This window comes from Numenius arquata, chromosome 25 (genome assembly GCF_964106895.1).
Source record: "Numenius arquata chromosome 25, bNumArq3.hap1.1, whole genome shotgun sequence".
Lineage (NCBI taxonomy): Eukaryota > Metazoa > Chordata > Aves > Charadriiformes > Scolopacidae > Numenius > Numenius arquata.
Genome location: NC_133600.1, coordinates 4,671,376 through 4,732,323, shown reverse-complemented (window position 1 = coordinate 4,732,323; position 60,948 = coordinate 4,671,376). Strand labels below are relative to the sequence as shown.

At 45.2% G+C, this 60,948-nt stretch overlaps 2 protein-coding genes across 4 annotated transcripts in view; both read right to left on the bottom strand.

Moving 5' to 3' along the window:
• Positions 1–621: 621 nt before the first annotated feature.
• Positions 622–44,855, bottom strand: CRTC1 (CREB regulated transcription coactivator 1). Of its 3 annotated transcripts, XM_074163634.1 has the most exons (15): positions 44,696–44,821; positions 23,811–23,927; positions 22,308–22,355; positions 19,225–19,362; positions 18,358–18,419; positions 17,419–17,513; positions 15,979–16,064; positions 15,530–15,573; positions 15,003–15,223; positions 12,084–12,220; positions 10,890–11,141; positions 8,652–8,753; positions 3,239–3,325; positions 2,244–2,424; positions 622–1,414 (listed from the first exon to the last, which is right to left on the bottom strand). In XM_074163634.1, the coding sequence occupies exons 1-15, from the start codon at positions 44,819–44,821 to the stop codon at positions 1,203–1,205; spliced, it is 1,908 nt and encodes a 635-aa protein (XP_074019735.1). In that variant the 3' UTR covers positions 622–1,202. The 3 variants fall into 3 exon arrangements, with proteins under 3 accessions (XP_074019735.1, XP_074019736.1, XP_074019737.1); XM_074163635.1 differs by lacking the exon at positions 22,308–22,355 and having other exon boundaries at positions 44,696–44,833; XM_074163636.1 differs by lacking the exons at positions 8,652–8,753; positions 22,308–22,355 and having other exon boundaries at positions 44,696–44,855.
• Positions 44,856–54,316: 9,461 nt separating this feature from the next.
• Positions 54,317–60,948, bottom strand: part of KLHL26 (kelch like family member 26) — a 19,569-nt gene continuing 12,937 nt past the window's right edge. Inside the window, exon 3 of the mRNA XM_074163834.1 lies at positions 54,317–57,577. Coding sequence (XP_074019935.1) covers positions 55,996–57,577 — 1,582 coding nt within the window. The 3' untranslated portion in view covers positions 54,317–55,995. The remainder of the gene's footprint in view (positions 57,578–60,948) is intronic.

Genomic DNA, 60,948 nt, shown 5'->3' with positions numbered 1-60,948 from the left:
GTTTAGCTACTTTCCTAATATCCAAATATTTAAATAAAAAAAAAAAACCCAACAAAAAAACCAAAAAAAGATCATAAATAATGGTAACAGAATAAGTAATGAATAAGAATAAAAAAAATTAAAAAATAGTCATCATGGTTTGAGCCAGGCATTGCTATCGAAATGCCCTTCCTGTTGCCCAGGAATCTCCCACAAAGTGAAACCAGACACACGCTCTGCAAGTTAGTCTCTATATTCTTTTAGCTGCTTTAAAATGCTCTGATCCTTCCTCCGTGCTAATCAAGTAATGAATTATAGTACTTTTTTGTGTGCTCAGAAATGCTATAGATATATATGTATACATATATATAAATATATATATTACATATATATTTTTTTTATTTAAAAAAAAAAAAAAAAAAAAAAAGCTTTGAAAATAGTGTTTACACAGTTGCCTTTTTTGACTAGCCTTTGGCTACCGAAGGCCCTGGGGCTGCTTTTCCGCTTGGCCGAGTAGGCGCGTTTGCTCGGGGCAGGAGAAGAGGCCGAGGGGGCGGGAGGACACTCGAGGAAACCAACCTGAAGACAAACACGGCAGATTCGCTAAAGGAAGAAGCTTTTTTTTTTTTTTTTTTTTTTTTTAAACTCTACGAAGCGGCTGTCACGAAGCAGAGTCAAAACCGCCAAAGGGTTTCCCCCCCCCAGCTCAGAAGGTGGCAACGCAGGGACCTGCTTCCCAATCACTGGGGGGGGCAAAAAGGAGGGGGACACAGTCATCGCTCCCCGTCTCAAACAGCAGCCAATAATTTGGTAGGTTGGAAAGAATCGCTTTACCCTTAGCTCTGAACCTTCCTCCCCTGCCCCCCAAAAAACCACCCCCTTTTCTAGTGCAAAGGATAAATTGACAACTTAACGCTGGAGCTTTGGTGGGGGGGAAAGGGTGGGGCCGGGGGGGGGGCTCTGGAGAGGAAAAGGCTGATGGAAACTCCTTCCTCATTAATGGCAATGAGTGGATAAGGGGTGACGAACGGCGCGACGGGGAGTAGGGGGCTGCAGCGCTGCAAGCTCAGAACGACAAGCTTTACTCATGGTACAGGTTGTACAGGACGGAGCCGCTGCTTCCCGGCGGCTCCTCTTCCCACACCACTGACCCATCGGACTCTCCAGTTGGGCTGGGCTCCAGGAACAAGCGTCATTCCCAGGCTCCCGGTGTCCCCTCCGTGTCACAGCCGGTCCATCCTGAACGTGTCCTCTGTGGCGGGGTCGGTGAGGACCATGTCTGGGTCGTTGAGCATGTGAAGTCCATCCAAGGTTAAAGGGTCAATTTTGAGTTCATCCAGAGGGAACTGGGAATCCGCGTCGAAGCTGACGTCTCCCACTCCTGCCAAGGAGCTGGTCAGTTCTTTTGATAAGCTGGGAGGGGATTCTCCCGTCACTGCAGGGAAGAGGAAGAGAAAGGTGTCGGGAGGACTTAGCAAGTGATATTCTCCAGGCAGAGGAGTCATAAAACAGCTCGCAAAAATTCGGGAATAATTTATCGAACTAAGGCTGAAGTTCAGGTGAGAAACATCCATCCTCCTTTCCAGCTGGATGAATTACACATTCGTCGGAGCGTCTCAAAGCCACCACAATGACCCAACACCAGGCACAATTCATATACGTGTACTCAGGGACCATAAAGTGGCATCACTCGAGTCCCTTTTCTCTCCCTCGGCTTTAGGAGGAATAACCTTAATTTACTAATTAAGTGACTCTAATCAGCAGAGTCCTCGGGTGAAATCTGGACTGAGCTACACTTTCCTCAGTGGCCTGTGCAGAAAGTGCTTCCAAACGCCCAACCGTGCCCAGATGCGCCACCATACGTGACACTTAGTGACACTAAACCCCTTTTGCTGCCGAGCTCCAACACAGCAGCAGAAGGAGGAGTTTGGTTTTCGCCGTTTCTCCCTCGCCGTGGTGGAGGGGGCAGTAAATTCAGAGGTAGGGAAGGGCCGTGAGACCATCAGTGCTGCCGTCACGGCTCTCCCTGTTTGCTGGGACCAAGGAAGAGCCGTCGGGATCCCCGGCAGGCGGGGAATCCGCCAGACCGGTACCACGAACTGGGAAACAAAACCTTCAAAGCCAACACCAGCCCTTTTCCCTTCTCGGCTGGCAGCGAGCCGTTGCCCGAGGAAGGGAAACACCGACAGGGGGGGATGGCTTTACTCCTCGGATAAGTCTGGGTTGGGTTTTTTTTTTTTTTTTTTTTTTTTGTTTTTCCTCACCTGTAAGAATGATGTTGGGGATGTTTCCATGGCTGGAGTAGTTGAGCTGCTGCGAGTCCTGCAAGCTGCCATGACTGCCGGTGAGTCCCATCATGGCTGCCTGGGAGTAGTTAAGGGTGGAACAAGGGCTGTACAGGCTGTTGGAACTAATGGCGTTTTCTATCATATTAAACTGTTCCAGCTGAAGACCAAGGCACAAAGGAATTATTACTTGTATCCATCAGGAAATACAGCAAAACAACTTACAAAGCTCAAGTAGGGGGAGTAACGTTGAAAGAGACAGGCAAACAAATTCATCTTTAGGTTTCGTTGATCAAAATACGGTCTAATTTCACTTTACTGCCAAATTCAGAGTGCAGGGGGGATGAGGAGAGGATGGATGCAAAAATAAAAGCGTTGCTTTTGATACCGTAAGAACAGAAGAAAAGGTAGCTTTAAAGCAAAGTAAAAAAAAACCAAACCCCTAATTCATGCTACTACCTCAGGTATCTGCCCATCGAGCATTGCCTCTGAGAAGCCAGCTCATTTTTTTTCTGGTACCAGAGCGTATTTTGCAGTTGAATAAATTAACACACTGCAAACTAACGAAGGCTCGGGGCTGCCGGTTTGGTTTAGGGACCCTGCACGAGCCGTTTGCCAAATTCAGGAGTAAATATCGTTCCCACCTACAAGTGAATCCTTCCCAAATGCAACCAACCGTCAGTGGGGTTTTTTTTTAATTTCATTTTCATTATTTTTAATCCAATAAACTTGGCAGAACGCCTTTAAAAACATCCGCTACGATGGCTAAGAGGGAGGAAGGGGCAGGAAGACCGGGGAGGAGAAAAAAAAGGAAGAAGAAAAGAAATCCCTGAGTATTGCAAACTAAAAATAACAGAAGTAAAACTACATGGACAAAATGTGATCTCAAATAAAATAATCAGAACTTGGTTTATATTTATTTTAAGCTGCAGGGGGCCGAAATATAGCTGAAAATCTGAGATGAATTTGCTCACCTGATGGGATAGGGCATTAGCCTGCCTAGCTGTCATCTGCTGATCATAATAGGAGTCACCAAATACACTCCCCAGAATGGAAGAATGCTGAAAACAAAACAGAGTCTTTATGGTGCAAAAATCTCACAAACAGGCGTCCCCACGGCGTGCGAGTGACTCCAGCCTTCCGACTGTTCTTCTCAGCATTAATTAGCAGCGCCCTTCATCATTAACCACCACTAACCGTCAGCAAATTGATCCAACGGTCGGTGTTTCCCTCCGAGACACAAACCCTTCCACGTTACGCCGCCTTTTCGGTGACACAAAGATACAGGCAAGTGAAACCAAACAAACTTCCTCGGGGAGGACGTACAACACGTAAAACTTCTGAGTTATGAAAACAGACGAGCGCGTCAGGTAACACGGGAAATCAAATCGCTCTGCACCTTCGGCTTCTTTGGGAATTGGTGTTGGTTTTTGGTTTTTGTTGTTTTGGTTTTTTTTGGTGAAAGACAAACCCCACACAGAATTCAAACTGCACGTTACAAGAAAATGCGACGCCAGGCCACTCACAGCTCGCTGTCTCTGCGACCTCGTGCTCACCGACAGCCGGCTTCACCGAGACAACAACGTGCCGAGAGCAAAGTGACATTTTAAAGTCATTTCACTTTAGCTGCGGCTCAGGAAAGTTAAGGAGAAAGCCCTGGGAAAGCACATTATTGGCAGTTTGAAGGCAAGAATCTCGGGAAGAATCCCTCAGCCTTGCTAATTTACCGCCCCCTCCAGCACAACAAGCATTTAGCAGTTATTCTCCATCATTTATCATTTAAAAAGTCATTTTAAAGGTGAACAAGAATTTGAGGTCAGTGTTTTAATACTATTCAGTGCTGGCCCAAAGAATTGTCAGATATAAAAGAAATCACAGAGAGATCGCTTCCTACTTAAAACTATCGCAAATCCCGAGACTCCAGTTGAAAACAAAACATCTGCTGACAGCATCTATAAAAGATGGTGTCTATAAAAGACAATTTGCACCGAGAGTTTGTATCAATCTTGAACAAAAATAATTCAGTGCCTCGTATAGCATTTTCCAGCTGTTCTAGCTACGCGTTAAAAGAGGAAGGCTACAAATTTTCCCCTTCGAAACCTAATCAGCAAATGAAATTAAGCGAAAGCCCAGGAAATATCAGAGCGGAGTCACAGCAGCCGCCACAAGCTAAAAGCACTGAACGCGGGCAAAGATCGAGATACTCAAAACCAGGATGATGTCCACAACAGCGAACATAAAAATTTCAGCAAACGTCACATTTTAAGCATTCTCCCTCCTACAGGATTAGTATACCTCAGCGCAGCTTATTTGCAGGTTACATGCAAGGAAAAGAATAAAGTCTTGTATTAAAAAAACCCACCCTAAATTGCCCACAACCTCCACGAGAGGAGACTATGGGGACAGAAGCCACAAGATATTCCTTTAAAGCAAACAAAAAACCTTCCCACCTTCAGCCAGAATCCTCAGCCATCACATTATGTGGCCGCTCGTGGAGAAAATGTGGCCCGAAGGGAGGAATTCGCAAGCCCGAGGAGGGGACTCGGCGGGGGGACGGCGGCTGGAAGCTCAGCGCGTGCCGCGGCGCTGCCCAACTCTGCCGAGGGGATCCCAGTTGGACCAAGAACTGCCCCGAGCATCGCAGCGAAGCTCTTTCCTCCGGCTGCGTGCGAGGGCGCGGGCTGGGTTTGAACGGTCTCGGAGAAAAGGGATATTTGCCGCGGAGCAGCGCTGCTGGATAACGGCAGGACCGGGAGGAGAAGCCTCAGGGATCTCCACGTGCTGCATTTTAAAGCACGACACCGGCAGAGTCGGAAACGGTGCCCGATAACTGCCTCCAAATCTCCGCCGGAGAAGGTCATACGGTAACTTCTCGGTAAGAAATGGTTTAACTAAACGAAGGCAGCTCATCCTTAAGGCTGATTAAATACAGCTCAAGCCAAGAATAGGGTTTTATGGACAAAAATAAGATTTTGATTCACTTCCCTGGGCATTTATGACCTGTCACAGCGATGACCACAGAATAATGACATCTTTGCAGCTTCACACCCTACTCCATGCCTTCCTTAGAACAGGTAAAAATGGAAAAGGGTTGTAATTGGAACCAATTCTCCAATTTATCATCCGGTCCTCAAAACTGCAGTGGCCGCTCTATCCCTCATAAAAGGCAGGGGGATGAGGAAGTTCTCAATCACCACAAGCAAGAGCCACCTCACACCTGACAAGCAAGAAAGCAAAGCGCTACTTAAAATAGCCACACTTTTCCTTAAACCACGGCTATCTTACTTGCTTCCCAGGCACATTCTGATCAACTACTCAAACTCCACATTATTCAACCTGCTACACGTGTTACTTCGTTAAAAAGAATGGAGTCAAGAGTTATTCGAGAGCTCCAAAGCGGATCAAGGTTTTGGTTGTTGTTCCTTTAACTTCTGACATTTCACGTTTACAGGAGCTTTTCAGAAGTAGGGCAAAAACTAAAGTCTTTGCATTCCACTTAACATGTTTCCCATCCTAAAAAGTTTGGGCAACGTGAAAAATAATAAACAGGAGAGCAAAATCTATTCGTGCAAGTCTAGGTTAGTAACTCCTAACAAAACATACAACCCGTATTTATTCCTCAGCTCTGAAGTATATGGGTTATTACATCTGTGAGCACTGAAACTCCCAAAGGAAATCAACTGGAAATGTCATTACTTCAACACTTCAGAGTTCTAGAATAATTTATCAACAACTCTGTGAAAAACATCTTGCTAACACCAGCTCCTCCAGAACCACTAGATGAGGTCTGTTTTGTCAACAGTACATCTTCTGGGGTTAATGATGTGGTGACTGCAAGGAAAAAACACAAACCCAAACCACAAAACCCCTGGCTTAAATTATTCATCTAAAAATACATACCATATTATCCAGTAAACAGCCATTCTACTAAAAAAAAAAAAAAAAGCAAGATTTCTAGCTAATTGGAACAGTGTGCCAGGTGTTAGAGGAGAAAAGCAAAGTAGGAATAAACAAGCCGTTGTCGATGAAAAGCCATGCAAACACCAAGGCGAGAACTACAAGCAGAGCTTTTCAATTCGTGTTTGAACAGGAAGCCCTTCGTGTAACAAACACACATCTGAAAACACGAGAGCAAATAGATTTGGAGATGTGGAAAAGATTAAAAAAAAATAAATAAATAAACAAACAAAAAACTTCTGGTGAATGAACCGTACGTGATAAAAATCAAACCGCAGATTTCTGTTTTGAGAGCGTGTCACTCCTCGTACGGATACGCTGCAGAAAGGTTTAACCTAAAATTAATCAGAGAAACGGGGAGCAAGGGGAGAACACCCACCCGGTCACACCTTCCACTCGTCAGCCAGTGCCAAACTGGTCCAGAATGGGTACGTTCTGCTCTTGGAACCAACCTGCCTCTACTCCTGGCAGAAAACTCTACAGGCTGATGGATCCTGCTGGTTGGGAGCTGCCCCGTAATCACAACCAACCCCGATTTTTCTTCCCCCATTGCTTCTCTCCACACTTAATATTTGTGACCACCGCCACACACGGCTCGCTCGCCACAACCAGCTTTTGGTCACTGATAGAGGCAAGAAAAGCTGTCTTATTTTTAATTTAGCAAAAATACAAGAATTGTGTGGGTATTTTTAAGGGGCCACTACTCAAAGTAAGCAGTATTAATAAACCCTCTTCTCTCCAGGCAGAGTTAGGGTGTCCCCCCTGAAAACAGCAAGAGTTTACATAAGGATAAAACAGGCCCAGCAGGAAAAATTACAGCTGAGTGTGCGCTCCACTGGGGGGTGCCCGCTGCGCCCCAGCACTTTGCACTGACCAGTGGCAACGAGCCCGCGGACAAAACCAAGAAAGAGTTATTGAGAAGCCAAGGGGGAAAGAAAAATCAACGCAAAAATCAAAAATGAGGTGCCCTGCCCAAATGAGAGGTGGAGCTGAGACTTTGCAGCAGGACTGGCAACGGCTTTGCTCTACGCGACAGCCTGGAGGAGTCAGGTCGCTTGTTTTCTTTGAGCCACACACAGAACCCGGCAGAACTGGGAGAAGCAGGCGGAAGAGAGAGAAGTTAAGAAGCAATTAAGCAAGGGTTAGGAAAATCCAGACAGTCCTGACGCTCGGATCTAATGCTGAGCTTACCAGTGACCTGTCTCTGGCTAATGGCAAGGAGAGGCGAAGCTTCTGCTTTGGAACCGGGAAGGGGCAGCACTTACTTAGACAGGATCCTCCTTACAGCCTTCAACGGTAAATGATGAAACACAAAACGTATTTTCAGAGTCTTTTGTGATGCTCCGGAAGAATTCCCTGCACCTCGTTTCTCCAGGTGGGATTTAGGAAAAGGGCAGCCCACGTGGAGCTGGTTTAGCAGCATCGGATTATTTCTGCACTGGAAATGCACTCGCTCCCCCACATTAGGGGCACCCCTAAAGGCTGCCTTCTTTCTAACTGTCTGGCTGCTGGCAGAGAAAAATTCCCTTTTATCAGTTTACACACACACACCAAGCTCTGAGTTGCCTATAGGACACAGGGATGTGTGAGTATATACATACACAGGAATTAAAACCAGCCAGCGTGCAGGAAAGCGTGTTTACTAACCCCTTCCCTGCAAGCCCCAAGATACAACTGCTAATTTTAAGAGCGTTTTCTCCAGTGTTTTCTTTCAAAGTGTACACTCCCGTGTCAAAAAAGGTCCTGATAGAAATGCCTTTGGCCATACAAGTGGTATTTAGTGCCGCAGGAGTTATCCTGCTGCAGGGGACACTTCTTTCTCCTGTCTCCCTCCCTTGCACTCCCAAGCTCACCTGTCAGCTCCTACGAGAAGTTGCTAATTGAAAGGGGTCTACCTGGGGGTTCCGTCCCCAAAGAAAGTGGAGGGAAAGAAGCCATAGGATGAGGGGAAATGGTTTCAAACTGAAAGAGGGGAGATTGAGATGAGATCTGGGGAAGAACTTCTTTGCTGTGAGGGTGGTGAGAGCCTGGCCCAGGTTGCCCAGAGAAGCTGTGGCTGCCCCATCCCTGGAGGGGTTCAAGGCCAGGTTGGAGGGGGCTTGGAGCAACCTGGTCTGGTAGGAGGTGTCCCTGCCCAGGGCAGGGGGTGGGACTGGGTGATCTTTAAGGTCCCTTCCAACCCAAACCAGTCTGTGATTCTATGAAATCACTGCGTTTTAACAGTGTTCAAATAGTAGCGTTGCTCAACAAAAAGGCAATTCACCAGCTATTGAAAAACTCTGGAACTGAATGAAACTGCGAACAAGATGAGACACCGGTAATGCATGAGGCACACAGAGTTACAGTGAGACAACTATGGGTCAGTAATGGAGAGACTCAACTAAAAACAAACACAAGAAGCAAGGCCTGTGGAAGCACAGAGTCCCTTACTTGAGGGGAGCTGCCAGGAGAGAAGCCTTGATTGGAGACAGGAGAGGTGGGAGACTGGTTGGCTGGGGAGCCAGCATTACTGCGGTACTGCTGGAGTGAAGCCTACAGAACAACACAGAATTAAACACCATGGGATTGATGGAAGGTTGGAAAATTCTCAAACTTCTGGCGCGCACAGCTGGAGGAAGCTGGGAGAGACCATCCTCTTCAGCAACTCTCGCGTCTGACCGAAGGGCTGAGAGCAGGGCAGGGCTGTCGTACAAGCAAAACTGGTGAGATGTTTCCTCACTGTTCTCAGTTACGCTCAATTTAAAAAAATAAAAATAAAAAAAAAGCTGGTCAGCCAACGATTTAGGGAAAAAAAAAGTCTTGAAATCTGGGAATAACTCAAAAATAATGTAATTTATTCTTTAATTCAGCTGCCATACCCACACATCCTTAACCTGTGTTTACCCTGCTCCGGGAAATCCTCCCTGTTTTACTCTGCCTAGTCCTGAACAGCCTGGGTGCGTTATCAGGATACAAGTGTGTAACCTGGAATCCTTCTCAAACCTGCGTTTTACCCCCGGACACGGAACAGACACTGTCTGAGAATTCACACGATGTTTTGCAGGTTTATATTACTGCTATTTACATCGTTCTCAGTCTTCTTGAGAACGCATTTTCAAAGATTTACCTTTTTTTTGGTCATAAAGAACCCTGGATTTGAACAAATTAATTATCTTAATGGCATTTAGGTAGAATGTTGCACTAATTAACATAAATAATACAGCTTTTCTCATTATACTTCCTTTAGAAATTTAACAGATGATGGAGGAAAACCTGCAATCCAGGTTCTAAGAAAAGGAGTAATTTAACCAGAGCGCTCTGCAGTGTGGGAGAACGCTGCCCCACCACCGCTTCCTGACACCCAATTCTGGAAATCCCCAAAAAAAATACGTCTTTGTAGCCCTGCGTTGCTACTTACACACTTTAAGCAGCCATCCAAACTACAGCAAAATTAATTTCAATATTGCTTTACATAAACTAGAGGTTGCCGGTGAGAGCGTAACGCAGCTCAGACGGCTTTTCGATAAACTAGTCTTAAGTTGAATTATGAATGATTCCAGTTGCTTTAAAAAGACAAGCACAGCACCCTAAAAGTTAAGGTCATAAAGAAGTTTAGGATGAGGAAAGCAACACAGAAAGCAAAGAATGAAAATCAGAATTATCTGTAGCTACAGGAGTATCAGAATCAAAACGTGGGGACACATTTTGAGGGGGTCGGTACCTTCCCACTGCTGGATTTGTCCTTCCCTCTTCCCCTTCCAACACGGAAAGAGAAGCGGCTTCTTTCAAGAAGCACTAATCGGCACAAATCGTTAAAAAATTCATCCACTAATTAAAGCCACGATCAAGTGCTAAGATCAATAGACACTGATTTCTTCTCATTCTCAAACCAATTACTGTCACTGTGACACTGCCGGGAGGACACAAGAGGTCAGACAGCTCAGATCCTACGCAGCAGGGCAGAAGGAACGGAGAACAAGCTGTGAAATTCTTCCCTCGGTAGCCTGGAACCCTCCTCCTGCTCTGCATTTTGGGTTTTTGTGTGCTAAGACAGACAGAACATTTCATACCAGACCATGTCGAAACAAGCCAGAAAAGAAATCTGTCCATAAACCCTCGGTATACGAATGCACACACTCCATTTCTTCTGCGCACCTGAAGGCAGCCACAAATCCAATTTTTGAAGGTAATAATGTATGGTCTAAAAGTCCTTAGAATGAAAGGGTTCTAAATATAGGAAGTATAGAAAATACCCGGTTCTCTCCAACTTTTGGAAAATGTTTGTTAGCAGGTTTCTTTATCGAATTTCTGTTAGTTCCTCTCTCGGGTCTGTAGCACAGCGCGTAACATACGCTGTGCTGGGGGTGCGTGACATTTAACAGCCTGAAAACGGCAGCAGCAAGATACAAAATAAATGCTGATGTATTTAAGCTGGTCCGATCAAACACGGAGTTTTAAGGGACACCGTTTTATGAAACTAAGGCCTCTCTAAGCATACACTAAACCCCAATTTTCCTCTAGAAAAACATTTAAATGTGGATTTAAGCAAAATCATTTTAAGTCTACTTCAGGCTCTGCCTAAAAGTACATTTATTACAAGGGCTGTCCAGCTTATCCCTGCCACTACGCTGCATTTCTCCAGGTTTTCCGAAGGAAAGCTCGCTCCCTTCCAGCCCTGCCTGCGCTTACCGAGTTGATGTCTATTCCCATGGAGGGCTGGGTCTGGCTGCCCGGGGGGGACTGCGGGATGGTGGAGGGGACGGTGACGGAGAGCGGCGGGAGCTGCGTTCCTCGCTGAAGGCCCGAGCTCTGCATGAGAGGAGTGTTCTGAGGCAGGGTACTCGCCACCTGGGGCTGCTGCTGCTGCTGGGAAGTTGTCTGGGTAAAAAACGGGTAGGGGGGAAGCTGCTGCTCCAGAGACAACGCATCCATAGCCACGGCCTGAAAAAGAACAACCAAAATCGTCTGCGCTGGCAGGTAGTTTCATTTTCAAGCACATCAAGTTTCACCCCAAGTAAACTTGTACTAAGTCAATCTCATCTTGCATTTAAAACAATCTTACCAAAAGGTTCAGAAACAGTCAAGAACATGTTTCAAAAATCTTAATATCACCTCCAGTGTACAATAAACAAATACTCTAAAAGCCCAGCTGAAAGCCCAGGTCAGGAATTGACAACCCATGCAGTCGCGCGGTCACACTTATGAAATCAATTAAAAAAGCTAATTGAGCTTCTCTCATCAATTAGAGAAGCGTCTTTCAAATTTCACAACTAACTTTGGGACAATACCGTTACAGAAAAGCATCCCAATAGATGTTTTTTATCACAGTTCTGGAAAAGCAAAAGTAAAACCTGTCCCCTCTACAAACCACTCCCTTTTTAAGGCTCTGAATTAATGAACACATTTCACTGAATTTCACTGAATTTTTAGAGTTGGAAGGGACCATAGAGATCATCTAGTCCAACTCCCCTGCTGAAGCAGGATTGCCCAGAGCACGTCAGAGCATGTTACTCAGGGCTGCATCCAGGCGGGTCTTGAAAATCTCCAGAGAAGGGGACTCCACACCCTCCCTGGGCAGCCTGTTCCAGGGCTCTGGCACCCTCACCGGGAAGAAGTTTCTTCTCATATTTGAGTGGAACCTCCTATGTTCCAGCTTGTGCCCGTTGCCCCTTGTCCTGTCACTGGCAACCACTGAAAAGAGTCTGGCTCCCTCCTCCTTCAACCCACCCTTTAGATATTTATAAGCATAAAGCATACTTATAAGCATTTAAAGAAGAAAATTACAGAACAAGAGAGATGAAGTTACAGTCGGCTCGTCCCCAGGTAGAGTGAAACAACTCATCTGGGATTAAAAAAAAATTAATTCTCCAAGTAAGTTCCTACCTGAGTGATCGGTGACAGCGGGGAGAGCGTCGGAGACATCTGCTGTGACTGTGGTCGCCGTGAGTCCGCGCCCAGGGACAGGGGACTGACGGTTGGCTGACGGTGCTGCTGGGAAGGGGCTGGCGTCGTCGTCATTCCTGCCAGGAAGGAAAAAAACACGGCTTAAACGGGAACAGAGCAATGGATTATTGATACTTGTATAGAGGTAATTACCTAAACGATGAAAAATGAAAGGTCTAAGTGGACAACCACTTAATGCAAAGTGCTGAATACACCTTGGCCAATCAGGCTGAAACTCGTTACATAATTTACAATTAATTTTGTCAGGCTGAAGAGCACGAGGGTGGGAGAAAGATCCCTGTGGTTTATCCTGGACCAGGATTCGTGCACAGAATCCGACTCTAAACCAAAACAGGCAGAGCAGCTTCGGGGCTTTACAGAAACCACGGGTATCGTTCTCACTCCCGGGCTGCACACACTGATCCCAGGAAAAGCACATTCTGCTCCATTTGTAAGGGCTGAAACTTCAGGAAGAAGATAACAGATCATATAACAAGGCTAATCAGAAGGCACTTGAGATATTATAAAAGCAAACACTTATTTAATGGAAAATGCAGAAGAAAAACTGGTTACACAGGAAGTACTCCATTTTTAATGGCATAGCAGCGCACAGGAAGGCAGGAAATATCCTTCACACTCTAAAGAGCCACGACCGAGGAGGCTGTAGGGATAAACAATTCAAGTATTGTCATTTTCTTCAAATTCAAGACAAAGATCGGGAAGTTCTGAACCCTCCCCTATTTTCTGCCTCACCCTAGAGGAACCGAGACACCCTGGAAAGTGATTTCAGGACAATCTGATGAGTGAGCTGTTCTCCCAGAGCTGCCAGAAAGGAGGAATTCACAGGAGCCTGTGAGCTCCCAGGCACTTGGCAAACGTTCAGGGCTTCCAGGCAAGCTGCCAGGGAGCCAGGAAGCCCAGGCTGCCAAGGAGCCAGCAGGCAAACTGGCTCCAACTGCGCAGATTCTGAAGCCTGCCTGGCTTCCCCTGCCATGTTTTCAAAATCAACACCGTCTCACGGAACATGTCAGTGATCCGACAGACTCAAACGCACAAACGCGTACTCTGAAATTGCTGGTAGTTCTCCGTAACCTGACAGGTATTTGTTTCCCCACCTTTTCTTGGGGGCTGCTGAGGACATGCCTGTGCAACGCAGAGCTCCTGCAAAAGGTTCAAAAGCCTTTATGTTATCTTCTAGCTCTTTAGCCAAGAAAGAGAGGCAAGGAGGGTGTGGAAAAAAATCAGTTAAAAAAGCACCAAACACTGACTATGCCAAAGATTAAACGATGGGACAGTCTCCAAAGAGAAGCAGAAAATCATCAATGAGTGTATCTTTTTAATTTGTTATGTCTTTGATAGATCAGGGAATGTTTTCAAAGCAATTATATACTTACCGGTTTGGTTTTATACTATTTACTTTGCTAATTATGAGTATGGCAAAAAAAAATAATGTAGCGACTCAATCTGGCCTAACTCCACCAAAGTAGCTCATTTCTTTTTATACACACAATAGTTCTCTTCGCACAGACTCGGGAAGTTCTGCTTGAGAGACAGCCCATCTCTGAACCTTTCTAGAGTCTTTTTTGAGACCTGAAAACTTGTTAAAAGACACCGAAAGCTGCTGCCCTACTCTGTATTTCAGTGGTTAAACCGTCTTCTTGCTTCATTCTTAAATAAAACCCCTCAGTCATAACACTGCATTAACCTGATTAGAATTATTTCCTTTTCCCAATGTACGAGAGGATTTTTAAGTGGGGAAGGGAATCCTGCCTAACACAGGAAATACACTTGTATTTTTGGATACAGCGCCTCATTTCTATTCTAGGAATCAAGCGACTGCAATTGTCACTCACAAGAAAAAAATGCAACCACCTTCTCAACTATTCGAGTACGACCCAGTGAAATTATGTAAAAAATAGCAATCACCAGTTTAGGCTGTAAAGTTAAATTTAATCCTGAAATTATTAGGTGATCAGTATATTATAAACTGCCAGCATGGCAAATAATGTTTGTTTGAGGTTTTAAAACAAAATTATCAGTATTGCTGAAGTCCAAAAAGCACAACAAACACAACTGGGCCTCACCACATCGAACAGCTCAAACAGCAACGGTCCTTGAAAAGAACTTGCAACAAAACCTACCTCACTAGGGAAGCAACAATTTCACCACAAAGGCACCGCCGTGAGAGCAGTGAGAAATTAAGGTGTGCACTGGGGTGTTATTTCCCAAAGCCCTGCTATATTACGTAGCCTAAATATTCAGGATATTTTCAAAACTTAAGCTTACAAAAACTCGCAAGCCTTGTAAAGGCTCCACATTGTTCTTGATTGCTCAAAAGAGAAAATTTGCTTCAGATGAAGCAAGAAAGGTTCTCTCTCCAAAAGAATTCTCACACAGAAAAAAAAACAACCTAAAATTCTAAAAAAAAAACAAAAAAAAACAAAAAAACAACATTCTAAAGGAATGAAAACAAAAGGTTTACCTAATATATTTCCATAACACAAGTGCTGGTGGGGTTAAGGACAATGAATTAAAAAGGAAGGCAGCTTTGGATGCCAGTCTCTCCCGTGGTCTTATACACAAACAAACACAAAAAACAAACAAAAAACAAAGAACAAAGAAAAAGATTTGGGCACCAAGAGCACGAGAAAAATGAAAGACAATTTGTAAGTTGTAGAACTAAATACAGCTTTCTCACTTTTTTGTGCAGAAATGGCTTGATAAAGCTCACAACGAAATCTCAATCAACAGGGAAGTGCAATTATCTCTCAGACAAAACAGAAATACCCAGCAAAGAGATTTCCCTAATTGTGACATATTATGGACAATCTGTACCAACACCTCAGATAATACTCTTACCCTGACTGGCGGTGCTGATGCCCAGGTGAGTCAGGTTGGCAGCAAGATTCCCGGTGCTATTGGAGCTACTCAGGGCTGGGAATGTGGATTCCTCGGGATCTAAGGGCGTGGGGAGCGGGGAAGGGAAGTGGATGTTGGTCAGGTCTGGCAGGGAGCCACCCGTGTTATGCGTGGCAGGAATCAGTGTTGTAGTGTTCTCCTGGTCAGCTGATGGAAAGATGCTAAATAAGGGAGAGAGAAAGAGAAAAAAAGACTCACCTCAATTTAAATTTCAGCCTGGACAGATCTATAAAGTCTTTTTAAAAAAGGAAGGTACCATATACAGAACTATATATTGTATTTCTGATAAACCAGTCAGAGGGTCACCCAGAGAGGTTCTGGCTTTTCCTGTATATTGCAGTGTTATATCACCTAAGGACCTCTCAGGAAACTCAAAAGCAAGACGACATTCAATATGTGACATTCAATATATAACATTAACTCTTAAAGATCTCGATGCTCTTTAGGAAAATTTTCTCAAAACTTACTTGATTCCTGGAACTTCACATGATTTAGGTCTTGATGACCCGGTCTAAAATAGAAGGAAGACATTTTTAAAGGCAAAGATACTGCTAGAGGATGCTCTAGCTCCAATGCTGAGGATATAGTTCAATTAGTAAGTTTTATTTGATTTAATACATTTCTACAGAACAGCTATTCTTCTACACAAGAGCTCTGTGAAGAAATCTGTCGCCTTCATTGCTTTATTGGCCCAACAAGGCTCAAATTTAAAGAGTTTCTCCTGATATAATCAAACATGTACACGCACACATAAAGTGCCTTTCTGATCTACTCGTTAGTGATTTGTTGCTAAATATAGCATTTAATCTCTAATCTCTGCAAGTAGTTTGTTTTGGTTGACAATATTTAGAGCATGGGTTTACCTAAATACATTTAGAAAGTAAAATCTTCACGCTTTGAAATGTGAGATTCCTACCTTTTTAGTGTCCCATCCTTGCTTAGAGAGGGTTTTGTCTGCCTCAGAGCTGGTTTCCTCCATTCCAGGGACAGTCAGTAATAGAACTGGAAAAAATGAGAACAAAAGGAATCATATTATATGTATTATTGTTATTATACATTATCATGTATTAAGCTTCTCAGTAAGAAATTTTCAGATTGGAAGTTTAACCATTTGAAACCTCTAAAGTAACCTATTATAAATGAATATGAAACAGTGGCGCTCTAGTATTATAGACCAAAAATCATATTTAATTAGCAAGGAGAAAAAAAAAAAATATTTAATTAGCAAGGAAATATTATCAGCTTCAAAAAAAAAATCCCAAATAATACATTTAAAAAATTTTGGCCTCCAATTTAGTCTGCTTAGATCTAAATGGAAAAGTGTATCCTGGGACTTAGTTTTTCTTATCTTTTGTATTTTGCACAAATGATCTACACCCACCACATCTAACAGGTGGCCACAGGATGATTCCAGTGGGGAAAAATCCAGACCATCTCCCCTGGGACAGAGAAATGTTATGAAGCTGTTACTTCTCCGTATCCCAAGCACATGTGTTTGTTCAAAGCAATCAACTCATCATTGATGAAATTAATGTCACCTGCTAATAGCAAGGTGACAAGGAAACGGCACAAGACAGCCCAGCCAGAGAGATGCATCAACAGGAGCCTTTCACACTGATGACCATAAATCCATATTTATGTAATACTGCTTAAGATGATCATTATTTAATGTTTTACAGCTCTAGAAGTACATGGAAGAGCTGCACTACAGCGCATATGCACCCGAGTGTTGCGTGTTCACCCATCTCTAGGTGGTTATTTACGGATTAAATTTCTCCACACAAGATTTAAGAGCTTTTAATGCATTTCTTGAACTGGCAGCAGGTAGAAGGGCCAGCAGAGGGCACCAGAATTGTTAGTGCCGGGGGCTGTGCTGCTCCAGCTCCTAACTGGAGATGTTGTCAGAGAGTACTGTTAGTAAGTATTGCCTCTGAGGGTGTACTTACTGGTGATCACAATCCCATAAATAAATTAGATGAAGTCTTGCTGCTTTATGATGTTGTATTACTGACCATGAAATGCCTGTGATCTCTACAAACCTCTAGTGCCCCTGAGAGCAGCCCAACCACCGGCGTCCCAAAGCCCAGACTACTTTTCCCCATAGAGAAAGGTCTTCGAATAACAGAATACGGGGTTCAGGAAAACATTCTATGAGCTTTGCATCATCTTTTCTGGATTTCAGTACGCAGAAGAGTAAATGTGGTCCTTTGTTCCAATTCCTGAGTAACTGAATCCACAGAGTGTTGTTATCTACACGGGTATTTATAGAAATAGATGAACACCAATATGCGTGCATATACTCTCACGTACAATGCTTTCAATGTTACATGTATTTTTACCGGTTTTCTCCGTTTACCTCTTTTCTGCTGCATGTCCTGTGACCCTCCTGAAAAGGATTCTTGTTGAGCTGGGGTCATAGTACTCTGGTGCAAGGCAGAATCGGAATTTGTCCTGAAAGGAAGGAGGCAAACCCAACACTTTTATTGTCAGTTTCTCTAAATAAGGGAATGTTTATCTCAGATAAATGTAACCAACTCAATAACCAACCTGAATACACTGCATTAAAAAACCAAAATCTATATATGCCATATACCAGGCACAATTGCCTTGTGAAACAATCAATTTGCAGAACAAATTAGTTCAAGTTTGAAGAGCAATTGTTTCAATAATGGGATGGAGAGGAATATGGGATAAATTGGTTGCCATCATTAGAAAATAATTTGATATGCTTTGTTAAGATTATGCACGATAAAATAATGCAATTTTTGCTTAAGTGCTTATACATCCTTTGGTTCTACTAGTCTTTGAAAAGAAAGCATCCCTGTTTCATAGGGAGGGAAAATGACTGGTTCAGGATGGAATTATGTTGTGGAGACGGGAACCTCCATGCTCAACACATCTCGTGATGAGCTGTCCTTGCTTGGGAATGTAGGCAACCGCTTGGGCAACTGGGCACCTCAATGTCAGAAGCAGGAGGGGCAGGAACAGGCAACGAGCAGGGAGAAATATCCAAGTGTTTCACAACTCAACAATTTTGGGGTATGCCTAGGTACACCCGGGAAGATTTACGCTTAAAAAGATGACATTAGCTGACACACCTTAAGTTTAAAAGTGAGTCATCTCAAAGAATAAGCATAATAGAAGGAAAAAAAAATCAATTTCTAAATTCAGGAAGGTACGGCAATTCAGATGACCAGCTGCTGTGGGGAACAATAAAGGCCTCTGTTGCACACGTGAGTGTTGTGGTGTCAGAGAACACAGGCCAAACACTAACACACGTGATTGTGCTACGAACCTTCTCCAGCTCGTGTCTGATGGAGGTGACAGATACACAGTGCCGTAGGGACAGCTGTCCACGTGATTCCATCAGTTAAGGGTAAGAACACCACTTGCTCGCTTACGCAGGAGACCTATTTGAACGCTTTTTCTAAGGAATAACTCAAATTACCCCGTCAGAAGCATTAAGTTCACAGGAGAAAGGCAAGCAGAGCCCCTGTGGGGAACATCCTGACTTTAAAAGGACACTCAAAACAAAATATTTTCTGGATTATTGTAATGTTTGAGCAAGAGGACAATCATCCTCCTTCTCTCTTTCTGAGCATCTAAGTCCTCCCCGAGAAGCCATCATCTCCCTGCTCTCCCACTCACACGGCCCCTTTAGCCCCATCAAGCCAGTCTGATTGCGGCACTTTTTAAGGCAGTCAGAAATAATAAGCTAATTCATTTTCACAAATGGCAAGAAGAAATAGTGCTTTGGCAAATGCTAAACCGATGCTAAATCAACTTGTAATAAAATGCACAATGAACCGCAAAGAATTATTCTGGTTTGGGTTTACTCGGTTCTGAAGGGAAACTCAGTTTCACCGAGACCGCCTCACCTTTTCCATCAAAGGATCTCAGTCCCTCTCAGCTTCATGTGTATCATTATCCCCACTTAGAGCCGAGGAAACAGGGAAAGGTAAATGCTTACTCTACAGAATAGTAGGTATTTATAGACTAGATCCCAGTTCAGAAAAAGCAGCTGACATTAACTGCACAGATAAATGGGAAGCAACTCCGCTGACAGGTGAGGAGGGGAGGAAGAAGGGAACTCCAAAACCTGAAAATTATGGTATTGTTGAAAAGGTAGGTGTTCGCTGCCAGCTCACGAGCCAAAGGATATTTGTCTTCCATGTTTATCCACAGAGAGGGGGCGTCGATGCGGGGAGCCCAGGCGGTTTCTGTCACGATACACTCTGTCCACCAGACCGTGATGCCGAGTTGTTCTGCTTGTGTCCAATGCTGACGACTGAAAAGGAGTCTGAGAGAGACGCGTGAAGTTATACGCAGGAAAACACACACACCAGCACCCAGAACCTATCCAGATCGTATGCAAGGCTGCATTAGTCTAAGGAATAAAACTCAAAAAAGGATATGGACGAGTGTAACCGCGTAAATTTTCCCTCCAGCAACATTTTCACTACAGCCATGGAAAGCAATTACCGAGGCTATCTCTTCCAGACAGAGATTAGAGACAAGTGGAGGCAGACCATGCTGGACCTGCCCTCTCATAAATCAGCGCTGCTCTCCAACCTTTGGATCTCTAAAATACCACAAGTGAGCATGGCAGGGAGCCTACCGCCGACTGCCGTGAACATTCCCTCGGTGTCGCATGCAGCATGCATCCAGAAGGAACGTGCCGACAACCAGAGCTCGAACTACAAGGGCAGGAGATGCGGGAAGAAGATGCACCGTGAGCCTAACATTCACCAGAACACGCCGCCTTCCCTCAAAGCTTCCTTTCACCCCTCCTTTCAGCGTAATTATTTTAAGGGGACACTGATAGAATTAAAAGAAAAAGAAAAGCAGTTTCCTTCCTCCTCTGTCTAGAAAAAGTTACGGCATCCAATATTTCTTGAGTGATTTGCATTTCCTTCAGGTCGTGCAGGGAACCCAGCTGGGCTGAGTCCACCCCGAACCTTATCTGCGCTGGTATCTGGGGAGCGTTTATTGTCAGCGAGTGACTTCGGAGAGCGAGGATGGCCGAGAAAGGACAGGGGAGACGAATTCCCAGGTTGAACTGGAAAATTCTCCCACATTTTCAAAAGCCCTTCCCAGTGTATACCTGGGGCGGGGGGGAGGAAAGGAAGTACGGAATGGTCAACTTCTACTCATACTTCCAACAGCAATATATGGGTCTCCGGGGGAAAAAAAAAGCTACAGAGTCTTCCACTCCCTGCCAATGTGAACAGCTTTGCTGAGTCCCTCAACACCATCTGTTTGGAAATCCAAAATTTCCTCCTCCATTCAGGTGCTGCACGTGGCAAATGCACTGTCCTGGCTGCCAAGCCATGAAACCATCTGGCTTCCACGTTCATCTTGGGTTTATTTTTTAAAGTGTCCAGCCTTGGCTGTTTAAATGATTATTTCTAAGAAGTTTTACAATTAGTTTTAAATCTTCTGTTTGTAATAACTTTTTAAGGAGTCCTCTAACTATTTTAAACTCTTTTCTATTTAGCAAATATTAGTCTCCTCTCCCTCTATGCACACACACAACCTGTGTTAATATAAATGGATGCAAAGTGGCCGTGGTGTTTATTTTCTCGTTTCAGGGCCAACACTTTATATGCAGCAGAATATTGCTTAAGTCAACATGGGACAAGCAAGAGCGCACAGTGACTTTTTACTGCACTGTCAGTCAGTCAGATCATGGTGTTTTGCTTCAGTTCCTTAGCATGTATGACTTCCTTGTATGAAGATTTAGAAACCTCAAGTCACAGCATCTCCATTTTAAATAATCTAAATTAAACCCCGTTGGTTTAATCTCTGCTGCAAACACTGAACAAAAATCTAGTTCTACCCAACTGGCACCACACAGAACTGGGAATGTTCGTAATTCTAAAACAACAACAAAAGTTCTTAAACTCTTTTTTGTGCTTTTGTTATATCAACTCTACCCCAAGAGGCAGGAAAATTTGCAAATACATGCGTATTTGGAAGGTCAACAGGAGAAGCAATTTCCTATGTCAGTGGTGTCAACCACAAAGTTACTAAAAAAGGAGAAGCCAGCGTGAAGCACACAGAATGCAGACCTCACCTGGAATTTAAAAGGAAGCCAATGCATATTAGTATACAGACAAAAAGCTGAACGCAAAAAATAGTTATTTCTTGAGTTTCCTTTTCTGGCACAACTTCTATACTAAAAACACACCCAAAAATCTAATTTGAGTGCAACAGTGGCACAAGGAAACACGGATCATGCCCCGTCACAGGGCTACAATTTACAGAGCGAGGAGTTTTTGGGCAACCCTGTTCTCTGGCTTTCCAGGAACAAAGATCCCAGGTGAATCCCTAACCTGCTCGGGGAAATCCGAAAAGAATACAAACACTTGAGAAAACGGGTATCACCTCCAACAGGTCTGGCTCCTCTGAACAGTTTTCAACCCATGAAACCTACTCTGGACCAAACACCAGGCAACGCACCTTCATTAAAACCCCCATCCCTGCAGGGCACGTGAGGTTTAACTACAGTAAACAAAATTCAAAAATGTGAATTAAAAAAAAAAAAAACAAGAACAGGTCTGAGCATCAATTTTATTTGGGTAATGAAGAAAGAAAACTTTTCTGCTTCCCTGAAGAACATTCAAAGATTTGAGATTAGAACCAAAACTTCACAAAACACTAAAAAAAGAAGCAGCTAAATACAGACAGGAAGGAAAAAGCTCAGTGCTCTAAAGCAACAGTGTCCCTTGAAGATTTATCAAGACATTGGCTTAAGGAATAAAAACGAGCAAGGTGGATGAGGGGGAAAGAGAGGAGTGGGACCTACTGAGGGTTTACATTTCGGTGCCTCCTGGAGACAAGCAGCGTTCGGGTAATCATTCTGCCCTTCCCGATGGAGTTTAACATGCAGGCTAAGTGCACATGCGCAGAGATCGCTTAAATCACAGGCCAAGACAGCGCCAAATAAATCACCGCCTGCATCAAATTAATCCCCCAGAAATCATAAGTAATCACACGACAGACCACAGCAAGTCCGGGGGAGTCTGTACGGGAATTATTATGCATGTTCCAAACTGGGATGCATGGCAAAACCTGTATTTATGTGACAGACCATAACTCCTTTGGAGCTGAGAGGGTGAATCAAATAAATACTGTGCATACCAGGAAAAAAAAAGTGTAACATGTGCTAAAATACGTATCTACCTGGGCAAACAGTACACCAGTCCTAAATACGTATTTGCACAAACCTAAATACTTGTTTACCAAAGAGACAGGAACTGCTCCAAAGGCTTCTGCCAGAGCTCCGTTGTGCTGTAAATGCAAAGAACCAAGATTCTCAGACACTAACGCTCCCACAGGCTTCACCTGATCCGCACATCTCGCAAAGTATCTTTTGGCAATTTCATTGTATGTTAGCTTAAAATTGAAAAACCTGGAAAGCATTCATCACCGATACAAACACATGGCTTTATTTCGTTTCTTGTCACCATTTGTTATCTAAAACAGGATCAACTTTGGAAATTTTTGTGTGTGTGTGGAAAAATATGTAAAAAAATATATAAAAACCTGGAGTTTAAGGACAATTTGTTTCCGTATCCTCCTCTAGTCATTCGTAAATTTTCGAATACTCACTTTTCAAGCATTCCATTAGTTTCAGGGCTAAAAGAGTCTCTGTAATAACTGTCAGTAATGGCCATCAAGCACAAAAATACTGAAATATTATTGCTTAAAAAGACCAATAACTATGAACCTCCTTAACAAGAAACTAAAGATAAAATCTTGAACAGACCAGAAACTTGTGGAGTAACACTAAGGGCTTCATAACCTTACAGACCCCTGCACTGTATTCCCTAAATCAGATTAAAACAGATTATTTGCTTCTCCTCTTGCCCAAAACTCAAGCTTTTAACCTCCACAAATCGAGCTGTTGACACGTATGTCTAAATGCAGAGTTAGACATTTCATCAATACTTTCTCCGTATTTATTAACTGCCTTCATCAGAAAACCACAAACTGCAAAATTTAATTCTTACCACATCCTTGTGAGATAAAATATAAATGTTACTACTCAAAAAAAGGAAAACTAATGTGGAAATTTAAATTATTTTAAGGACCATCCAGAAATCAGGAGTCCCACAAGTATCCATCACCCATCCCTACCCTCTGTACAGCACCTTCTGCCCAAACATACTCAGTAACAGCAAAAGATTCACAAAAAACACTGATTTTCTGTTTACAGTGCGTTATCTCTGGAGTCGCAGCAGCAGGAAAAAATAAAACCAGTACATCCCTACATTTACTTTTCAGCCAGCCCAAAGAAAAGTGACTACTCTGACTCCAGTGTGGGTTCCATTCCCCCTTCTCTCCTAAACCCCCCCCATTACTTTCATCACTTGCTTCCATTTTTGCACGGAGTCTACAGTATCTTCGCAGATTTTGTTATGAATTTGGTACTGAACAAAAAAAAACCAAACAAACCCACCTCCACAAATATTCACTGAGAAATTGCATCGCCTCTGCCTACTCTTGACACAAAGGCACCGGGAATGGGAAAACTAATATCTAACACTAGATACGTACAATAAAATATGTCCACACATCCCATAGACAACTATACTCCATTCCATTCTTAAAACAGGGTGATTTGCTGAGGCCACGGTGCTGTGTTCTGAACCAGCAGCTAGTTCATGGTCTTCTGGGAGGAAAAAATAGCATGTAGGCAGAGTATTAATCAAGCAAAAGAAAGAATCCCCCTGTTGAACTCACCTGGAAGGGCAGATCCATGGCACTGTTTCCAATCTGATTCACATTTGGCAGCGACCCACCGTAGTACTGGCCACGACTCTGTCCCAGTTGCAAATATTGGGTTTTCTGCAGCTGTAACTAAAAGAAAAAGAGGAGGAAAGTGTAAGAGCAACTCATTTATTTTTTCAACTCTTTTAACTAACTCAACACCACGTCCACTGTCGTCGAGAGCATCGATAAACAACATGAATCCAACTTGTGCGAGAGGATGTCAACCCTCTCCACAAAGCGCGGCTGGGAAACCACCACGGCAGGTCGTGTGTGATAGCGTGAAGCAACAGAAGAAAAATCAACTCCATAGTCAGCGACCGTATTCCATTTCCAACAAATTACCACCACGTGAAACCCCACAGTTCTTATGTCACCTGCTATTCCCTCCTGGTTTTCAGAAAATACCCCGGGTCGGTCTGATCATGACTCTAAGATCAAAATTAATCAGCTGGTCCTGTGTGTGACACACACGTAAAAATGTCACCTTAATTTAATATATTAAGTGTACTGTTTAACCAAACATTCAACCTTTTAGCTCCCCAGCTAACAGAGACAATGCAGCTTTTCACCAGCAGGTGAGGATTCTTGTTTCTTGCACCAGGAAAAGCTCTGTAGGGAGGGCAGAGACACAGGTTTTCAAAGGAAACCCAACCAGCCACAGAAAAAAAAAAAAAAAAAAGCCAGCAAAGAATTTAGGGATGGATCTTCTGGAAGGCACTACTGAGGAGAAGGATCTGGGAGTCCTGGTCGATAGCAAACTTTCCATGAGCCAGCAATGTGCCTTTGTCACCAAGAGGGCCAATGGGATCCTGGGCTGCGTAGGGAAGAGCGTGGCCAGTAGGTCGAAGGAGGTCATTCTCCCCCTCTGCTCTGCACTGGTGAGGCCACAACTGGAATACTGCGTCCAGTTCTGGGCTCCCCAGTTCAAGAGAGACAGGGAACTGCTGGAGAGAGTCCAACGTAGGGCAACTAAGATGATTAAGGGATTGGAGCATCTCCCTTACGAGGAAAGGCTCAAAGAGCTGGGGCTCTTTAGCCTGGAGAAGAGAAGGCTGAGGGGAGACCTAATCTATGTTCACAAGTACCTAAAGGGTGGGTTGAAGGAGGATGGAGCCGGACTCTTTTCAGTGGTTTCCAGCGATAGGACGAGGGGCAACGGGCACAAGCTGGAACATGGGAAGTTCCATTTAAATATGAGGAGAAACTTCTCTCCGGTGAGGGTGCCAGAGCCCTGGAACAGGCTGCCCAGGGAGGTCGTGGAGTCCCCTTCTCTGGAGATCTTCAAGACCCACCTGGATGCAGTCCTGAGTGATGTGCTCTGGGCAACCCTGCTTCAGCAGGGGAGTTGGACTAGAGGATCTCTAGAGGTCCCTTCCAACTCTGACAATTCCATGAAAGAATTCCTTACCGAACAGGCACACATGAAAATAAATGTGACAGTCTGCAACGTCGCAATAAACGCTCGGCATCGCTCTTCGGTTCTGAATGACAACTCTCTACTGACATATTCTACTACGCTTCCCCCTTGTCGTGTGCGTTTCTGGTGTACAAAAAAGCGTGCAAGAGAAAACGGTTTTCTACTCAAACATTGACTTATTTTCACCGTCACTTCATTCAGAACACCATACCCTCCCAACAGTTCAATAATAAGACCAGCAATTTTTGATTAATCTTTTGTTAGTGACCTGTCCCAAATTTTTAATTTAGTAGTACCAATATTTAAAATCATTTCCCATTCAATTCTGTACCGTTCCCTAGATTTAATGCCGCCGAAGCTCTATTTTGCACTGATAAAGCAGAATTTGCAATCATCTGAACACAACAACCCAGCTCCCGGGGATGCATCTTCCAAGGACTCAAGAAACTACAATTAAAGTAGCAGAGAAATGAGCTTACATAAGTTCCCTCTCCTCCCACGGTGGAGGAGTACATATTTTATAATGTATGTTGTTCCTCGCTAGATGTCAACTAGTTTTGCACTCTGAAATGCAAGAACATTCCTAGATTGGTAGCAAAGAATTGTTTAAAGACTAAATGTTCAGCTCTTGGCCTAGATGCAGGTTGGTTGCTAAGGTACTGGAGTGTGTACATCAACAAATCTGCTTTAGTTTCATTCAAACAGATCCGAAAGCCTTCGCCTCCCAACGCCAGGATTTTGAAGAGCAAAGTTGGGAAAAGTACTAGAAAAAGGCGGGCATCCCCAAAACGGCATGTTTACAGGGGGTTTTGTTGGTTTGGTGGTGGTGGTTTTTTTTTTTTTTTTTTGCTTTGCATTTTCTTCAAGCAAAGGAAACGGCAGGATGGAACCGAGGGGCTCTGCCTCTACAGCTTTACCACAAAGGCCCGGCGGTTGAGCGAAGATCTTTCTAGCGCTTTCCGTCTCGACAAGGTGATCTGTGCAGAGTCCACCCATCAAACGGCAGCAAGGCAAGCAGGGATGCCCCAGCGGCGATGGCAGCCGAGATACCACGCTGGGAGCACCAAGACAGGGCAGGGAGAAAAGGGACCGGTCTGCCTGTATCGTGCCGACGCTTAGGGGGGTGTGTATATATATATATATGTGTTAAAATACTCCCTGAAGAGAGGAAGAGAAAACAAGATCATCCCGAGGAAAACAGAGCATGCGTTCCTCCACCTTCAAATCTATCCCTAAGAAAGGAACTCAAATATCCTTTATTCTCAGAATCTCCCCTAGAAGCCATCAATTTCATAGAATCAGAGAATCACAGAATGGTAGAGTTAGAAGGGACCTCAAAGACCATCTCGTGCCACCCCCTGCCATGGGCAGGGACACCTCCCACCAGACCAGGTTGCTCAAAGCCCCGTCCAGACTGGTCTTGAACCCCTCCAGGGATGGGGAAATTTCCAAATATACAGACAGCCAAAACCTTTATGCTTTAGCTGAGGGGCCAAATTAATCCAAAAACTCACAAAACAACTCTGAGATATGAAACCTCTCTATGGAACGGGTTCTCAAAGCCTCCACTCTTCGGGCAGGACACCAGCCACAACCTGCCCGATGGGTTTTTTTTCTTAACCAAAGGGCAGATAAATCCCCTCAGCCCCAAGACTTACAAAACACTCACAGCGTGTCATATCAAAGGGTTCCAAAAAAAAAAAAAAAAATCCCACCTAAAAAAGCAGGAAAGGGCCCTCCCCTCTTTTTTCTTTTGCAATCTTTTGACACGCAATTACAACCCGGCGCTCTCTAAGCAATACGTGAAATTAGAGAAAGGCTCTGCGCTGGTATGACTTAATGAGTCACAGCCCCGTTAAGGCAGAGCTGCAGAGCACTAAAAGCACAATATCAGAACTAGCTGTGCTTTTCGCCTGGCCCGTACATATGTTTTTGTTGTTAAAAAAAGGCTGGCTTGGGATTTGTGCCAAACATTGAAGTAACTATTTCAACAGGTGTTGGTTTCTTTTAAAGAACCTACTATAAGACACCCAGGGAGGGGTGCATGGGGGGGGGGGGAGTTGCTTTATGTTTTTTTAATGTTTTAACCTTCCCCGGTACATACCTACCTCAAAGCACAACGTAACAAGGAGGTCACGACTATTTGTCTTTCCACTGCAGTTAAAGGTGGAAATGAGGAAACGCAAGAGATGGAGAACTAAAGCGGTTCCCAAACCCGAGCTCGTTAAATGGCTTTGCAGCATCATTAATTTTAGCAACGCTACCTTCGATAAACATTTTTGGAGATCCCTGCCAAAAATAAGGGAAGCAATTGCTTGTTATTGCTATCGTATATCATCACACCAGCGCGTGGGTCTGGATTTGTTCCTCTCTTCAGCGAGTGGCCCCCAGACTCCGCCGTTCAGAGGAGCCCATCAACAACTGCCACTTGCAATCTGCGAGGGATGAAGAGGAAGCAGAACAGGCCACGTCGCCAAGCGCCTCCAATCTCCGGCTTTTTAGCGTGTAAAAAAGCATGTTTAAATACCGCGACGTCAGATCTCGCTGCCGTTCCAACGGGAGAGCGCAGGGAAAATCGGCTCGAGTCCTTCAAAGCAGAGGATCAGCAAAAAAAAAAAACCTGCAAAATTCGTGCTTGGAGAGAACTTCGGAGTCTCGAGTCTTACGAAGGGGACCCGAGCACCAAGAAAAAACAGGACTAAAAATGAGAACCGACAGCGGCTGTGACTAAAACGAGCATTTCCTCCTCTTTCTGTAAAACTACCTTGCGAGGCGAATTAAGCATATTGCACAATTTGGGGCCTGGGGATCAGGTTTGAAGAAGGGAATTGTGGGGTTTTATTTTAAAAGCCAAAAAAAAAAAAAAAAAAGCCTTTTCTTAATATAAAAACTCAGATTACTCTTAAAATGTTAACAAGTCTCATGACAACTCCAGTGTTATCTCCTGGGGTTAGATTCAATTAGCAGCAACTTGCTTTCTATATGAATTTAGATAGTGGAGTACGATAATGAATTACTTCGTGTTCACCAGATATATTAATTTCTTGAACCACGAGAACTCGGTGACTCTACATTACAGCTTTTCCATTTATGTATTATGTGGCCAAGATAATAGCTCCTTGACAGCTGAAAATATTGCTAAATATTCCAGTTCTTTCCTGAGAAAGCTTTCAGTAAGGAAAAAGCTTTTGCTTGTTAAACCCTTTTATTCCTGCTTGGCGTTCTTGTGCAGAAGAAATGTTTCCCCAACGACAGATCCTAACTGAAGCTGTAATTTTCCCTCCACCGGCATTTCTTTTACGCCACTTAAAGAAAAAAATGAAGATTTTTAAGTTAAAATCCAATTTAATCCTTAAAAACCAAATACTTCTGCATGAGCGGCTTTCTACAATAGCTGAAAACATTCCCCAAATAAAAGGCTGACACGCTGTTGGTTCGTCAGGTTTGAAGTTATATTAAAACAAAGACATTTCTGCAAGGGCCAAGAGCAACAATCTGTGGGGCAGGAGCAGCAGCTTTACAGCAAACAGGGAAGGATTCGTTACCTTTCCATGTAGTAATTAGGAATTTGCAAGCAATTACACTCTTAACTCAGCAAAGAGCTGAGTAACATGACATGATCTTACTGTGGTTAATGGAACTGGACACACACAACTGCGGTAAGAAATCAAAAATATTCGATTTAACGCAATTACTGACTTGCTAACAATGGAACATTCTTCCAGATACTGGTTTTGATGTGAACCATTTATATGAACGAGCTCAATTTTTCCGTTCGGATTGGGTTAAAGTTTTACTGGACGTACAGCTGTGTTTGCGGGGAGAGAGTCAAGTTATACAATAAAAATTAAAAAAAAAAAAAAAAAGAAAAAAAAAAAGGAGAGAAACGTATCCCTAAAAGCATATCCAGTTTTCCTGCAGACTTTCTAAGTGTCCAAAATATGCAGATGGGAATCAAAGGAAGCATTTATTAAAATTCAACACTTCACCTTTTCTGAATTCTTCCCAAAAAAATCCTGGGCAAATTACAAACTTATGGACAGAACTTAACTGTAACCGAACGGCAAATCTGACACTGGAATTAAGTCAATCAAAATCCACTATAACCGTTTCTTTTAAAACGCCCTTTTTAATACATAAAAATTTGATTCCCATAACTGTAATAAAAGGGTGGAGTGTCCGTTTGATAAAAACCCCCTAAGATATCTGATGAATACAGGAAGTAAGATTTCATGATAACTGCTCTTTTGCCGGTTTGCAGTTTCCATACCAAGCTTTCTTACAAATTTTAGCTTTTCACTTCAAAAAGCTTTCTCTTTAGCGTGTTGAGACTAATAAGAGGCAAAACGAGTGCCGATTAAAATTAGAAATGTATTATTAAAGCTTAATTGGAAATTAAATTCCGTTTAAAGGATTAACTGGAAGTTTTAGAGACTGCATTAGAGGTAAATCCTGTTGCTCAAAGCAGTTCAAAGTTTCCCAGTTGGATCCGCCTGAAATTTCTGAGGGAGGTTTTCTCCTCGAGCAACCAGAGGCAGGACCCACCACAGAAAAAGAATATCCAGTTGCCTGAAGTTTTTAAGCTGGCAGGAGTTGATTCGGCACCCTCAATAACATCTCACTGCTATTTTCTGATCTCTCCCTAGGAATGAACTCGCAGCCCAAGCCTCGGTAGAAAGCTCTGCCTCAATGAAAAGGCCCTTCTCTGACTATTTTTGGCCTCTGCGGAAGAACCAAAGATAGACAGCAGAGACCAAGGGCCCTTTTATCCTCAGAATTGGACTTTTCAAGCCACACGGGTAGGGCAGAGAGAGAAACTTTCCAGGTCAAGCCTGTCCGTGCTGCTTCTCCTGCGAGAAAGCAGGAGGCAGAGTCTCCCCAACTACTAATCTGGCTTCTTTCTCCAGCATGAAATTAAACGCGAAGTCAAACAAACCCTCAAGACAAGTCAGTTACTCAGAGGAATCCCAGTGGAAGTATTTTCTTCAAAGGGAGATTTCTTCCCATTCACAATCCTCATGTTGATAAGAAAAGCAAATACAGTCTTAAAAAGAAAGATAAGTTAACATCAACTTAACGATTCCCAGTCACTGCATTTAGCCTTAGTGGCAATATAGCCATTAGCTAAAAATCAGCTAATTTCCCATCTAACTACTAAATTAAAAAACTTCTTTAAACTTGTGGCCAAGTTGCCCAAAAATATCCAACAATTAACTAACTGCTCCGACCACCAAAAGAGTTTGGCTCCGCCCTTCCTCTCAAATTAACCATTTTCTGTTAATATTCTAAAGTTAGGATTTGAATTTTAAAACCCCTGCATCTGCTACCCAGCCAATTTCTAAAATTAATATACATCTAAATAACTCCTCATTTACTTAAACCACCCTCCATGAAACTGTCTAGAATTCATTTAATTAAATGAGGAAGGATTCACAGATCAATAAAAGAGAATCTTGGTAAGCCAAGGAAAAGAAAATGTCAATGTTAGCCACAATTTCATTAATTATAGCAGGTATTCCGCCGCCAGTCCCTCTCTACATCAACAGACCCAGACACAATCTCATTAAAGCCAAGAGCCTAAAATTAATACCAATAATGAGAAGGCACAGAAAGTTATTAGCAGAAAAAAAAGTTTCATGAGCAAGGGGGGATGTAGTTTTATAATACAACCAGGCAGATCCCGCCGTGGAGAACGGTCCCAGGGCTCTGCTGCCTTTTCCTTCCCAGGAAAGCTGTATAACCTTGTCCCTCTCCTTGCACCAGAGCTCTCATGACCTGAAAGAAATCTGGTTAAAGCAGCTGAACCAGCAGAAAAACTGTGTGGGTCAGCTTGGTTTCTCTTAACCTGCTCACCCCACAACCAGATGAATTGTTGAGAGTAGAAGGGAAACAGGAGAGAACAGCAGGAATCAAGAAAAGGCTGATTTTTTCCCAGTGTTCAGACTAACTCAGCTGCATGGCCCAATTTCACACTTAAGTTTCGGGGCTGCCCCTGAAGCTGGTGGCTGAGCAAAGCTCATCTTCACTCTCACGGAAGCTGGGAGGAAGGAAAAGAATGAGTCAAATGAACGACGAGAGAAATAAGCCTCGTGTCACAGCGACCCAGCACTGTCTTCCTCAGGGCACTACCTGAGCAATGAAGGCCTTTTTCAGAGGCAGTCGCTAATTTTCAGCTTCCTCAACACAAAATATTGGGGATCTGTCAAAATTCCCAAAGTACTGCTTCTCCTGGAGTCAACAACCTGTGCTGTGAATGTAAAAGCACTTTAAAAGCTGAAGTCCTGCTGTTGGGTTTTCCCCCTGGGTCCCAAGTGCATCAAACTGGAGATCCCAAGCATCAATTTGTTCTTGCATCTTAGTTATCCCCCTATAAAATGAGAATAATCGCACCAGAAGAATACGGTAAAGATTAAGTTGGTTTTGAACTCCTCAGACTCCTTAAGAGAGCACTTCCCCGGGGGTTCAATTATCCCAACAGCAAAGTTTGAGGGTGCACCCTAAGAGTGGGTGTACCCAGAGCTCTCCGCTGAACAACGGGAATAAATCAAAATATCTGACAGCCTCCCAGTAAACCACCACCATCTATTTCTGCGCCGAAAGAGGCAAGGGTCTCACTCTCACTACGGGAGAAGGGAATACATCATAAATTAATTAAAGACTATCACACCGCTCACGCAGAAGGAGATGAATGAAGATTGGAAAGAGTTTTTGGAATGCTTGAGTTTCTAATCTATATAATGCTTTTATAGTTTGAGCACAACTGATAAGTTAATACTGGCCGTTTTTATGGTGCTATCAGGATTTTGACAATTTATTGCAAATAATTAAAAAGACTTCCATTATTTAGATGTTACAGATTAAAAACCACCTACGAGTGTTATCTATTGGCTGAATAGATGACTAAAGAAGAGACGGATATCTATTTGCAATTTTAGCCCTTTACTTTCATTTTCCAAGTAATTAAAAATTAGCTGATGAAATCTAATAACATCAATACTTTCCCTTTCATCTGACATGCACCCGCAGAAGTGCGTATACGATAGATGTTTCTTTTCAATCCAAAGAATGCCCTGATGGTGAACGGGAAATAAACCTTATGATGTAAACCCACTTGTTTCAAATTGTCTTTCAGAGCACCTAATGCTACTCTGCCTAATACAAAGAAAAGGGTGCAGTATCAGGAAACTACAGTTCAAGTTCTTCTATCAAAAGACACTGATTCCCCAGGAAAAGGCTTGACCATAGAACTAGATAAAAAATATTTAGAATTAGACAGAAGTACGCAGCCTGCTATCAGCCCCTTAAAGCTAACACACGCCGGAGATATAAAAAGGGAACTCTGCAAAGTTCCTTCCTCCCAAAATCAGACCACATTTACACGTGCCTGCTGCAAAGCAAGTGACACTGTTCATTATTTCTGAATAATCAACCATTGATGGCAACGACGGAGAGTGAAACCGGCGTGCAGAGTAAGGCTGGAACCAGAAGCAGCGTAGCCAGCTCCTTCCCAGCTCTCCCCGGCTAATGGAGCCAGACGACACAGACTCATTTATCAAAGGAAAAGAAAAGAGAATCCCTCGCATTTCTCTCTCCTTCGGGCTGTCACAATCAGGAAGAAACGCCATCAAGCCAGATTTGCTAAAGTAACTGATTTCCTGCAGTTTCAAGTACGGATCCAACAGCAGCCGTGGATCCAAACGCCCAGCTGTTCCTCCCAGGAAGATACTAAAGGAAATGAAGCCTGAAGTTTAGAGGAAAGGTATAATCCGCAGTGATAGCAGCTGCTCCGGCTGGGTCACTCGGGATTTAAAACATTCCATCAGCAGCTTTGTAACAAAATGTTTTGCAATGTGGGTTGTTTTTTTTTTAATGAATTTCAGTACGTTTTTATTTTCATAAAAGTGAAGATTCTAACGCTGGACAACCCCAGCAAAAGTTTCCCTTGTTGCCTCTGCCAATCATCCCTGGCCTCCTCATGCTATTAGTGTCCCGGCGCGATGGAGATCGCAGAGAAAAGCACTGCCACGCCAAAACAGGAAGCCAAATGTCTACTACAAACTAAGTGAAAATTACCACGAACAAATCCAGACATATGGTATGAACTGGATTTGAACCCGCGCTCTTAGAACTGCTACATCATTGTTTACTCTTCCATCACCATCACTGTCATTTAAGTCACTTGCGAGTATTTGTTCCATTATCACACGGACATGTCAGGACACAAACAGAACAGCTCTGCAGCCCGGCCAAGCACAGTCATTAAGAATAAAAATTCAAGAAAAGGAAAAAATGCATTTTCGCTTCCTTTTTTTTTTTAAAAAAAAAAAAGGAAAGAATCTGTTGTAATATATTGGAATTTAGCGGCTACAAAAGAGCAATGGCTTCGTTTCTGCCACACTCCAACACTTCGCAACCAACTCTTTACTCCAGCAGAGCTGCAGACACAAGGCCACGATCTTTACCAGTGGATGGCTACCAAATACACCCGTCAAGGACTGAAGGTTTTCCCGATGCACTAAAATACTCAAAATTCCTCAAAGACTTCAGAAATGAACGACAAAATGGGAGGTGACGAATTCATGGACCAGAACCAAAGGGATTCTGCTGTCGCCTGGGAGCGTCCCTGCTGGCACAAACTCAGTGCCGGGGTCTGCACGGAGAGGGGGGAAGCAGAATCTTCCCCCTCCATCCCTCAGAGCCAGAGATTGAAAGGAAGATGCCACGAAAAAACCAAACTGGGCATCAGAAGAAGGGGTTTTCATCATTAGAGTAATGAAAACTGCCAGCCAGAGGAAAGGGGACGGCAAGACAGCTAACTTGAGATTTTATAAACCTGATTAAGCTTAAAGTTTACCTGACAGTACCACATAGATGCTGCGGTTCCAGTTGCTCACCAGTAAAACTGGGAGGTCTCAAAGGGTGGGCATCTACCGGATGGGTCCCTCGCGGCTGCATAAAAGCCTCTGCAAAATTAAGGCAGTCCTGAAGGATTCTGTGCTTTGAAAAGGAGAGAGGAGATGATGGAATAAACTCTTATCTCCAGTACCTGTGACAATGTTAGTCATTTGAGGAAGTTGCTCCTATCGGTTTATTTTTGGGATTATCTAAAACCATTTAATTTTTGCAGCCATGAAGCTTTCTCTCCGCTTTGAGGTGCGGCCGTTATCGTTAGGTTCTTCCTCATCGAAAAACCATCACAGAGCAAAGAGCAAAGAACAGGAGAAAAAGCAAACCCCAGAAGATTAGAGGCACCCTGAGCCCACGCAGCTGAGGTGCAAAGTGTCACTACTACAGACCGACTGAAAATAAACTTCTCCCAACCGGTAACTGTAATAACTGCTTTGCGAAAAGCATTATAGTCCAGTCAAATAAATTTCATTCATAAGAGTTGAGATACATATTGATCAGCAAAGCTTAAACAGGGATCGTCTGAATCCCTGCCAACGAGCGATCCCTGCACTTTTAGCACTCCAAGAGAGCCAATTATTACTCATGAGTTCACGATGTTTTCTTCACCTTCCTGTTGAACAGATTATTTAAGACCTCAAATCACTTAACTGGATTGTTTTGTCCTGTTATGAGTCATCTACAAATTCCAAGGCACCATTAGATTCCCCTTCAGGAGCTGCAAGCAACTCCCCAGATTGCCTCAGCTATAAAATTGTGAGGAAACGGGGTTATAAAAATTACAGACATCCTCGGCCCCTACCCCAGCTGCCTCCTAGAATTCATGTGAAAGCGAAAAGATCTCACCCCCCAACGTACACTCACTATTTATCACCCACCCCAAAATCCACATTACGCTCCAAATCTGTGATTCTGTGAAATCTAAACCCCTTTTTCTTCTGAACCCCAAAGAGAACAACCAGAATGTTTAAGTTTTACGGAGAACAAGGCAGGGGAGAGGGACAAAGGTAGTAGCATTTAATGCTGCAATATATTTTTTTAATTATTTATTTCTGGCTTACACCAGCAGAACTTTGCACAGAGGCACTTTATGCATTAACTGCATTTAACTTTCTCCCAAAAATGAACTAATATGAACTATCTAATGTTTTGGGGTTTGCGGGCAAAGAACTGGTAAGAACACACCTTGCAGAATTTGAATAAATAAATAAAGCAGTAATTAATAATAAGTAAAAAATAATAAAATTTAATACACGGGCCGCCACTCTGCGTTTAGAAAACACTTTGCTATTTCTGGTGAACAAAGGTTTACTGTTTAAAACTTAACAGTCACAACTGAGTAGCAAGTAAAAACAGGATACAGCACAACTCCAGCCTTAAAATAGTGACTATTCTTCAGAGTTGTGCTCTATCACCGGGCACGGTGCCAAGCAAAGCTACAATATGAACCAAACCTGATTTGCGCTGCTTTTAAAAACAAACCAGATCCCGTGGCGGTTCTGCAAATGCCACCCTTCTTTTCTGAAAGCGTTTCCAAAAGAGAAAGGCGTGTACGTTGCTGATAATCCAATATAATACATCAGAGAGGACTCATACTTGAAGCTCATTGATTATTTGATATCCGGAAGGCAAAGAATTCTGTTTGCTATATTTAAATCTAGCGCAACGCTCTCAAAACCTGTTTATTTTCATGAGCGTTATTAGCTAACAATGTACTTTTAAAGAAAATACTTATTCTGAGCAGGCCAATATATCAGACAACACTTGGGAGAACGACAGAGAATGAATGTCCAGTCTAAAACAAAAAAGTTCCTGAAACCATCCCCATTCCTCCTATTGAAATTCTCCAAAAAGATGAAATAAAAGCAGAGATGCCCTCATTAAACAAGATGAAAATAGCTTTTATGTTCCATTTTTTATTTTTAGCTAAAGAATGAAAATTCAGTTACATAACCCTACAAATTTGGTGGATTCGGAGAGAAGCGGGGCACGTTTGCGCCCTTTGGGGTTTATCAGCCATCGGGAGAGCACCGAAATCTGCGCTGGCAGGAGCCACAACCGCTGCAGGTTCCATTAAAAACCTACTGGTACGGAATAAACGTGCCACTTAGCTCCTGCTGAAATCGTTCTCTTAAGGTGAGGCACCAGACAATTCTCCCGGTAGTAAAAATATCTGCCATTAGAGTCAAAATTCTTCGAATGCAAAAGGCTCGTACAATGTAATCATTTCACTGCGCAAGACAAAAATCTAATTACAAGGAGGAGGTCAATAAGGCATTGGGATCTGAGGAGGCTGGTGGAAACCTGCGCAGTATCGAGGATATTATTTTTGCTCTTCCCTCGCTAGTGGAGAAACGCCGCCGAGGTGGTGAGGGGGAAGAGGGTCTCATGGAAATGTGTATAAAAGATGGCAAGGACGATCCTTGTCCATCGCATTTACAGACGCAAGCAGAAGAAACCCAGCAACACCACTCCAACAACTGGTGCCTGCTGAATGGATCCCACGAACCCAATCTACGTAAGACACTGCAAGGAAAGAAAAAGGTGAAAAGTCAGTAGATTAAACGATCGCTGCTTTCCTTTTTGCTTCTGAGGGGTTTTTCCCCCGTTAATCCAGGTTATGGATGTCAAAACGCCACTTAAGGACTCCAGAGCTGGAAAAATCTTGGGAACAGCTTCACATCGCTGCAAGATCTGCCTCTCCAACAGGTCTAAAGAGGCACCAACGTACAGAAAGGCAGGTCACACCTAACTGATACGCTTCCCGAGCTGAGAACTACCACCACCTGCCTGAAAATACATCTATTTTGGATAATCAACTCAATTTCCCTCCCCTTTGAGACCTCAGCCATCCAAGGAAAATAATACTAACATAAGTAGTAATAGCCAGGTATCAAAATTAATTGAAAATTCATGTAACAGACCTGCAGGCTGCCTTTAACACATCTTACTGCTACGTAGTGACAAGTAACCACACTAAAAAACAAGAGCGAGTAGCCCGGCAGGGATATATCACTGAGGATCTCTTCCCAGTCGTCAAGAAAAGGGATAGACCAAGCAGGCAAGAAAGTAAAATACACATTGAGAAAATCTGCCTGTAAAATACAGACTTTTAGACAAGGATCAGGAAGCGCTGTAGAATTACTGCTGAAGCCTCGAGCCAGAACGCTTCATTTCATTCTCCTCTACTTCATTATTTAAGACTCATATTTTGTGGGTGTGTGTTGTTGTTGTTTTATTGCAAAGGATTGTTCTGGTACAAGGGGAAGAATTTTCAGTTCCCAAGAAATAATTTGCAAAACAAGACTATTATCAACACTCAGTTACAACTTCATAATTTATAAAGTACCAATGAGATCATACAAAAACATCCCCGGTTGACAAATATGCACTTTTGCAACGCTCGTTTGGCTCAACAAGTACCAGTGGAGATCTTGACAGAAATCCTAGTCCTGGATATCGCTTACACAGCACTAAACACACTAAGCAAACCATTTAAAACAAATTAAAGCAAGATTTTAAATATTAACTCCTACGCGCTATCAGATACGCCGATCTTAGCTAATGACTTAATGAAGACTCAAGAGTTTGGCTGCCACCTCAAGTTCACACCGAAGCCCTCAGGACCGCATTTGTTTATCCAAATGCAAGTAGTTTAGACCCAAAGAAAAAAAAAAAAGGGAAGCGGCATCGAGGTCGCAACCAGTCGTTGTCACACAGCGAACACCACTGCAAGCGGCTTGGTGAACGTAATTCACCAAAAATCTACCACATTTTGACAGTTTGCTTCTTTTTACCCACTTACTCCAATCCCATCACCAACCACATATCCTCGGCTACAAAGCAACAGCTACATCTACAAAAACCGGGGTAAAACTCCAGCCATCGCATCCAGAAATGTTATTTTGAGAAAGAAAAGTTTATTTTCTTTTCTGTTTTTTTTTTTTTTTTTTTACAATGCAGTATTATATTTGCTGGAAAGTGCCCTGAAGTACACTTGAGTTTCAGATCCTACATTAGGTACAAAGCTATTGATGCCAGCGCGGAACATACCATTAGAGACTGATCGATGCTGTCGGGGAGATCGACAAAATCGCCCTAACGCAGCCTAAGAAAATGTTCCTTTGCAATTAGAGATAGAGAATAGAAACCAAAGACAAATATTTAGCTTTTAAGACATTTTGTTTGAATCCCTATTGATCACTTTTGAGAAGATGTCTACTTTTTTTTTTTGCCAAATTATCTTATTACCACTAAAATGAAAGTGTCTAGAAAAACTCAGTAAGTTCTTACAGAACAATTCACAGGTCTGGGCAGAGCAGGATACTGCCAGGGCTGAAGCTCACCTCAAAGAAACCCCAAACTCACTGGTTTAATATGGTCAATCCCTGATACAACCCCAGTCTGGCCATGCCAGAGCTTGCACTAACACGGAAAGAACACACAAGCTTCAAGGAGCACCAATGCTGCTGCCTCAGCAAAGAATCAGGGTCTTCATCTTGATAAGGTACGGTAAACGCTTCGTAACTAAACATCAATAACATCAAAAAATTGATTATAAAACTGAAAATAAGTGGTTAACGGTAGAAATAGCGGTTTGATGAACAGCAGATTAAAATAAATGTCGTTTCCAAATCAGCACAGGTAATCTTAGATGGTTAGAAAAATAAAAATGTTGTTTGCGTGGTTAATAAAAAAAAAAAGGTCAAACAAAAAGTCATCTGAAACCCATTTTGAACTGCAGTCAGGTTTCCCAACACCGCCCTTACACAATCACATTATGGGCTTTCCAGGGCTTAGGGGTTTCCCCCCCTCCTTTTTTTTTTTTTACGCTACGTAAAGAACAGCTCTTTTCTGTTTCATCTAACAGGAACTGAAGAGAGTTTGTACATCGGCCACATGGCGACTAAAATAATTTTCCAGTACAATATATTCTTGAAAAATACTTTGAGGAGCGATTCCTGTTATACTGTTTTAATGGTTTTTACTGGTCTAATGCTTTTCTTAGAGAACACTCCTTTACCTCTGCCCTTCTACCGGTGCCGGTACGTAATTCAGATTAACACAGCACCAACTCCTCCTGTTGACTGATGGTTTTGCCACATCTGTAACTCGTGCAGGCGGTTCGTAGCTCCTGTATTCACAACTGTAACTCACAACAAAACTACATACTTCTGTTTGTAAATACAAACCCAAGAAAATCAGTAACTAGACCTAAAACTTTTCAGGATCTTAGCTACAGGCACAGCTCCCCTCCGCACGAACCGCTCTGCAGCTCAGTAATTCACTTTGAGGGAAAACCCCAAATCACCCTCAAAGAGTTGGAAGAGCTGACTGTACATAACACCTTGAGAACGTATTCTCTTACTAAATGAGTAGCTTTTTTAGATGCAAGTTATTGCAAATGCTCTCCAGCGCTGAAGCTAAAGGAAACTTCTTCACCGCTGAAGCTAAAGAAAACTTTGAAATGCAACACGCCGAGTTGAGTTCCACACGTTTATCCCGTGAATTACTATTAACACACTGAAATCCAGGGGTTGCACAATCATAGTTTCACGTGCCCACAGATCCTTCACAGCTCTGCTACCTCATTACAACAGAGGAACTTGGCCACCGCACAGAAAAAGACTTGCCCGAGAGCCGGGGCGAGCAGCTGTAACGCGTGGTGATGATGGAGCAATAATAAAAAAGTCATTGTCTCCTTAAAAAAAAAAAAAAAAACAAAAAAAACAAAAACAAAACAACACAACAAAACCCACAACAAAACAAAACAAAAAAACAAACCAACCCTGCCTGGGTTTACCAGGAGAAACCTGAGTGTGCTGATCGAAGGAGGGGAGTCTCCGCACGGCACATGGGAGAGGCGCCTGTTTACCTTGGACAGCTCAGGGCAGCGCAGGGAAACCCAGCCTTGCTCGGGAACAGAGATCCTTTGTGTCCCCGCCGGGAGCTCACCTTCTGCCTTCTCCCTCCCTGGCTTACCGTAAATTCTTTCAAAGAATCAGCGGCACCGGCATCATTATTCCAGCAGCTTTCGCTGCAGTTACCGGCCCGGCCCGTGTCTGTCGGAAGGACGGCGGTACGGAGGCTGCGATGCGGGGAGCGGTATGGAAACCGACCGACTCGGTTCTGCCTCCTCCTTCATCACACAAGTCGGAGGAAGATCGAGGATGAAGCCCAAGCGACCTATTTCTTGGCCTGGAAACGTGCAAATTCAGGGTCAAACCCCTGTATTTGGGAAAGTAACAAAGAAGAAAAACACCATCTAGACCCTGAAGTCAAGATTTAACACTTCTGTTTTGAGAGAAACTCACAGTACTATTAAATTGATCAAAACTACTTCCAGCTGAAAGCATTAATCTCCGTGCTTGGAGGGCTCAGGCCTGATTTTGATGCACTTCTTTAATATCTTTCAGACATTCAAAAGTACTATTACGTAGTCACCAATTTCTTTTTTTGATCAAATTATTTAATAGAAACATGCTGGAGACATTAGGAAACGTTGCGACACTGTGTCATCATCATTAGTGTTTCGCGTTTTTAAAACCACAGATTAGCATTCCTGATTTAACTAAGCTTTTAAATACTGTTTTGCATACTATCTACATCAAACGACGATCTGTGGAGGTACAAAGAGACATTTTGATCTCTTCCCCAGCCTGTAGGAACAAGTAAATGAGTAACTGTCTCATACATCAATACAAATTTTTTTACAGGGAGGTGTGTGCCCGTGTGTGTTTTACACACACACAAATACAAACTGTGGGATTTTTACTTGATTTTTACTTGATTTCACTTCAGTCAAAGGGCCACCTATGGATAGATATGCCATTACAATATATTCCGCTTGAAAAAAATAAAATAAGCCAGGATCTTTGTGTTAAAAATATTCAGGTTTACAACACAAACACCAACTTTTCACTTCACGTAGTTTTCAAGAACTCGAAAAAGCAATGAAAGGCACACGCCACTTTTGATCACACCTAAAAATCCACGAGCAAACCCTGTCACGGCACCATCATAGGGACTGACAAAGCACTGAGTTATGTACTTGGGAACACGGAAAAGAAATTTGGTGTCACTGAAGAATACAAGTTCCTTCTAAAGATCCTCTTTTTGAGAAGTGCTGTGAGCAGCAGCTCACTGAGACACCTGCAAGTCGCCTGCATGGGAGGGGGGGGGGCCCTTTGTGTGCAGGAAAAGACTGGATAAGTGCTGGAATTTCACAGAATGTTTTCCAAACTTCACCATTAACCTGGTTTTTCTTCCCTGTTTTCGCTCCAGTAACACCAACATCAGCAGAGCTCTCCAGGCAGGTGGGGCTGGGAGCCAGCACTCCCAGAATTAGGAGTTTGGGGGGGTCTTTTTTCTTTTTTAAGGTAAGACTGCAAGGTCCATAAGAGGGAGCTCAAACACAGCTCCGGCTGAAATCCCTCAAAACTAAGTGACTTTCACAATATAAATCCAAAAAACAACCCTGGAAACCGGAGAACATCAGCAACTGAACAAGAACCACCTTTAAAATGCCGGTCATGAGCTACGTCCAAATTTTCTTGAAAATCTTAACATTCAGTAGCATTCGGAGAGCTCAGCGCTCTCTGTGTTATCCCGCATGTTCAGGTTTTGTTAATTACAATTTTAAAGGGCAGTGACAGCCTCGTATGAGTAAATACATGCGAGGCAGCGAGCATCACTGGGCTGGGTTACAACAGAAATTGAGAGTAGGCCCTGGTAAACAACCTGTCCTTAAACCAAAAAAATCGGTGCAGTTCTAAAATTTCATGCTTTGCATAAAAAAAAAAAAAAAAAAAGGAAAGCAGCAAAACCACACGTAAAATACAGGAGTCAATGTCGCAGAGAAAGAAGAAAAAAGAAACAAAAAACCTTCCTCCTCCTCTTCTCACCCACTTTGTTACTATGGGACTGGCAGAAATCTCTGGATTATAAACACGAAGGTCCCACTCACAAGACAATTAAGCAGCTCCGGCGCTTCTATCGGCCACCCACCTCCACAGCTCCCTGCAAGGTCTGCGTCTCCCACAAAAGCTAAACCGCATCCTTGAATTTGCCAGCTGAAAGACAGGACTTTGTTCCCCTGTTCTCAGGAGCCACACTTCTGAAACCAAAGCGGTTTATTTTTCAAAGGAATTTTTTTTTTTTTTTTTTTTTTTTTTTCCCCCCGACTGAATGGTGAGAAAGAAGGAGTTAATATCGTGCTCTGTTTTATCCTGGGCAAGAAAGATGTATCATAACTTAAAAATCTCAGATGGACCAAAGAACATAAATAGGTGGAAGGTTACCAAGTCAGAAAGCAAGCTCAGAAACGGCGTGTGTATGCACCAGAAATGGTGGAACGGTAGTTCCCTGCCTCTGCTACACCAGTAACTAACAATAAAACAGACAAGATGGTAAACATTGCAAAAAAGACAATTACTAATAATGAAAAGGCAACAGAAATTTTGGGCTGCTTCCACCAACTGAGTAACGCGTTTTCAAACTGACAGTGAAGCGCTGGTTGCCAAATGAAAATGAGAGCAAACAGCAAAGTTGTGCTTAACCCCTTTTTGCTTTTATACTGCATTTTAGACACAGATGAAATCATGGAATTTAGAAGAAAAAGTCTACAAAGGAGACATTTTACTCAGCTATTTGGTCAGTGTTTCCATCACTTCAGTACCCAGAATCCTCAGAAAACTTATTCATCTTGGGTCCTTTTCTCAATACCAGGTCCTTTTAAATAAGATGGGTTTCCATCTGCAAAACCTGGGTTAGGAACACTCAGATTTGGGAGAAACTGAATTAAGATTCCCATTTATCTTGCAGAAGGTGAATGCAAAACCTAAGAGTTAATCAAAGGCCAACCTGTAATTGCAGACCTCAAGAACTCTCAAGAATACCCCGCTCTCGAGAGGCGGCCGAGGACTGATCAACCACCAAAAGGCAAAACCCCGGGGGTCCTGAGCTATGTGACAGAGGCGCGAGAAACAAGACGACGTCCTCGCGCTGCTCTCAACTAACTCCAACAATAACTCTTAACAGCATCCTCTATGAAACATCGACAAATAGTTTAGCAGGAACAAAGCTTCGGCCTCACACCTTCCCAAGCAGGAGCTGACAGCAGCAGGGAGCCTTTCTTTTACATCCGACCAGCAGCAGCACCAATTCAGAACAAATATTTACCCTATCCCGACACCCGGGAATAAAAGGAAACGTTTGACTGCAAATCCAACTGTAGGTTCTCTTGTTCCCATTCCTGCGAAAGGTTCAGCCACAACCGAGAGCGTTAAATTTTCTTTAGACAGTTTAAAAGAAAAACAAAAATGTTGACACAAGCAGGTGAGGCAAGAACCATAAAGGAGAGCTCGGACATCCCTGCACCGACACCAGAAAAAGGCATCTGATGTTGGGAAAGCGCATTCGTTACGCCGTGAATCTCTGCTGATGGGCTTTGCAGAGACATCAGAAGCCAGGGAGGATTTGGAAGTGCAGTAATTTGCACCTACGACAACCGGAGCGTAACAGGAACAACAGTACAGGAACACCAAGTCCGGCAGCTCCCCCCGGGTCTCTGCTCGGTGCCCCCACAGCGGGGAAACCGGGGCTTTACCGGGGCAGGAGCCTGCCCTCCGCACCTCAGGGAGCAGGGGATGCTCTGACGGACCCTGAGGGAAGCGCTCCATCTCCTCAGGCAGGGGGGTGCCAGGCTGGGACCCCCCTTCCCGCAGACTCAGGCCTGTCCCGGGGTGAGGAACTGAGGCTCCCCCTCAGAGGCGGGTGAAGGAACCAGAACCCCCCCCGCAGTCCCAGGGCCTGTTCAGGGTGAGGAACCGGGACACACCCCCCCTCAGACCTGGGCCTGTCCCGGGGTGAGGAACCGGGACTCCCCTCACACCGGACTTTGTCCCAGGTGAGGAACCGGGACCCCCCCCCCTCAGACCCTGCTGAAGGAACGGGGACCCCTTCCCGCAGACCCAGGCCTGTCCCGGGGTGAGGAACCGGGCCCTCCCCTCAGAACGGGGCCTGCCCAGGGTGAAGAACCGGGGCCCCCTCACATCCGTCCCAGATGAGAGGGGTCCCCCCCGACCCAGAGCAGCCCCCCCCCCGAGCCGGGCCAGCTCCCGTAGAGACACAAGGGGGCTGCCCCAAGGCAAAGCCCCCCCCTCCGATGGGGGAACCGGGGACTCACACACACACACATCCCCACACCCGCCAGGCCCGCCCCGGTGCCGCTCTCCAGAGGATGCTCCAGTACCGGGGAAACCGGGGAGGGGGGGGGGGGGGGGGGTGATGGCGGTGGGGGCCCCCCGCCCCGCACCGAGGGCGCCGCCCGCCCCCGCCAGGGGGCGCTGCCCGCCGCCCCGCCCGCCGCGCGCCGCCGCTGCCCCCGGCCCGAGGGGCTCCGCGGGGGGCGCCGCCCCTCCTCCTCCTCCTCCTCCTCCCCCCCCCCCCTCCGCCTCCACCGGGGGCGCGCGCGGCGGGCGGGCGGCGGCGGGGGCGCGCGCGGGCGCGGGCGGGCGGGGGCCGTTCTCACCCGGTGGGCGCGGGTCAGGCTCAGGTCCTTCATGACCTCCTCGAAGGCCGCCGTCTCCTCCGCCTGCTTCTGGTTGTGCAGCGCGATCTTCTCGCTGAATTTCCGCGGGTTGTTCGAGGCCGCCATCTTCCCCCGTCCGCATCCCCCTCCCCGCGCCGGAGGGGGCGACGCGCATGCGCCGAGCGGGCCCACCGGGCGGGCGGGGGGGGAGCCGCAGGGCGCCTGCGCGGCGTCGGCGCGGGGCGGGAGGGGGCGGTGAGGGGGCGGAGGGGCGCATGCGCGGAGGCGCTGGGGGCGCGCGCGGGAGGCGGCGCGCCTGCGCAGTAGAGGGGCTTCCCCCGGCGACGTGCGTGGGGAGGGGGCGCGGGGCGCGCATGCGCGCGGCCGGACGGGCGCCCTGAGGCGGCGGCGGCGGCGGCGGGGCCGGGGACCCTCCGCCGGCCCCCGGCATCGCGTTGGACTCTCCCGGGGGCCGGCGGCTCGGTTGGGACCGTAGCGTCCTTCGCCGGAGCTTGCGGGCATGCCCGGCTCTGTGTTGCCTCGGACGGGGCCAGGCGCCTTCGGGCAGGCCCCGGGCGTCGCGGCTGAGGGAGCTTCCCGCCGAAAGGCTTCGTGCCCCCGGTGGCCTCCGCGGCAGGCCGGGCCGCGGGGCCAGGCTGGAATCAGGGAATGGGTTGGATTGGAAGGGACTTTAAGGATCACCTCCCACCAGACCAGGTTGCTCCAAGCCCCCTCCAACCTGGCCTTGAACCCCTCCAGGGATGGGGCAGCCACAGCTTCTCCGGGCAACCTGGGCCAGGCTCTCACCGCCCTCACAGCAAAGAACTTCTTCCCCACATCTCATCTCCATCTCCCCTCTTTCAGTGTCAAACCTTTCCCCCTCCTCCTATGGCTCCCCTCCCTCATCCAGAGTCCCTCCCCAGCTTTCCTGGAGCCCCTTCAGGGACTGGAAGGGGCTCTAAGGTCTCCCCGGAGCCTTCTCTTCTCCAGGCTGAACTCAAATAGCAAAGACCTTATCCCAAAGTGGGAGGTAAATCCCAATTCTTTAAAAAGCCAATTATTTTTTAACCACAAAATCTGAAACCTCTTTTTTTTTTTTTTTTTTTTTTTTTTTTGTGTCTAAAGTCACTGTGAGGCTTTTCCCCACTTCTGAAAAGAGTTGGGAGAATTTCCTGAACAAACCAGTTGTCCCAGCACCTCGCGCAGACCAGGCTGGGCTCTGCTGAGGCACAAGGTGAAAAAGAGAGCCAGCTCCTGCCAGCGCTCGATGGAGCAGCGGGTGCAGCCAGGGAAAAAAGGGAGAGGAAAACAAGCTACGCATTCATTACTGAGTCTGTTTAAGATAAGCAACAGTTCCTACTCTGTGATCGCTGTCTCTTCATGCGAGATGAGATACGTGAAGCTACGAGACAGGCAATACCTGTACAGTGGAAATCTAGTACCAAGATACCAAATAAAGAATTTCTGGCAAAGGTTGAGGAATTGGGGAAGTCTCCCGTTTTCCTGATCCCTTTAGGTGTGTTGTCCAGCGAAGCGGAAGATGCTCGGGCAGCTCCGTGCTGAACTACGCAGAACGAAGCGGTGTGGTCTCCCCCACGCAAGCACGTCCTCGCTGCCAAAGTCCTGCGAGCGCATCCAGCTCCACCCTGCTCCCTCTCCGGCGACGTTCCGCGGACGCAGACTTCTTCTCGGCGAACCCCAACTCTACGTCAACAGCGCCGGAGGGTCGTTTCCCTCTCCCCGAGGAGCCGGGACCTTGGCGGACGCCGCCAGGGATGTGCGTGGGATGCGGCGTCTCTGCCGGGGGGACGGGAGGAGAGGCAGAGCTGACCCTGCTGGGCCGGGAGCGGGCAGTTCCAAGGAGCGCAGCTGTTTCGAAACACAAGCTTAGGCTGCTAAGCCATTGATTCCAGCTGTGTTAACATCAGATGGGTGCAAAGCGCTGCGATATGCAGGACACACGCATTAGGCAGTAATAAATCCTGACAGGACTGTTTCCCAACACCCACGCCTTGCCCTTTATGCTTTTTTTTTTTTTTTTTTTTTCCAAAGCGACAAAGTGGACACTCTCCTTTGGTTTTTTTTTTTGGTGCATCGCTCTGACCCTGAACGGTCCTTACTCCGGTAACCAAATCCTCTCACGGTTGAACTATCAGATCAAAGAAAATGAGACTCTGCTCTCACTTCCACCACCCATCACCTTTGTGGCCTTGGTTCAGTCAGTTTACCAGTCATTTATAAACATTTCCTGCCCACGTAAAAATAAGAGATTATAATTATCCCCCGCTGCGAGGCTGTTAGAGACGGATGGATGAAACTCCGTTCAGCAACTGTCAGGATTAGCGTGAGCCACAAAGTCACGTCCTCCCCTAAATTCCAGTTGCCAACTTGCACTTCAAAGTTTATAAGGCGGCGGGAGATACCATCGCAGAAAACAGAGCTGGGATTTAAAAGAGCATCCAGGCCCTGGCAGGATCAGCCCTTCCTCTGTCATTCCTGACAGATGTTAGTCTAACCACTTCTTGCATTTTTCAGCGGGAATAAACAACCCGCCCGCATATTGAGTTAAAATACCCTCTAGCTGTGTACATGAACAGCGTACGACCTGCAAAATTGGCCTGTCATGCTAAAAGCACATCAATCATAAAGATTTAACACGAAGATACCTATTGTCCACATTGTTTTCGCTGGAGAAGGGAGACGATGATAAATAATTTGTTGAGTTTAACCTGGATTTAATACCATAGGTGGTAATATCAAACATCCAGAGACCCGCCTGCCACTCTGCCTCTTCTGCAGCACCGAAAGATGAAGTGCCTGAGATGGAACTTGATAAATTTTCCCCTCTTGGATCTCCCGAGATTGAAGAGAGTGAAATCTCCCCCTCGACGGCTGCTCCTGCTGGCGGTTCGCAGGGAAGGAACGCAGATGGCCGGGGAGGGGGGGGGTGTACAACTTCCTCCCTTTTCTTATTGTTTGGCCTGCGCAGCTTTATCAGATTGAACTCCAGCACCCAACCTGGACCCCGCTTCTGTTCCTCCAACTCTCCGGTTTTGAAAGAGTTTGCGTAACAAAACCTCTCTTCGATGCAGCATTTGCCTTCGCCCGAGTGGCTTCTGGAATTTCTCACCCACTCGCAGCTCCGCGTTTTGGGGTGTGGGTGGATGTGAATGGCTGCTAAGTGCACGACCCAGCAGACAATGTAAATCTTGACTGCATTAAGGCATTGGCAAGGAGACGTTTTAGACGGGTGCCAGGTTTCCTTCTTCCTCCACCGAAGGAGATATGCCCTGCGTTTGACAAAATGATGAGCTCATACCCTAAGCATTATTTATGTCTCCTGCCGTCTTCACCTTGAGCACATATGGGGCCACGCGAGAACAACTCGATCTCACTCGAAAGCCGGGATGGGATCCCCCGAGACAGCAGCTCCATCTTCCCCAGCCTTCCAGACGTGTTCTGAAAAAAAAAAGTTTCTGGTAACTGAGAATGGGAGCTTTGCTCCGAAGCAAACAAAGAGTCACGGGAGGCCCGGGCTGTTGTGTTCACATCTGCTTTTGCTGCGAACAACTCCTCGCTGAGCAACCTGCAGCTTCTTCGATCAGACGCAGCCGAGAGCCAGGGGGTTGGAGGGAGGGGGCTGGTGTTTACTTATCACTTGTTTGTTATCCTCCGGGTCCTTTGGAATCGCTCCGGCAGAGGAGATCCAGCGACTTCCATATTCTCCCTTAGAGAGGCTTCAGAGGAAGGTGTGAGGTTGAACAACTTACACAACAGCAGACGGCAGGAGGCTGTGCCTCCATCGACAAAGAAGCTGACTTTTTTTTTTCATGCAGACACAAAGATTTTGATCTCTCACACTTCCTACTTAATGTTCCTGTTGATGTTCCCATTATCCTCACAGAATACCCTGTGAAGTCTACAGTGTCCCTAGTTCCAACGCTATTTTGAACCGAGCTCCAAACTGTGCTTCCAGTGGGAAAACATTCTCCTGCTTCACTTGCAATTTGTGACCATTTCTTTAATTTGAGATATCCTTGTTTCGTTTCCAGAGGGCAGATAAAAGCACCTGACTTCCCCTCCCTACACCACTCATCAAACCTGCTGAGCGGTCCAAGCTAACGAGCTCGCAGTTCTGTCTCTGGACCAACATCCCCTTCTCATCCTTCCAGTTTAGGGTTTGTTTTTTTTTTTTACCATTCCCTGTAAATTTTAAAAATTACAGAAAGCAAGCAAACGCTGACTGCTCAAAGATCTTATTCTCCTTTCTCCGAGTCCTATCTTCTGCTGCTCTGAAATACTTTGGCAACCACACAGAGGATTCTGTTACGGTTATTTTTCCCAGAATCAAGGCTTGGCTTCACTCCACGCTGAAGCAGGCAGTATTCCCGGGGCGCTGAGGTGATGTGCGGAGCCGGGGAAGCGGCAGCCACTTTACGGCTTTCCAAAGATAACCCTCGGACGGCAGGCACAGTACTCTATGCGGGTATATTCACAGTCAGCACTAAAAAAAGAGAGGCACCAGTAAGAATTGTGACTTTCATTGAAACAAACAGGAAACCAGGAAATACTTTTTTTTTTTTTTTTTTTTTTTTTTTTTACCACAAAGAGATTACACCATCGCAAACTGAACTGTAGATCAGGCAGAGGAACATGTCAGAGAGCAAGATGTTTCCTTCCATAGCCTTCTGTCAACTCCAGGTTCGGAGAATTTGGTGATGTTCTATATAGAAAGTAGCAGAAAATGTTTTCTTTTCCGATCTCGTGGTTCAGCTTCAGAAAGGTGTAACAGATTGAAAATCCAAAGTTTTTTTACAGATGTTTCCCGAGCTCTCATGTATAATAAAATAGCTCCAGGGTAGGGAACAACCTCTGGTGTGAAACCACATAAGGATCAGGCCTTGTCCTGCTCTTTCCTACTGCACTCCAGCAGAAACACAAAGCAGCAGAAATATAAGACTATGAACAATCACCTTCAGCTGAGGCTACAGCTCCCTGAGTCTCCTCCTCTGCCGCACGCCCCTACGCAAACCCAAGCTCTGCTATTTCCATGCCTTAGGACAGATGTTTACCTACAAGTTCAAGGCTTAATTTTCATGCTGAAGGTATTACAAAAATATAAAATCTACGGGTGAAGGAGAATTCACTATTTTTTTGCAGGTACAGGTCATTTTTTGCTGATGAACAGGTAGACAAACACAACACACCGGACCAGAGTTTCAATCATTTCACTCTCGGTCAAGTAGGAGTGTTACAGAAGGTCCGTGTCTCAGGAGGAGACCAAGCACCCACCACAGCAGTCCCGTTTTTGTGGCTTCTGGGACCCAGCTGTCCTCTTTGCCCCATGCGCACAGATTTCATTTGCACCCCAAGGTGTGCCCAACGCAGCTCGGGTCACAGCTCCCTGAGGATGGTTTTACTGGGACAGGAACGTCGGGGTGCCCCAACACCCCAATTCCTCTCTCCTGCCACGCTGCAAAGCAGAAATGCCTCCTTTCTCCCTCACCCTTCCTGCTACCGAAGCAAAACAAGCTGTGGTGAGAAACCTGGGACTACTCAACGGGGGAGAAATTATTTCTAATTTTCAGGGACGCCGGCGGGTTTCTCTTGCAAAGTCTGAAGCGCAGATCTGGTGTAGCTGTAGCCGTTGTAAGGCTGCTGTTCAAGCACAGACATCAGTACAGGGCAACCTCAAACGCCTGGTTATACCCTATTTCAGCAAAACACGCGTACGGTTGACAGCAGACCCTACGCTGGGCTGAAATACCACCCTCGGCGCCTCGCGCTACTCGCAAGCTCTGGGGCTTTGCGCATGAAGGATCCGGTGCCTCCAGAAAAGCGCGTTTCTAAGAAGTTCTTTTCAGGCCTCTTGGACAGCAGCAGCGAGTCGTTCGCTCGAACTCTAATTGCTGTCCTGAAAAAGCCTCAGAAGGAATGTAACAACTTGTTTTTCCCTGCAAAAATGGGAGGTTTCTCTACTGCCAGCTCCAAGCCTTCAGCTGAAAACCTGCCGAACATCTGGCCGGGGATCAAGGTTTGCTTTTATGCTCGTTCATGGTACAACGGGTGGACGCATTTCTAGGTCAATACCACCAAGAACAGCAGAAGGATGGGGTGTCCCTTCCTCCTCGTACCCCCCGTGTAACTGCAATGGCTTTTGGGGAGACTCCGATGCCACAAGGCAAAGCCTCAAGCCCGGTGCAGCCCCACAACTCATGGGGCAACCCCACCGTGCGTCTCTCCTCCTCCAAGGACCAAACCCGACCCCCCCCTTCCATGGTAAACGCTCTGATTTTCTTCCTAAAAACCAGCAAATACACGCTTTTGGCAAGAGGAAGCTTTCATCACGTGCAAACCTCGAAGCATGCAAAATTAAGGTCCAGACACGCTAACTGCACCGCGGGGCACGTCTTCCCTCTTCCAAACCTCAGCGAAATTCATACATTCCTTCCAGATCCAGTTGTAAACCACTGTCCTAAAGGCACTAAGACTGAATGCGAGTATTGATAGCGCCAAGGAGTAAATCTGCATCCATAAGGAGGATCCCGTGTTTAAACAAGACCCCAGGCCACAGCGAGGGGAAAGAAAAAGCAACGCAGGATGAGTTTAAAGCTAATAACTGCAAACTTTGTAGGGAGACACAGATTAGCAACCTGATTACAGCCATCAGATAACCGTATGTAAAGTACCTTTTAGGACATTTTTCAAAGCATTGCGACCGGAAGATACACATCAAAAATACTAAAGTCAGCTAAAAGGAGAAATTCTGCTCGAGGTTCTCCAGTGTTAATGTAGTGCAACTCCAGTGAGTTCAAAGGAATCGCTCCAGATAGAAAGCGGTGTCGCCAGGAGCGGACTGGCTGGTAGCCTGCATAAACAAGCAAAAAAAGATTTTCATTTTTTAAGAAGCCATATAAACTAGTTCGAGCTAATTACGTGACAGGGGCCTGGGTGTGAAATAGCAACTGCAAAGCCTCAGGGACCCAGCCAAGAACCTTTGATTCTCTCTCTCTCCGGCTTATAAAACCTTCTGAAAACTTTTTGCTCCAACAGCTTTTCTACTTTCCGTTGCGAAGCGCACACCCTGCTCCGCTGCTGCCCTCGGGCAGGCCCCCACCGGCGCTCCCTCCTAAATCCTTACCCTTTCTCTTACGATCTGAGGCTAATTCCAGGTTGCGCAGCTAAAGCGGCAGCTGTTTCCAAGCAGAAAGCACATTTCGTCTTCGTTTTATGGAACGTGCAACGTCGGGAGCAGTTGAAATCGTACCCGCCCCACAAATAAATTTTTAAAACTTCTCTGTGAAACTGCCTCAGGTTGAAATATTAAACTGAAAAGTGCCAAACTTGGGTTATTGAAACTCGAGTTATTAGTTTGGAATGAGAAACAAAAGTTCTGGAGTCCGTGGGATGATACTGTGCCTACTCACCATTAAAATGCAGAGTAGAATCGAAGCTGTCTCTGTAAAAAATAACTTGAAGGGAGAGATGTCTCTATGATATATGTGTATATATATATATTTATTCTCCCAGGTGAAATTCAAGGTATCTGAACCCTCTCAGGAAGGCAACACGGGCCAGCTCTGCTCCCTTGCTCGCCTGACGCACCAACACACCCGACCTAGACTCTAAATTTATTCAGCCACATTAACTTTTCCCGGTCCTTAAGTCACAAGTGATGAAATCTCATTCATTTATGCAAGCAACTGGAAGATTTATTGTAAATAAAGTTCTGCACATTACACAACTGGCTAAAAATCATAATTAGAGTTGCACTGGGAAACATGTTTTATTTATTCTGACAGTAGTCTGGCTTCAATAATCCCAGCATGATAAATGTCCCTAAAGTTTGCAGAGTTTCAGCAACTAAAGACCTTATCGCAGACGTGGAAGTGGAAACGTCTGACGAGGTTTGATGTGGCTTACGCGAGGTCCCGAGCAGTTCTGTTGCGTAGCATCGTTTTAAATCAGCACCAGGGTCCGAAGAGCTAGCGGGAGCGCCTTCGGTCGTTGTAAATCAAAAGAAATGAATTTTTCCCGCTGCTCTTAAACTTCCAAGAGCTCGGCAGGAACGCTAGGACACGTCGGGGAGAATTAGCGAGGTTCTGGGATAGGCAGAAATGACAGTGGGCTTGCCGAGCCGACAGACCCTCTGGAAGAGGGTCAATGACACCATTAATAGGATGCAGACATTCCCGATCTCTAGCTACTCCGCGCCCTGCCAAGAGTTCTAGTGCTTTCTTTCTTTATAGTTTTAAGTACAATTTCAGGCCCATAAAACATCAGAGAAGACAGAAGCTATTATCCCGGCCATGACAGGAGTCCCTAATGGGACGTGCAAACTCTGCAAATACCTAGAACTAATGATGCTCTGCTTTTACTGTTCCCCATCTGTTCAAGGGTATTTTAAAATGTACCAAATCAGGTTTACCCCCATAATGTTTATTGCTGCTCTGAGACTAATAAATGACTCCGAGCGCAATCAAACATTTATCTGGCTTTGCTCATTCTTGAAGAAGAGAGGAGCCCAGGCCACTTGCTTTTCTTACGGGGCATCCTATAAAGCGTTTTCTCCAGCCCAGCCACGGAACACGATCACTCGGATATTTATGTCAAGACCCTCATCTACCTGTCAAGTTGTTGCAACGCAGCAAAAGAATCAAATCCATTTATTTTCAGAATAAGAGAGAGGTTACGCAGGGAACAGCCCAGAGCCACAACTTCATACTTCACAGGGGTAAAACAAACTTTATTATCCATACGGATGATATGCACTTCCACAACTATTTTAGCCAGTCTCTGCTAAATTTAGATCAGCTAGAATATTTCTAGCCAACGTTATGAAAAACAATTATTTATATTGCTATAAAAAGAACATTCCAGTAACAAAGAGAGGTGGTGCCCACAGCGCTTTGTTGTGAGTCTCAGTAAGAGAATCTGGAAACCTTTCCCAGCTCCCGCTCCGCAGCGCCAGGGAATGGGTTTTCATTTTTTTCAAGGATTATTTTTTCTTCCCCCAACACACACACAAACACACACGTACCTTCGAAGCTTGAAGGAAAAAATAAAGCCTGATTTCCTTACGAAGAGATGCCAGCAATGGCCATCGCGTGGGTTCTCCAGTCACCTGCCGTGGTGGGGCTGATGAACGCTACGGCTGCACATTCAGAAGAACTCAAGTTATCAGAGAACACCCAACCCATCAACTGCTGCCACAGAAATCCTTTTAGTAGAAAAATTTAAATAAAATAGAGACTACTACTTAAGTATTTTAGGAAAGCAAGGATGAAGGAATGACACACTCTTAAGAGGATTAATCATATTCCGCAAATAGGAGAGCGAGTAACCTTCCATTTGTTACCAACCTAAGAAAGTGCCCTTGTCATAAACATATGGAAGCATTAAAAAAAAAGAAAATCCATTATTTTGTAACTTTGAAGCTTGTATCGAGTTACATTTCATCCTTTCAAAACTGGCTCGTTATCTGCCAAGCCTGTTCTGCAGCGTTTGGAGCTTCCATGCCAGCCCAAATGAGCAGTGAATGGAGAAAATTAACCGCCTAAAGAGCTAGAAAGCGGAGCTTGCCCACCGACTTCAGCATACGATACACCAACAAGTACTTTTCATTAATTTATTATTGGCAAACCAACAAATAAGATAGGAAGAGATGAAACTGTGTATCATTCCATCTAAAATTTCGAACAAAGAGCTTGATGGAGGCGCGTGTGCCCTCCCCGTATCGCATCCAAAGGTGCTTTGATTTTCATTATTAGAGGAAAAAAATATCTTTCAGCGAATCTTGAGGTATGGAGTTCATGCTTTACACAGACCTGGTCAAGGATTCATTAGCAAAACAGACATTATATACTGTGTCTAAAGGTTACAGCAGGGTATTTATTTAACAGCAGAATGCAACGGTTTCTCTGAAAAGAGGAGTGCATACATCGAAATCAAACTGACACAGATACAAAACAAAGCCCTTGAAACAGAATACCTGATAAAAGGAGAAACTTTCAATTCATTAATCAGTCTAATTAATTAGAAAAAAAATGGCTTGGAGGAAAGGAAAGTTCAGGAAGTAACAGTATTCTGTGCAGTAAACACGGATTTTTACAAAAAACGACAGTCATCTTAAAATTAATCTCTTGATTTGAAATATTTACTGGCAACAACAATAAAAAACCCATTCCATTTCGACTTGCGTCAGATTATGATGCCGAGTACCTTATTTACAAGCCAAAGGAGAAAACCTTCAAGCCTATGAACAAGTAGCACCCACCTCCTTCCCCGTACGAGAAGAGTTTGGGTGAAGGTGCCTTCATGGAGCCGTGGGAAAGGCAGAGGCCGCGGGGTCCTAACCCAGACCCCCCCGGGTGCTCTCTGCTCCCCAGGGTCAGCCCGGAGCAAGAGCTGCAGAGCTCTTATTGCCAGTGAAGCCAAGACGGTTTTGGCAGTTATAAAAAAGAAAAAATAAATAATCATGCCCCTTTATTTGTAATCAAGCTATCGACATGGCTTTAGTGTTGTGAACTCTGGATGCCCCGGTTAAGGGAGAATTTCTGGCCTGCAGTATTGTGCTGCTGTCTGGGGCGAGTAAGGAAGAGAACTGGGAATTGCAGTGTCATCCAAAATGAAGAACCAACGGAGACCAGAGGTGTGCAGGGATAATTCCTCTTTTAGGAAGGGTTAAAAAAAAGAAGTCACCTTTGAAAATCAAGAATATGCTTTCACGATCCAAGCACCTGAGCTCTCCCAGCTCCCACTGTCCCTTTATTGCTTCTGGAGGTCAGTGTGTTATACAGGTTTTGGTTCTTTTTGTTTGCTAAAAAACAACAAAGCGACATACAATGGGTTTTGGTTGGGTTTTTTGTTTGTTTGTTTTTTTTTGAAGCTGTTCGTAAAAATCACACCTGAACTCTTTTGAACATACCACAGTACTGAGTTACTCCTGAGCTGTCAATGTTTGCCATGTGTAACATCGTTAAAAATATGAAAAGTTGGCAAAATGCACCCACCCACCCCCCCCCCCCCATCAAAAAAGAAAAGAGAAAAAAGAGAAAAGCTTTTTCCAGCTGTAACATCTGTTAAGTCTAACTAGCTGACAAGTGCTCCTGCTGAAACGCGCTTGCCAGAACACTACATGGGAGGAGGAGGGACTTTACGGAGGAGGGAACGCAAGCTCTTTTTCTCTTTCCCTCACCCCCAAAATGCACAATACCATTTGCAAACCACGAAGAAACAACACGGCATCCTGGTAACATGCAACACGAGGCCACTTCAAGGGCCGCCGCGGTCGTGCGTAGTTATCTCTGGGTCATTACCTGCGGGAGTATAACAGGAGCGCACGCTATCCCGGCAAAAGACTCCGGGAAATGAAGGTCCCTTTCCCATTCATCGGTTTCTGTGTTATACACCTGCACGATGCTGGTGACATTGTTCAGATGCCAATTGTACCCTCCTACGATATAAATCTTTTTTTCTAGCAAACAACAGCCAGCTTCCGACTGACCTGCGCGCATCGGGCTCACCGTTGTCCACTGGTCCGTTTCAGGCACGTAATATTCCACAGCCAAAACATCAAAACAACGGTCAACGTGGTCCATGCGGCCGCCCAGGGCGTAAATCCTATTATTTGCACTGACCATGGCGTGCAGAACTCTGGGCTCATTCATTGGGGTTTTAAACTCCCACTGATCCACGGCGGGGTCGTAACAGTGCAGGGCTTTTTTGTCTTCCACCGAAATGCCGTACCCACCTGATATGTACAATTTGTCTCCTACCGTGGCTCCAGCGTGTCCCCACGTCCTGCGTTTCAGGGAGCACACGTAAGTCCACTCGTTATTTTTGGGGCAATACTTCTCTACGGAGGCCAAGCTCCCCGAGCGGTTCCTCCCACCGGTGGCGTACACCATGCCGTGGAGAACGTTGAGTTGGAACTGGATCCTGCTCTCCTGCATGGCCTGGATGCGCAGCCACTGGTTCAGATGGGGATCGTAACGGTAGCAGATATCCACGGCTCCCTCGCCGCTGCGGTACTGCAGGTGCTGCCCTCCTACGATGTAGACAAAGTTGTCGAGCACGGCCACGCAGGAGTGGCTGCTGCCCACCTCCATCTCCGTCAGCTCCTTGAACTGGCGCCCGCTGGCATCCGGCAGGTAGTAGACTTTACAGCTCACCGTGCGGTCGTTGTCGGTGTAGGGAGTGCCACCGAAGGTGATGAGGGACAGGACATCCGAGCGGATGGTGGTCCGAGGGGACTGCATCTCGTGTTGACGGAAGGGCAGGATCTGGTAGTTGAAGGCTTCCAGCAAATACTGGCGGCACAAGACGTCTTCCACCATGATGTCCAAGGTCTGGACACTGTCCACCAGCTCCGAGGACTTCATGAGTGGGAAACGGATGTGGCAGAGCACCTGGCTGGCATTGGCACGGCGCGTCGGGTCATACTGCAGCCAGCGGACGGCAGCACGGAAGAGATCTATTTCACTGCAGCTTTTCAGCTTATTGCTCTGCAAGAAGAAAACAAGGCGCTCCAGAGGCAGGTGGAGGAAATCCTCTTCCTCGGAGATCTGGAGGAAATGCCTAAAAGTGAATGCATCTACCGATTCCTTCAAGGATGCGAGGCTAAAGGTGGTGGCCATCTGCCCGATATTGAGACACGTTTCTACGCTCATGGCAGACTTCAGAAATTCTTCGCAGAGCTCCACAACAGGCACCATCTGGAGGAAGACAGCAGCTCCCAGCACATCCTGAATGCAGTCAAGATCAAGAGTCACTTCAGCGCTGTAGGCAAAGTCTATTATGTGTTTCAGTCCTTTTGCAGACACACCTTTCAGTTCGATCACATCTTGGCTGGCTTCTCTCATCCCACCCGTGAACATGGCCCTGGAGGTCAAAAACACAAACAAAAAAATTCCCCCCCTTTAAATACATGTAAAATGATGTATCACTTCAGAATTTTATTTTTTTCAAACGTACTGATTCTCTAAGAGAGGATGGGGAAGGGGGAGAATAAATCAAGGCTAAATCTCTAAAAGGCAGGAGAAACGAGAGGATGCAATGACTTACATAAAGCTCACATAAACAGTGCACTAAGAAGTGACATTCAGCCATGAAGACCTGGACCACGGGACAAAGCTTCAAGAAGCAGGTAGAGCTACCAGAGCAGGGAGCACAGAACGGTGGACACCAACAAATCCATGACATTCAACAACCAAAGGATGCAACGGGATGTGCACCAGCGGAGACTGGTAACCACACCCTGAAGAGTTTAACTATGCAGGGTTTGGAGCACAAAGAAAGAACGCACTTTGGAAGACACCCATGTTTGGGAGGTCTGTGATTTGGCATGTTTCGTTTGGCGAAGAGGAAGCTGAGGGGGGACCTCATTGCCCTCTACAACTCCCTGAAAGGAGGGTGTAGAGAGGTGGGTGTTGGCCTCTTCTCCCAAGGGAATAATGACAGGACCAGAGGAAATGGTCTGAGGTTGCGGCAGGGGAGGTTTAGATTAGATATCAGGAAGAATTACTTTACTGAGAGAGTGGTCAGGGACTGGAACAGCCTGCCCAGGGAGGTGGTGGAGTCGCCATCCCTGGAGGTATTTAAGAAACATGTAGACATGGCACTTCAGGGCATGCTCTAGTGCCCGAGATTGTTGGTTTGTGTCTGTTTGTGGATGGGTGTTGTGTGTGGGGTTTTTTTTTTGGTTGGTTGGTTGGTTATTTTGGTGGGTTTTTTTGTTTTGTTTTGGGTTTTTTTTTTGTGGTTGGACTCGATGATCTCACAGGTCCCTTCCAACCATGAAGATTCTGTGATTCTGTGATCCCCTGAGCTTGTCTGCAGCACCGCATTTAGGCAAAGATATCAGTTAGCCTGTTATATCATAGGCTACCTACAAAATGGCTTCAGTAATGCAGATGCGACACAGAATCATAGAATTGGCTGGGTTGGAAGGGACCTTTAAGATCATCTAGTCCAACCATCAACCTAACTCTGATAAAAACCATCACTAAACCATGTCTCTAAGCACTATGTCAACCCGGCTTTTAAATACCTCCAGGGATGGTGCCTCAACCACTTCCCTGGGCAGCCCATTCCAACGCTTAATAACCCTTTCCGTGTCAAAATTTTTCCAAATATCCAATCTGAACCTCCCCCGGCGCAACTTGAGGCCACTTCCTCTTGTCCCATCGCCTGTGACTTGGGAGAAGAGACCGACCCCCCCTGGCTACACCCTCCTTTCAGGGAATTGTAGAGAGCGAGAAGGTCTCCCCTCAGCCTCCTTGAACAGCTTTGGTCATGACAACAAAACCTCCCCTCCAAGGTTCATTCCCAACGCCTTAAGAAAACAAGAGTTGCAGCCACTTCAGAAAAATGTCTGTCATGTTGCAGTACGACGGCAGGGGGCTAACAGGCAATTAAAGAAAAAAATAGGAAAAAAAAAATAAAAGATTTTGTTACAGCACAGCTGCAAGCACATCAGTTGACCAGGCCACGCAGAGATTAGGCCCTAGATCACCTCCTTGGGAGGCTTCTAAATTCCACAGGAAGCACATACCACGCCAAGGACTGCGCAGAGACATCTCGTAAAGCGCTCTTCTAGAGCGGTGCTGCTTTTCCCAGCTCCGGGGCCTGTGGGCGTGATGGGGACATAACTGCATATTTGATTGTTTGGTGTTTTTTTTTTTGTTTTTTTTTTTTTGTTTTTTTAATACATTTACATTAAATTTCAGCAGCTTTTATTATATATGGGTAGCTCGGGGGCAAAGGTTTGCGCTCTGTAGTGTTCAACAAGCAGTAGCAGAGCAGTTCTGGGGAAGCCAAAGCCAAAACAGGTTGCTGGAGGAAGGGGGACGTGGAGTTTCACCGTCTGCTGCCGCACACATCACAGCAAGGCCACAGACCGTCCTACAAAAGAGCTTTTCGACTGCTGGCAGCTGCCTGCACATTTGGGGCTGGTTTTTCCACCATCGATAACCTACTGTTTCCCACCAGAAAGGTAAATTCCCTGTGAGGGGCACGGTGTCATTAGAGCCACCCTAAGAAGCTGCAGTGACTCTAAGGTGCAAGTTAGTCCCCAAAAATGCTGAACGGACCCTGCTCTTCTGCATCAACATAGGAATAAAGGAATATCTTGGGAACGCTGTCAAAAGAGAGGAGTTCCAAATTTCCCGTCCAAACCAGGCTAAAAAACTCGCTGCCATCCAGCACAAACCCAAGAAATCCTAAATGACCTAAATAAGGAAATATCTGTATATGAAATCAGCTTTCTGTAACCGAGTGACCAGGAATACTGCTGGCAATTACGTGTCCGTGTAGCAAATGAGAGCACTCTGCTGAAATCCCCTCCATATCCCATGTCACTGAACAGCCCTGATCCCGTGCCCCAGAGGACACGCAGACATATGTGTGCTCCTGCGTTAGCCACACAGAGCCGAACGTGCAGAAGGAAAGAAAAAAAGCATTATTGTTGCCGTGATGAAGACAAATCATCAAATAGAATGCGATTCCTTTGAAAAGTGTTATGGTTCTAAACAGCTGATTATATAAATGCTTCGATTTCACTCTTTTCCCTCCCCCCTTCTGCATAAAAACAGAGTATTTTCAAAAGCTAGATTATTCTGCCATTGTTCCCCAGGACAACCTTCCTTAGCACCACAGAAGTTATAACAAGAAACCTACTCAGCAATTATATTTCGACAGTGAAAACACACTAGCAGTGGCACTGCATACAGCATTTATGAATACAAATAGTGCTATTAGCATTTAGTGGGAGATCAGCTCCATCATTAATTGCATGCCTGTTAGGGAGAGTGATAAGCTTGGAAGGTTTATGTTACCAAAGGGAGAGAGAAGGGAACAGCCTAGAAAATATGTGAGTACACAAGACAGACATCGACGGAGCAGCTCAAGAAATGGGTAAAGGGATCCAGGAGGTACGCCTGGGGACAATGAAGTCCCTGGCTGTCGACTACCTGCTCAGCAAACGCATCTGTGTGGGTCAGGAAGGAACCTACACATCAAGGGACTGCAAACCCCTCCGGACAGCCCTTCTCCACCCTTCACTTGCCACGTCCTGCAGTCTGGAACAACGCTCAGGTCGAGTTCTCTGTTGTTTTGAACCTCCCCTACACCCATTGCCTCCAACGTGTCCCTCGCTTGACTTCCTGGTGCTGCCGGAAAAGATCCCTAACTCAAAAGTCCTTCCAAGTCAGAGAACCATTACAAAGGAGTTTGACAGAGGCAAGATGAATACA

What these genes read in the sequence shown, in the direction of transcription:
- CRTC1 (XM_074163634.1), bottom strand. Translation starts at nt 44,821, where the DNA reads ATGGCGGCCTCGAACAACCCGCGGAAATTCAGCGAGAAGATCGCGCTG. An exon ending in CATCAGCACCGCCAGTCAGG is followed by an intron (nt 12,221 to 15,002) that starts GTAAGAGTATTA and finishes CCTTCCTGGCAG; the next exon opens with GAATGACGACGACGCCAGCC. An exon ending in CTAATGCCCTATCCCATCAG is followed by an intron (nt 2,425 to 3,238) that starts GTGAGCAAATTC and finishes CTTGGTCTTCAG; the next exon opens with CTGGAACAGTTTAATATGAT.